At 37.7% G+C, this 72089-nt stretch overlaps 2 protein-coding genes, 1 non-coding gene and 1 pseudogene across 5 annotated transcripts; all 4 read right to left on the bottom strand.

The window, feature by feature from the left end:
- Positions 1–14722: 14722 nt before the first annotated feature.
- On the bottom strand, positions 14723–22596 carry LOC136210960 (uncharacterized). Its single transcript, XM_066002437.1, has 3 exons — positions 22212–22596; positions 17175–17323; positions 14723–15107 (listed from the first exon to the last, which is right to left on the bottom strand). Exons 1-3 carry the CDS (start codon positions 22386–22388, stop codon positions 14969–14971), a joined length of 465 nt encoding a protein of 154 aa, XP_065858509.1. The 5' UTR covers positions 22389–22596; the 3' UTR covers positions 14723–14968.
- Positions 22597–28031: 5435 nt separating this feature from the next.
- On the bottom strand, positions 28032–33293 carry LOC136210958 (BTB/POZ domain-containing protein At3g05675-like). 3 transcript variants are annotated; one of them, XM_066002435.1, is made up of 3 exons: positions 32883–33293; positions 29546–29725; positions 28032–29466 (listed from the first exon to the last, which is right to left on the bottom strand). In XM_066002435.1, the coding sequence occupies exon 3, from the start codon at positions 29399–29401 to the stop codon at positions 28094–28096; it is 1308 nt and encodes a 435-aa protein (XP_065858507.1). In that variant the 5' UTR covers positions 29402–29466; positions 29546–29725; positions 32883–33293; the 3' UTR covers positions 28032–28093. The 3 variants fall into 3 exon arrangements, with proteins under 3 accessions (XP_065858507.1, XP_065858506.1, XP_065858508.1); XM_066002434.1 differs by having other exon boundaries at positions 29546–29701; XM_066002436.1 differs by lacking the exon at positions 29546–29725.
- Positions 33294–36880: 3587 nt separating this feature from the next.
- Positions 36881–54875, bottom strand: LOC136210959 (BTB/POZ domain-containing protein At3g05675-like; annotated as a pseudogene).
- A 978-nt stretch (positions 54876–55853) lies between these two features.
- Positions 55854–55926, bottom strand: TRNAF-AAA (transfer RNA phenylalanine (anticodon AAA)). Its single transcript has one exon. It is a non-coding gene; the product is annotated as a tRNA-Phe (tRNA).
- Positions 55927–72089: the final 16163 nt, after the last annotated feature.

The following is a 72089-nucleotide window of genomic DNA, read 5'->3' as shown; positions in this document are numbered from 1 at the left end:
GACGAATCCTCAACCTTGCTTCCTTGCGAAGGAAACCAGCCAATAAACCTGACAGTCCTTAACTATACCTCGTACACTATTTGTCTGGACATATTACCTATTTTACCCTTTCTTTTTCTTCTTTATTGTAACCCTAGTAGGGGTATTCCTTGTCATTTCGTTGTCCTTAGGGGAAGTATTTAAACCCTCATTTTTGTAAGGATAAATAACTTTTATGAATCAATAAAACTTTCTCTTTGAGAACTCAAGGTTTATACCTTTTATTCTGGGATTCACTCCTTCTAGTTTAGAAGGAGAAGAACACATTTGTTAGTTTACGATTAAAATCTTCACTATCGCCTTTCAATCTGTATCAGGCCATGGAAGCCCAACTCATATAGATTTGGACCTAATCCCAAATGCCTCATGAGAATATATAAAAAAATATTTTTATCTTTACAAGTTAAAGAGTAATTTTACATCTATGAATGTTATAATTGAGTATCTTAATATTGTAGAACTAGATCAATTTTAGACATTATTAACGAAACTCTATCATCATGACATGAATTATATTATCTCTACTTCATATATGTATGTCATGTTATCCTCATAAGTAGGTGAACAAAGATACGTGTACAAATGTGATAGCGATGTTAAGGAGTTGAACTGAGATCGAGTCTAGATAGATTCAGCTCGACCCGAAAATGGGTGAGGTCAAGCTCTAAAATTTGGGTTCGACTCTGTTGAAATTGAGGAAGTGCAAGATGAACTAATTAGAGGAATGACAAGTCAACATAATTAGTTAGATGGTACACATTCTATTAGTAATTTTAGAGGAATGACAAATGATTAGTTAGGATTGATGATTTGTTATATTACTTGTGTATATATAGTTCTTTCTCATTATATGTGGAATTATCTAGATATTTTACAATCAATGAATCATTTTCTCTCTCTTTTTCGATCCATACTTACTTTCATGGTATCAAAGTATGGTTATGAGAAGAAGAAGAATGTTATATCTAATTCAAGAAACAAGTCCAAATTCATTCACAAGTATAGGTTGAATCAGATTTTGACAATTTTTCAGAATAACAAAAATGTGAAGGAGAAACATCACGATTGCATGAAGATTTCATTTCACCATAACTAGAGATGCATTGTAGAGGAGGAAATTTGCATCTGAATCCACAATCAGAAGGAAAACAAGAAGGAAACGATTCACATCAGAACCAGACTCCACATTCCACTAGTTCAGCTAATGATAATCCAGGCACAATGCTAGTTAGCACATCGTTCACTAACAATAATTATTCAACCTGGAGTTATGTGATGGTTTGAGCCTTACTAGTGAAGCAGATGCTGAAGTTTATCAAAATAGACCCCCTCCTCTAAAAAATACTCATGCATGTGATACATGGAAAGAGACTGGTTGTTTGGTTATTTCTTGGATCTTGAACTCAATTCACAAGGATTTCTCTAAATCCTTTTTATTTGATGCTTCTGCGAGGTTATTATGGAAGAAGTTAGAACAAATATGTAGCGGTGATGATGAGGACGTACTTCTGCGTCTGGACAGGTTCTTCTTCATGTATTTTTACTGTCAAGGATTTCTACTTTTCATTGGGTAATAATGCAGCAATGGTTCAAGGGCGCAAGTTATTTGGTCTGAAGTCATTCCTCCTTCTCGTTCAATCGTTTACTGGAGGGCTTTATGGGGTTACATGTCCACGCATGACTAATTGTAGAAGCATGGCATGCCTACTGTTTCCCATTGTATTTTATGCAAAGCGATCTCGGAATTAATTGAACATATTATGGTTCACAATTCTTTTTCTCAGGTTGCTTGGAGAGCGTTGGGCTCTCTTTTTAGTAAACATATTTATTGATAGATTCCCTAGTTACTCTTATCTTGAATTGTTTAAATCATAGCTTCAGTTCTCAAGTGGGTTTGTTATGGTCAGTTGGAGTTGTTAGTTTGATTTGGATTCTGTGGCACACTAGAAATATTGCGATTTTTTTATAATGAAACACCATCAATTTATCTTGTACTTCGTAGGCTTTGGATTATGATTCGTAAAGGCGGTATTGGTAATAAAGGTCATATGAAAAAGAGTATTGATGAACTTCGTGTTCTTAGGCAGTTACGTATTCCCCTTAGACCCCCTCGAGCTCCTAATATAGTTAGTGTTACTTGGGTTCGTCCTCCACATAGATCGCTCAAAGTTAACACATATGGTTCAACAAATGTTAATACATGAATAAGGGGTGCATGGGGAGTGTTTCGCACTACTCGAGGATTTGCTCGCGGTTGTTTTGCGTTTTGAGTGGATACTCCCCTCTACGCATATTTTCGAATTGAAAGCCATTATTTTTTATATTCAGATTGCTTGGGAAAAAGGGTTACACAAACTATGGGTGGAATGTGATTCTGTTTATGTGGTAAATTTGCTTAGGAAGCACACTCTAGTTGTTCTATGGGCACTGCGACAAGATTGGATTGCTTGTCTTCGACATTGTTCTTCTATGGATCTAAATGTTACTCATATTTTTCGCGAAGGAAATAGAACGACTGATGCATTGGCTAAATTTGGAGTCACAACGGATCATATTGTTTGGTGGAATTCTGCACTAGCTTTTTTTGCAATAAATTTATTTCTGATGATATATATTGTTTAAAACAATTTCGTTTTTCTTAATTTTTCTCATATATTTTTTACTTCTCGGGTTTGAGTTTTTGATTGGGTTTATGGAAGTGCAAACCTAGTTAGACTCTTTACATTCTGATCTTAGCCTGTAATCCAGTCTTTACTTAAAAAAAAATCAAATATTTTATTAAGATTAAATGCATTCCATTATCAAATTTTATTTAATAATATCATATGTTATCTTGAATTATATTATCTATAATTTATATTATAATTTATCCCTAATTAATAATTGTTAGTGTTCCACCTCACCCCTATCTATTATGGGAATTGGAGACCCTCCTTTTTTCCCTTTCCTATTCAAGAGCTCTATTTACATATAAAAGCACCTATTGTATAGCTAATTTTATCACCCCAATAAATTTTAATTGTATTAAAAATATTTATTCTTTTAATAAAAACATATTATTTATTAAAGGAGAAAATATAGCAGAGAAATAAAACTCATACAAATTGATACTAAAAATGAAAAAAAAATTTAACAAAATAAAATAACTTGTCTTGAATGGAATAATTACAATACTTTCTATAAACCTATAGTCAGGAAAAATATGTGATTTTCACCTACTCAGTGACTAATCAATAATTTAATCAGTCACCGTGATTTTAATCTCCGTCATAAGATTTTAATAAGCCTAGATCTGACGGTAACTAACTAAATTCACTTGGTTAATCACTGGCCAGGTGAAAATTACTGTAGAAAAAATATATACATCGTTGCATTAATCATGAGTCGTCTACTAAAAAAGATGTGTGTACGGGTGAAAAAAAATGTCCTGTGTAGACATAACAATGTCTTTGATATAACGTAGAATACGACAAGTTTTACAGTTGAGCAATTAAAAACTTTCCTTTTTAATCTAATCTGTGAATTATGTAATAACATTATAAAGCGCATGCAATATATATTCCACGTGCAACTTACTTTTTTTTGCAACCGAATGATTAATTGATTATATTTTACATAAATTCAGGGGCTAACTGAATATTTTATGTAAATTGAAAAGACTATCAAGACACTTTAAAAGTACAGAAGACCAATAAAACTTTTTGAACAAGTTTAGTGACAAATGATATATTAAGCCTATTTTTTAATAAAAGTTATGCCAGGTGACCCTAGAGTTGTAAAATTCCAACTTTTCCTATATTTGTGCTATGGACATTGCCCATTGGGCTACCTATTTATGGCCAACTATACTATATATTGGTATGACTATATATTTGCATATAACTATGTATAGAATATATATAGTGGGAAGATGAAAAAGGTTATGAGAATTTAGTATTTATATGAAGAAACTATTATTTATAATTTATTTTTAAATTCTTATCAAATCAATTATGAAAGGGAAAAATAATGGAAAAAAGAAAAGCATTCAATTTATAATAGGACTAGAGTATCAAAATATTATATATGTGAATTAAATGGACTTAAATACAGGTTTGAGATTTAGATTTTGGAGCTTTAATTAATCTTGAGTAGGTAGTGAAAGAATTTTTTAGAACCACGAACTTATACTATCAGTCACGATTTTCCCAAGCTAGAGTTATTTGGGAGGGAAAACGAGTAATCCACGATCTAAGAACGAAGTCTAACTGAATGGGGAGAGAGAGGGAGGTGGTGCCAAAAACAGGGAGAGGAGAGAGAGTTTTCTCTTTTTTAATTGATGATCTGTTATGTCTGACCTAGCCCCCTGTATAGGTTAGACGAGCTCGTCCTTCAAGGATTAGACAATAAGTAATTTATGTATTATATTAGTATTCCTAATTAATTAACTAGTTATAATTAATCCAACTGGGATTCCTAATTGTCTAATTTCTTAATTAGACTACTATCTGAATTCAATAAGAATTCCACCCGAACCCAACTTTAATCCGGACGGATATTTCTACAATGTTTAATATTGGTAAATTGAATTAAATTTTAGATATCATTAATGGATTCCTAATCTTAGTCATAATCTCGTTATTTTCATCTAACTTATTAAAAGTTCAAGTCCTAAACAACTTCATTTATTAATGGAATTTCAACACATGATAAGATGGACATTGTATTGTACACGCTTAGTGTGCAAGGTGTGTCAAAGATAATTATCAAAGTTATTCTTGAGCCGTATCTATTAACTTAAACTTTTAGTTCAAAAATAATTATAAAAGTTATTCTTGAGCCGTATCTATTAACTTAAACTTTTAGTTCAAATGGTTCTTTGACATGAGAGAGTCTTAAACCAAAAGGTCAAGTGTTCGAATCCGCCCTCTTAGATCCTCCAAAATTGAGATCATATTTAATATATCTAAATCAATAATTACAAAATCAACATTTACGGTTTAATTATTCATTAAATAAAAAATTAATTTCTATAATTTAGCAATTAAATCAAAACCATTAATTAAATTTTTTTTGGTGGACAAGGAAGGCTCAATGCCCAAGGGAAAAAAACAGAAAAGAAAAACCAGGAAGAACACAGGAAACTAAGAACGAACAAAGCGGCTAAGCATCGATCCTCTGCTATCAGAAGACATGATTTCTTGGAGGCCTGCAGGAGGTGTATCAAACTCATGATGACCTAAGGAACAAGAACTTGCGAAGTTCGCCAACCAATCAGCAGCTTTATTGCCTTCTCTAAGGGTGTGAGTAAACTTAATAGCCCAATCCCTAGCTTTTAACTCATGGCAGCGACGAATCAACCAACCATAAGGGTGATGAGGATCCCAACTGACATCCATCATATGTAGAACCGTTTGCGAATCAAGCTCCACCATAACTTTTCGGTGACCCTTCTCCCACGCAAGCCGGAGGCCAAAGAAAAGGCCCCAAAGCTCAGACAAAGTAACTGTACAGTGTCCTATATTGACCCCAAATCCACTCATCCACACTCCGTGCTCATCGCGAATTAGTCCCCCGGCAGAAGCCTTGCCCGGGTTGCCTTTACAAGCGCCATCTGTGTTCACTTTAACCCATCTCGGTTCCGGAGGGATCCAGCGAATCCAGATGAAGTTCCGTAAACCACGATTTCTGTCCATTGTTAAGTCATGAGCCCGCTGGAATTCAGAATAAAGCTGGGTGATCATCGCCTTACAATTAGTCGGGTGCGGCGTTCCATCAAAAACAAATTTGTTACGCCATTTCCAGATCCACCAGATTATGAAACTGAAAAGAAGTGGCCATTCTGCATACTGACTCGAGGTAGGGGGCGCGAGGTTCCCCTGTATCCAGATTGTTAGAGACGCAGAAAAGAAGCACGGACGGTGCTGTTAAGGATTAAAATCATACCAAATTCTGCGAGCGATATAGCAATCACGAAGGAGGTGCAACTCAGTTTCTTCCATTCTACAAAACGGACAACAGCTAGAGGTTGCCAGGTACCGTCGAACCCGATTCTTATTACAAAGGATTCCTCCCTGCAAAATCAACCAGAGGAAGATTTTTATCTTCTCCGGAGCTTTGAGATTCCAGACTAGCCGACAAGCCCCGACATCTCCTCGACAGGCCGCTGGTTGATGAATGGCGCCGTAGCCCAAAGCCACTTGATAACTTCCCTTCGGCGATCCTTTCCAAGCCCACTGATCATCTGTTTCGCACTTTACAGAGACGGCAAATACACTAATATCTGTTGTAGAATATCTTCAGGTAAGAGCGGACGAAGTAGGTCCCAATTCCAACTGCTCGCCTCCTCATCCCAGAACTGATGAGCCGATAAAGATTCCATCGTTGCATCAAGCGGTATTAAAGCCTCTCGAGTCAAAACAGTATCGGCGCACCATCTATCTTTCCAGAAACTAGTCCCCTTCCCATTGTAAATTATTCTGATTACTCCCTGGGCCAAAACTGAACTTCCAGCCACAATCCCACGCCAGTTGCCAGAAGCCGTAGCCTTATGTTGAAAGATGTCTAAACCAGCATGACCCCCTCCATACTTCGACAACACCACTCGAACCCATAAAGCCTCTTGGTTTGTGAGGATGTTCCAACTTAGCCTGGTGAGCATGGCTAAATTGAAAGGCTCCATTTCACGAATCCCAAGGCCCCCTTCGGTTTTTCTATTACACACCGTTGCCCAATTAACTAAGTGTATTTTCTGTGTGCCTCTGACCGAACCCCAAAGAAAGCCTATGTTAATCTTGTCCAAACGCTTATAGATACCACGAGGAAGCAGAGCAGTTTGCATAGCATAATTAGGCACCGCAGCCATAATAGATTTTACCAGTGTCAGCCTCCCAGCCATATTAAGGCATTTCGCCTTCCACCCTGCAAGCTTTGAATGGACCCTATCTAAGACATAACCATAAGTAGCCTGGGTCACACGGTGGTGGTTCATTGGCATGCCCAAATAACGACCAAGATTGGTGGTTTTTGCAATACCCAAAATGTTGCAAATTTGTTGACAACCAGGCTCAGTAACGTTGTCAGAAAAGAAAACAGCGAACTTAGAGATACTGACTTTCTGACTTGAGCAATCTGCAAAGTCGCAAAAAATATCCCGAATAAGATAAGTTTGGTCCTCCGATGCTTCAGACATGAGGATGATATCATCTGCAAAGAAGAGATGCGAGAGAGACGGACCACCTCGAGAGAGCTTCACTAACTTCCACTTGCCTTGATTCACAACATCAGTAATCATATGTCCTAGTCTTTCTAAGCAAAGAACAAATAGATAAGGTGAGAGAGGGTCACCTTGTCTGAGCCCCTGGGATGGGAAAAAAGGACCAAGGGGTTCCCCATTCCAAAGGACTCGCATTCTAGGCCCTGAAACACAAGCCATAATAAGATTGATCAGATTTGGGTCCAGCTTAAGCAGACAGAGAGTATCATGTAGGAACGCCCAGGAAATCCTGTCATAAGCCTTTTCCAAATCAAGTTTGAGGACCATGTAACCCTTGCTACCTTTCTTCTTTTTAAACGAGTGAATCGTTTCTTGTAGGATGATAATGTTGTCTGAGATTTGCCTGCCAGGCACAAAGCTACTCTATGTAGGGCTGACAATGGAGCGGAGAAACGGTTTCAAAAAATTCACAATACATTTGGTAACCACTTTGTACCTGACGTTGCAAAGGCTTATAGGCCGGAATTGAGAGATCGTCTCAGGGGCAGCGTTCTTGGGGATGACGGAGAGGAAAGTATCATTCCAGTCCTGAGGGATTATTCCAGAATTCAAGACCTGCAGGGCTGAATCAGTAAACTGCTCGCCAACTAAATGCCAACATCGCTGGAAGAACACAGCTTGGAAACCGTCAGGGCCCGAGGCCTTGAAAGGACCCATATCAGACAGTGCAGCGTAAACATCCTTGGCCGAGAAGCACACAGTCTGATCAGTAACGGTGGAGGGGGGCAGCGCAGGGAAACAGTAGCCCGTGAGGAGCTGGGGTCGAGTGACGTTCTCCTCTGTATACAGCTGCGAATAAAAACCGATAACCATTGACTTGATTTCCGCCTCATCCCAAATCCAAGTTCCATTTATATCCCGCAAGCACTCAACTTTATTGCGTCTTCTTCGAATGATTGTGGATAGGTGGAAGAACCGTGAGTTCATATCTCCAAACTGGAGCCACTAGACCCTAGATTTCTAATACTGGAGGGTTTCCTCTTGAAGGAGGGTCGTATTCAGCTCGTGAAGCAAAATCCGCTCAAGCCGTAACAGCCCTCTCGTGACCTGATTTGCAATACGGCGTTGGACACCCTCCAAGCGACGAAGAGTTCTCATTTTACGCATCTGAATGTCTCTAAACACACGTTTGTTCCAATTGGTCAATTTCGGAGTCAGAGCCGCTAGCCCAGCCGACAAAGAAACAGTTCTATCCCATACGGAGCTTACAAACTGATTAAAGGCGGTATGCTGGAGCCAGGCTGCTTCAAACCGAAAAGGGCGTTGGCGCCGCGAATTAACCTGCAGTTTCAGATCCAGCATGATCAGAACATGGTCAGATCGATTTCTATGGAGATGATGGAGAACTGCATCAGGGAACTGAAGACGAAAATCTGTGTTGCAAAGCGCCCGATCTAGTCTGCAAGCAATTCTTGTTCTGACAGTACTGCCCTAGAACCAAGTGAACTTCGGCCCCAAGAATTCTAAATCCACCAATTCCATGTCATTAATCCACTGATCAAATAGGGACCATCGATCAATAACACCCGGGACACCTCCTTGTTTTTCCTCTAAACACTTGATGCAATTGAAATCCCCAATTAGAACCCAGGGGCCAGGGATGCTTCTCTGGATAAGAAGCATATTTTCCATGAATTCTCGTTTAAAGGCAAGTTGTGTCCTAACATAAACCATAGACGCATAGAACGAAGTTCCTCTTATTCCTCCTGTCATGAGGGTCACTTCCATGTGAAGAAATTGCTTATCCCGGGCAATAACCTGAATAGACACTGCAGAAGAGTTCCAGAACACCCAGATACCACCACTAAACCCTTCAGTATCCACAACTTTTACATTAGTGAAATTCAGCTTACTACGCAGACCCTCGGCTCGGCTAGATGGAAGATGAGTTTCACTAAGAACCAGGATATCAGGATGATACATAGATAACAAATGTCGAAGAGCCCGGTGAAACTCATTACCACCGGCTCCAAAGCAATTCCAAGACAAAATCATAGATGAAAAGAGTAAAAAGGAACCAACAAAAAGGCTACTGAGTATTGGTAGGAGGCTGACCTAGCACCAATTGCAACACATTCACATCACAAGCACTCAACGGCTCTCTGAGGCTTATTCCTGGGCGACTCCTCTTAACTCTGCTTGGAGGAGAGTCCGACCGCTGGGCGTTTTCCTTTCCCTTTCTAGCAGCCTCCACATCCATAGCCGGGTCACTAACTTCATTCAACAAGGCCCCAAAGCTATTCTGAGGCATGAGGCGTCTCCGTCCTGGGGCACCCTTCGAATTGGCTTGTTTATTTTCAGAGTCATTTGAAGGTCCTGCCTCAAAAGTAAAGTTAGCCACCTTTGCTGGCTTAGTCATGGAAGTAGGAAAGATGGATGTTGCAGCAGACGCCATAGGCGTTGTCATTTCCGGACTTAGCTGGTTGTACTTGCTTGCTGCGCGGGGTGTATTTGCATTTAGGCACACACATCCAATCTCCATGTAACTCACTGACACTGCTTTCTGTAGTGCGGTTAGTGGTCCCCTGAATGGACTCTGTGTTACCTTAAGGATGTGGATCAGGAGCAGGGTTAGGATGAGTAGTATCACCATGTGCTTGGTTGCGAGGGGGTTCTGGCAGAACTCTTTCAGGGGTCAATACTTCCTAGTTACATGAATCTTTCCCATGCCTGTACCTTCCACACCTGGTACAAGCAACATAAAGCTCCTCATATTCCACATATAGGTGGTACCATTGAGTCGGAACTGGGCTACTAAGGGTTTATTAAGTTCAATTTCAACACAGACCCGTGCAAATTTACCTCTAGCCTTTCCTGTAGTATTTTTATCTGCACGCACCGCCTTTCCAACTGAGTTCCCAATTAGCATAAGCGCTTCAGGTTGATAAAACTGTAATGGTAGCTCAGGAATTCGTACCCACGCTAAGGTAGAATCCACAGTAGCATGAGATGGGACAAAAATAGGGGACCATGTCCTTACCGTCAGATAGTGCCCCTGTACCAGCCACGGTCCGTCCTGCATGACGTGCTCTCTATCAGAGGATTTATCAAAGGTGACAAGGTGGAATCCATATCCCAGGTCAATCACACTTAAGCTTCCTTCGGTTTTCCATTATTCAGTAGCTCGGTTCTGTAAAGCAACGTATCCTACGTTTCGTCCCAGTATTTTCACAATTAAGGAATCTGCCCATGACGCAAACCATTCCTCAACAAGTTCAGTGGCTATGGTGATGTCCGGAAACAGGGGGTTTCCATCAATACATTCAATTTTTCCCATACCTGATTCACGAAGGTCTGTTGTAGTCGTGGAAGTTTCGATCATCGGCTCATCTTGCAGGATATCACGATACGAGCGTGTCTTGTGGGCTTGGGAGGAGGATGGGGGGTTGCCTGCATCTTCTCCATCAGGCGGCGGAGGAGTTAGCGGCGGCGTAGGTTTTGGATGGTGGGAGGGCATCGTGGAACTTTAATAATTAATTTGAAATTATAATTTAACCTCTAAAATTAAATCCCAACTTAAAAGGATTTCAATCCATATAGACAATATGTTTCATAGCTTGGTTTTCTTTTGGTTTATGAAATAATAGGAACAAATTTATGACATAAAATCAAATTTCTTTAAATAGCTAAACATATAATTGGTGTGGCAAATGTTTTATCTATGCATTTTTTTTATTTGTTTGTTGTCTTAATTATATGAATAATTTCATTTTCTTCTATAAATAGTTTGACTCTTAAATTCTAGCTGCATAATTTACAATTCCCTCAAGTAAATATATATTTTAAATAAAAGAAAAGGCAAAGGAGAAAGAATATATTTTTATCTCGTAAATCACTGGATCCATGTAGTTGCAAAAAAAAAAAGATCATTCAAATCTGAAGGTTCAGATGATGAACAGGGTCTACCTTGAGCATACGCCAGGAATGTGGCCCTTCAGGCCCAGGACCAAAAGGGGTCCACAAGTTTTTTTTAACTATATATAATATATATAGTAATTTTTTTTATTATAAATGTAGTTATAATACTAATTCGGGTTTAAAAATGATCAAATAATATGATATTTTATGCCTAAAATGGGTCCAAATTTCTATTTTAAACTTTTAAGTACAATTGTTTTTTTTTTTTTACTAAGAGCCCATATTCTCCTATTTCGTCTATGACCCATAAAGTGTCAGGACCGGCCTTGATGACGGATATTGGATTACAAGTGCTCATCTGCAAATTTAGAGTTACGAAAAATATATGTTTCATATGTTAGTTGTACCTTTAATAGGGGGTGTTTGGTAGCTGCTTTTCGACCTCCTGTTTGCCTTTTTACTTTGAAAATGAGAGTTTAAGGTGTTTGGTTAGACACCTCCTGTTTGCCTTTTGTAACCGAAAAGTAGCTTTTTATAAAAGCAGGGAATCCCTGCTTTTTGGAACAGCAGCCTTTTCAAACAGCAAACAGCAAACCGTAACAGGAAACAGCAAACAGCAACAACAAACAGCAGATAAAACAAACGGACCTATAGATTTTTCTGCTTTTTGTAGTCTTCTTCTTGCCTCAATGGATCCTATAATAGTCATAGTCTATACGTATATGGGGTTTTATTTCTTACTACTTTCATCTTGTACTTACAATTTTCTTATTTAATGAAATATTAGCATTTATATTAAAAATATATCCTATAAATGTCAAATAAGGGTGAAATTGGTAAAAATTTCATCATATTTTTTTTTAAGTACACACTTAGTTCTAACGTGTATAAAAGGAAGTACAAACTTACTTTTATTTTATCCTCGAGGCTTTCAAATAAAATCAATTTTAACCATATTTAATAGAAAATCTGAACATATCAGTTTACCTATATTTACCGAAAAACCACGTTTTTCGATTTTTCAAAATTATCATTTTTGGAGATTTCTCTCTATAAACTTTAATTTTCTATCTCATAACCAAACAACACTTAAATGTTTTCAAACCTAAAAAGTTGAAGAATTAAAATTGCTTAGAACATCATCAATTCTGAAAATTTTCTATTTTAAGATCATTAACGGTTAAATTGGAAGTGTCAGCCTAAAAATTCTTGGTTTTGCAAATGAGCATGAACCTAAGTAGAAAATTAATGGCTTAAAGTGTTATTTATCCCTTGACCTATCCAGAAAAATTTCATTTGGCCCCTAACCTATTATTTAGTCATATTTAGTCCCTGAACTATTCCAATTGGTGAAATTTCACCCAATTTGGAAGGCGACTCGACAAAACCGTTATCCCTTTGATATGTTGTGATATTTTGACACTTGGACTTGACACGTGACACGCCTTAAAGTTTATTTGACGTATAGATTTTCTTATATGAAAATAATTAATTAGATTAAAAAAAATAAGAACAAATCCCAAAAATAAAATTTATCAGGTCCAAGTGTCAAAATATCGTTATGTGTCAATAGATAACAATTCTATTAATTCTCCATTCAAATTGGGTGAAATTTCACCAATTAGGATATATCAGAGACCAAACATTACCAAATAATATGTCAGAAGCCAAATGACAAAATTTTAGATAAATCGAGAGTCAAATAGAAGTTTAAGCCAAAATTAATAAGTCCAGATCTAACGGTAAACGATCAAATTCATTTAACCATTCTGGACAGTACTGTATCTATGTAATATTATGAATAAGATTTATAGACAAGAAAATATCACAAGAATGGAATATTTCAAAGAAGAAATATAAGATTAGATGTAGAATCTTAATAGAAACCCAATGAGTGAAAGAAAATAAAGAAGAAGCAAACAAGAAAAGTGATAGAGAAATTGCCAATTAAAAAAAAGGTAGTAAAGCTAAGATGGTATGTTTCAGGTGACATTTCCTAACCCATTAAATTCATTACTACTTCAAGAGAATGCATGTGCTTCATAATACACTAGTTACTGTCAACCATTTCCAACAGGAATTTCACCTAATTTCAACCAAAACTTGCCCTAAATAACCCTATTTCTAATTAGGGTTCTAGAAATTAGGGGTCACAATTCGGGTTATCGCATAGCAATCTGATCTAATATCATATTGATAGTGCCAAGTTCTATGGGTGTGTATTGGTTCGGTTTAAAACCGCATCTTGAATCGAACGGATTAAATTTGGTTTTTCAGTTCGGTGTCAGTTTTAGTTTTAGGTGCATTTCGGTATTTGGTTCGGTTCAGTGTGACAAAAAAAAATGTAAAAATACCGAACCGCACCGAATTACACATATTCTACATTATATAATATATATACATATATTAGATGTTACAAGTTCAGTTTTTTTTAATATTGTTGAGATAATAAACTAATATAAATATATTTTGAAAGTATTTCTATTTTTTTTATTGTTGAGATAAATGTAATAAGGAAATATAGTAATTTTTATTTGTTGCTTTTTTATTTTTTAACTAAAGCTGAACATAACCGAATATTTCGATTCGGTTATATTTCTGTTTTACATACTATTCGGTTCAGTGTCAATTATTTTAGTAATTTTGATATTCGGTTATTTCTGTTCTATTCAGATTGGTTTTGAACTGATGCACACTCCTACCAGATTCAGATGTTTCTGTGAGAAGGACAATACCGGTAAAAAAAACCACGAATGATGAGAAGAGAGGAGATGAGAGATTTGTTTTAGAATAGCATGTTTACAATTTTGAAGACGATGTTTAAGATTTTTTTTGAAAATTTAAGGATAATGAGGGCGATTTTAGGATGGAATAATTAAGGGAGCTAACAAGAAGGCAGTGGTCACTTGCCCCTTCACCCCCTCATATGTTTAAAATGTGTTTGCATGTATTAGAAACGTACTTTACTAATATAGTTTATCATCCTCACTCCATTTGTAATCTAGAATTCATTTCATTATTGCCTTCATTGTTATCACTTAGATCCACTTGCATTTTCTCCAAGCACCACCTCCTCAAGACCAAATCGTTATAGGTCTACCAGCTTTCGTATAATTTTTTTTCCAACCAACATATCATTTATCAACTCTGAATCTAACTATAACTATTTCTTAGACCTCACAGCTTTCGAATGTATCTATATGTATTGGAAATAATATTATTAATATAGTTCAATCACTCACTCTCCACACCAAATCGTTACATATAGTATCAAAATCAAATTTGTATGTATGCATATGGTCTCACTTTGGGTTTTTTTACATTTTTTTCCATAACCAACAGTACAGAACAGAACAGAAACATACACCTAAAACTATAACCAATTCTGAACCGAAAAGTTACAAACCGAAAAACCGAATTGAGTTAGTTCAATTCAGTTTTCACCGAAATAATGCACACCCCTAGCAAGATCAACAAAAATTCAGTTTCACAAACGAAAGAAAAGAAAAGAAATTCCACATCCTCTACGGAGGTTACACAACAACAGCAACAGCAACACCATCGCGCCAATAAATATGAAAAAATATAGAATATATATTTTCCCCAGCAAGTAGTAATATAAGGGATGTATACATATTTGGTTGAAGATAAAAGGAAAAAGAAAAAGGAAAGTTGTTAAACCCATGACAGTTAGAGTATCTGTAGAGGGATGGATAATAATATTAGCATATTGAAATAAAATGACAACAACAAGAGTATTAAATCAAACATGATAAAAAAAAATTGTTTTGTTTTGTTTTTGTGTTTTTGGAAGGTTCAGTGATCGGCATTGATACCGAATATGCGAACCTTGTGCATATGAGGGAACTTAGCTACAACAAGCACGAATACTGCTAATGTGTTGAAGAACAGCATTGGATATTGATAATCTGTTGTGTGCGAGGCTATTAGATACCTGTCAAATGAACAAAAACTGTTAAGTAGGGCCGTCGATTCTTGACACGACAACATAATTTACAGAGACAATCCGTTTGAAACGTGGTCTGCTTGTTTGAAAATTTATGGATTTTGTAGGGAGTGAATGTAACGAAGTTCTAATCTTTAAGGATATCGTAGTGTGTAAATTACACCGGAGACTGAACTTTGACTTACACAACTTTATGGCTACTAAACTTCCATTAACATCTCAAATCAGTGGTTCACGACCTCAAAATGGAAAAGTCTAGGAATTAAAATTGTTCAGGAACACTTTTATCATGGAACCACGTTTTTTATATTCTAAAATCATCATTTTCGGAATCTCTAAACATTCACTTTATACTCTTAACCAAACAAGCCTAAGTAACCTCAAAACAAAAAAATTGAAGAATTAAAGTTGCTTAGAATATAATTTTCATCGGTTTAACAGTGAAGGAGTATCTACTATTAAAGTGGTCTAGATTGAGTAACTTTTATGTTAGAAATTGTAAAGTTGAATGATTTTTATGTTACGTTTTGAGATTCAGTACCCATAATGTTAGTGGGATAAAGTCCAGTGGTCATGAGTGTAATTTATCCATTTCGTAGGGAGTAAATGCACCGATGGTCATTGAAGTTTGGGATATGTTTCACAGTCACTGGACTTCATTTAAAATCATTCTGCTCAATTTGAATACAGAAATTCGCTAGAATGTGACGTGGCACAAAGGAAATCGACTATATGCCAGTTAAGTGTCATATCATATCAGACATGTTTAACTTTTATGTCTGACGTGGCAGACAACAAAAGAATTCTTTAAAAATCACATCCTTGTCTAATATGGCGCTTAGTTGGCATATAGTCATATGTCTTATGTGCCATATGTGCCACCTCAAAATTCCGATGAGTTTTTATACACAAATTAGGTGGAATAGCTTTAATGAAATCAAATGTCAAAATTCTGTTTTGATTGAAAGAAAATGAAATTCCGTGACCTTTGTGAAATGGAGACCCTAAACCTCAGTGAAGGGTAGTTTTGATAGTTGTCACACCATGAACAAGTATTTCTGACCCGGAAAATTAATGTGGTGTAAGTTGACCATGGACTCGAGCCACATCAAAGCCTAAAAGACGTCATATTAGCTTCAATGATACCACATCAGCAACAGAAACACATCAAAACAAACTCCAATTTGTTGTTGTTTACAGACCGCTATTGGAGTATTTCTATTTGCTGACATGACACCACTGAAGCTGACGTGGCGTGATTCAGAATCTAACATGGCTTGATCAATGATCAAAGTGATGAGACGTCATAGTTTTTCAACATAGATTTGGCCGGAAATTCATAACAGTGACTTTAATGGAACAAAATCAATGTTTAATTATTTTTACAGCACAAATTGAAGTTCAGGCAAAATTGGGTAAGAAACACGACATGACATCACTATGATAGCCATAAAAGTGCGCTCAGGCATACGCCTCTTGAACAGAACCCGCCTTTTAGCTTCTAAAGAACCATGCCTGAAGCCTAATGTCTTTTGCGTCCAAGGCACATCTAATAACTATACAATCCTAACGCCTTTTGTGCCTAAGGCGTGCCTGATAACTATGAAAGAGACACATTAACCAGGAAGGGATGATGACAAAAAAATCCTTGTTCAAGTCCATTAAAATAAAAGGTGGGCTGGCAGCAGGACACTAGATTTATGTTGCACGAAACTTTAAGTATAAAGCGTTTCACCTGTCCCATCCGTTTTGGATGGAAACTCGTTTTCTAGGATGTACTGTGTTTTCAGAAGTGGATCAATGCTAATTAAATGTTCTTTAAATCCCTAATAGTTTTTAGATCATCTTCTATAAGCTATTTTCCTCACGTTACCGTTTCCTATATTTATACAAATATCGTTTCCCTGTTTCTGTTTCAGTTCTGTTTCCGTTTCCATGTAATATAACAATGGACAAATGAATCTTACCATTTAATGAGACACTTAATATGTTCTACATTTTCATTTTTTAGCAGGTCATAGAAATGTCTATATAGTAAAAAAGGAAAATACTTACAGAACTACAGGTACAACTGTCAAAAACTTTCTATTGCGAGTGAGTTGCTTGCCATTTTCGATTTGCTCCCACCAAGTCAAGCCATTGTAGATACCCTGGTCATCGCCAAAAGGAGTTCCCTTCTTCCAGTGAAAGAAGTGATAGGTAATCTACACCAAGATGCATCAGAAATATAATAAGCAGCATGGAGAAAGACAAAATCTAAATTGAATACTGTGAATTAAGGGGTAAATTACATCCATGGCCGCTCAACTTTGGGTTTACTTTCTTTATAGCCCCTAAATTTCAATACCGGACAAAAAAATCTCTGAACTTGGCTTTTACTAACATAAAAGTCCTTTAACCAGGCAACCCTCCATTATAGAACTTATGAAAATAATATTCTAAACAACTTTAATTCTTGAACTTTCTGGTTTTGAGGTCGTTTAGGTATTGTTTGGTTAGCAGAAAGAAAACTCAAAAAATTGTGATTTTGAAAAATCAAAGACGTGGTTCCATGGAACATATGGTTCTAAACAACTTTGATTCTTTGACTTTCCATTTTGAGGTCGTTTACTTTCACAAGGGACTTTTATGCTAGTAAAGGGCAAAAGTTCAGAGACTTTTATGTTCATTATGGGCCATAGAGAAAGTAATGTCAAAGTTGAGGGGTCACGGATGTATTTACCGGTAAAAAAAGGCCCAACATCGTCCCAAAAGATACCTCAAAGATGGATGATTGCCCCACATATGTAAAGAGCATAGCCCTCTAATTAAGCAATGTGGAATATCTAAGAGATGCCCCTCACGCCCAGAACCATCCGGAGCGTGAAACAAATGGGTGATCCCATAGTTGTTAAAGGCGCGCCTCACTCAAGGCTCAAGGTAGTGAGCCTTGATTGCAGAAAGCGAGGCCCTGTTTAAAAGGCTCTCGCCTTGTGCGCCTCGCTTGGGCCTCGGAGCCTCAACCAAGGCGCGCCTCTGTGTTTCCACTAGGGTTTTCTTCTTTTTCGCTTTTATTGTTTTGTGTAAAACAAATGTTTGACTAATCTCAACCACTAATCTAATCAAAATAGGATTAATCTTAACCCTTCATTTAAATAAGAATATCAAGACACAACTAAATATAAAAAGATTAGAGAGAGATTAAGAGCAGAGCAGTCACGTAAAGAAGAGTCTCCTCCACTCCACTCCACTCAAACAGAAACTGAGTCACGTAAAGAAGAGTCTCCTCCACTCCACTCAAACAGAAACTGCGACAGACACATAGAAGAATATCAAGTGACAATGAATGGTTATTAGTTTAGTAGCATTAGTTAGGTACTTAGGTTAAGACGTTAAGTTCGTGTTAATGTCTCTATGAAGTATGAACTTAACTTGGTGTTTTTTACATTTATAATTTATTATTATGTTTTTATGTTGTTTTGTTTTGTTTATGTGGTCATAAGTGTGTTTGTGGTTATAAGTGTGTTTTTTTGGTTTATGCTTTAACTGATAAAAGAGTTTTTTTTTTTTTCTAAATTTTCTGCGCCTCGTGTTCCTCAGGCGCACGCCTTTCGTTGCGCCTTGAGCCTAGGCTCCAGGACCCCTTAGCGCCTTAGTGCGCTTTGCGCCGACATTAAATACAAAGATTGAATACCATGTAAACAACGGCCTAACTCACCCTAAAAGATATCTCAAAAGAGGAGGATTACCTATATAAAGAGTAGTATAGCTCCCTAATTAAGCAATTGAATTGACCAAGCAAGCAAATATAATAAAAATAAGGCTTAATACATCTTTAGCCGTTGTACTTGTCCAAAAAAGTCAACAGACTCTTTGAAAGGTACCTATTAGCCCTTGAACTTCCTTAAAGTGATATATTGCCCCACTGAACTTGCTTAAAGTGTACCAATTTCAACTTTTCCAAAATCTCTCCTTACTCCGCCACCTAGAATTTAAGGGGTTAATAAGTCACTTTAAACAAGTTCAAGGGGTAAATTTAACATTTTAAAAATATAAGGGGGCAATTGACTTTTTTGGACAAGTATAAGATGTATTAAGCCTAAAAATAATATTGGGGCTTCCCACATAAACGGTTCTCTGAAAGACTTTCAAGTATTGCATCTACAATGAAAAATGTCAGCAGAATGGTAGACATAAGGAATATCTGCCCACATTCTGTTATAACAAACTTGATATACGAAACAAGAAACTAAACATGCAATCATAAAAATAAATAAATAAATTATGTGGTTCGGCTAGTTTTGCTTACATCTACGAGTAATGAGGAAAACATAATTCATTAGAAATCAATAAATTAGTACAACAGTAAGGAAATTACATCATTTACTCAAGTCCCTACCTCTCAAATTCCATAAGACCGGGTTATACAAAAAACTCATACATATTCATATCTCAAGAGCACAAGCTCTAAAAACACTCGGTGCAAATAAATAAGCAATTGCTTACATAGACCTAAACCCAAGTCCCTAACTATCAAATTCCATGAGACCCAATAACACCCAAAGCTCACACATGCATATCTCAAAAGCATAAGCTCCAAAACTCTCGGGCAAATAAATAAGCAATTGCTTGTATAGACCTAAATCTAAATTCCTAACCATCAAATTCCATGAGACCCGATTACATCCAAAGGTCACACATGCATATCTTAAAGGCACAAGCCTCAAAACTCCAAGTGCAAATAAATAAGAAATTGCTTACATAGACCCTAGGAAGCATCGACACGGGTGCGGCAAATGGTATTTTTGAAAAATATGAGACACGGGTACGGCAGGGACAAAAATAACATTCATTAGTCATTATAAATCATAAATAACATCCATAATAAGTCATTAATTCATCAAAAAGAAACATTTAATACTTCAACTATTTAAACCACTAAAAAAGGGGCGGCTGCTATATTTTTTTCATTAGTTTATTTTTGTACATATCAACCCCTCTTTTTTGTAAGATTATTAAAAATAACCCCTATATACTACTTAATTAACTTAGAATCCGTGTCCCAAAGTGTCCCCATTAAAAAAGAAAAGAAAAAGAGTGGACACTTATTTTGGAGTGTCGGGTACGTGTCCCCGAAGCATAGTTGTGAAAGGCGTTCGCCTGAGGCGAGAGGCAACCCAAGCGATCCTTCCAGCACCTCTGGTGCTGGAAGGCGGGCGAGTAACAAGAGGCCACCCCCTCTCCAACTCAGGTGAGGGGCGGTCGGAGGCGAGGGGCGATCGCCTCTTGTAGTTAAGGCGGTAGGTCCTCTTTTTGTCTTTGTTTAGTGAAAAAAGAAAAAAAAATAGAAAAGAAATGTATAATGTTGTTTTAGGTCAAACATGTAAGTTAACGATAGAAAGAAAAGAAAAAGAAAGAAATTGCTCCTCGACAGAAACTCTAACCACAACCACCGCCGATCTTCTTCAACCAGCCAACCATCACCACCGATCTACTTCATTGCATTCTAAGGTACTGTTCTTTTTTACTTTTCTCTACTCTTCTCCTTTGTTTTTTTTTTTCCTTATCTTACTAATGCTACGGTTATGCTGCCCAAATTTCTATCTTCTACTTTCTTCTTTATTTTTCTGTTATTATGACTGACGCTACTGTTATGCTGCCCACTTTTTGGGATTTTTATGAAAGTTATGCTGATTATGCTACTGTTATTGATGAAACTGTATATGAAAGTTATGCTGATGATGCTACTGCTATTACTTTTCTGTCATTATTACTTATGTTATGTTTATGAAAGTTTATGGAGGTTCTAAGTTTATGCAAGTTTATGAAAGTGTGTGAAGCAGTATGAAACTGGATGAAAGTTTGTGAAACAGTATGAAAGTGTATGAAACAGTAGCTTACTAATGTCTAATTTTTCAAATCTTGCAGGCTTTTGGACTTTGAGTATTAGTAATTCTAATATATTGAAAGCGACAACAAGAACAGATCCTTATTGGAAGTATGTGCAAGAGGTCAAAGCAGGAAAGTATTAGTAATTCTGATGATGTTTGATATTTTATTAGGAATTAGGATCTTATTATTAGACTAGAAGTTTTATTTTGTTTTACAACTTTAGAAGTCAATTTGTTTTTGTGTATTTCTATTTTGTTTGTCGCCTCTCCCTCGCCTCGGGGCGATATTTTTCCCTTATTGCCTCGGCTTGCCTTTCGCCTTTAAAATCTATTCCCTGAAGTGTTCGTATATTAGCCTCCTAGAAGTGCCGGTGCTTCCTAGCACAGAGCTAAACCAAATCCCCAACTTTCAAATTGCATGAGACCCAATAACACCAAAGCTCACACATGCATATCTCAAAAGCACAAACTTCAAAACTCTCGATTCAAATAAATAAACAATTGCTTACATAGACCTAAACCCAAGTTCCTAATTATCAAATTCCATCAGACAGAGTTACACTCAAAGCTCACATATATGCATATCTCAAAAGCACAAGCTCAAACTCTAAGTGCAAACTAATAAGCCATTGGTTACATAAAACCTAACCCCAAGTCCTAACTATCAAATTCCATGAGACCCGATTACATCCAAACCTCACACATATACATATCTCAGAAGCACAAACTCCAAACCTCCTAGTGAAAATAAATAAGCAATTGCTTGTATAAGCCTAAACATATAATCCTTTTCTTAGTAGGATTCATTTCTAAAGAAAAAGTTTCCAATTCTTATTCTAATTAAGATAACAAAACTAAACAGAATTCTACAAGTAGCTTAACATATTCCAAGCCATTAACTAGTTGCCATATGTTATAGTCAAGAACAAAGTCACAACCCAGAGTTACAGGGAAACCCTTAAATGCTATGTTGAACAAGTCAATTTCTAGTTATTTCAGGTTCTTGCAATACCCAATCCATTGTTATACTTAATTTCACAACAAAAACTAGCAAAATGACCTAACATACATCTCTAAGTAATCAACAATTAATAATCCAACAGAGAAGCAGATCCATAATCATGAGATCAAACATTAATAACCCAATTGAAAACCGCCAAAATTCAACGAAAATTAGAAGGCAACAATATCTCCAAAATTATTGAAAATAGAGAAAACTCACAGCAAAATGAGCGAGATGAACAATGGTCCAAGCCATGCCAGGAGAACACCCAAAAACGGAAAGAACGATAAGCCAAGAGATGAAGACCATAAGCATATAGGTAGTCCAAACCCCTGGATACGTGAACCACTCGGTGTTCCGGTTCAAATCCGTCGGCGGCACCGCTTTTACGTACATTATCTCTTTTCCCTCCGCTTATATCTTGATGAGATTAGTAAAATTGAAGGTTTTCAAAGAAGAATTATGAGATTTACCCAGATGGAAAGAAAATTGGGGGAAGAACGAAGACGATCGGAAATGGTGACTGAGTCAAAGATCGGAATGATATTTGTCTCTGTTTCGCTTGGCAGTCTGTAAACGTTGCAGAATGAGAAAGAGGGTAAGAAAGATGGGATATTTCGAAGAAGAGACGGGGGTTCGAATCCGCGTAACATCAATTTGACTAAGTTGGGGTGAGCATGGTCCAGTTCGGTCCGAAAACTGAACCGAATAGGACCGAAACTGAATTATCTGTATCTTTTAGCATCAAATCAAACCAAATTATAATTCGGTTCGATATGGACCAAATCGAACTATTTCAGTCCGGTCGAGTTTGGTTCATGTTTGGACCAAACAAAGCATTAAAGACCTACTAATAATTGTGTTTTTACTAACAAACAATTATATAAAGACAATAATCATATAATTAGTTTTTCTTTTGTATATATAATTAGTTAAGAGAAAAAAAAAACTTGTTTAATTGTTTTTTATTTTCTATATATAATTAGTTAATTAATTTAAAACCCTAAACTTAAAAGTAGTATATATTGTATTTCGGTTTGGTTTTGTTCCGTTTTGAATTGAACCGAACCGAAAACGAAATTATCTTAAAAATTAGGACCGAACCAAATCAAAATATATTTTGATCCGGTTTGATTTTGTTTTTCAGTCTGGTTTTTTCAGTCTTTAAATTTTCAGTTCGGTTCTGTAAGTTGAATGATCAAAATTTATATAAAGAGACAAAAGTTTAATTACACCCATGGTCCTTTGTGTATAAAAATTGTAAGTATTACAAAACTTAATTTTTTAATATTAAAATACTTCAATTTTATTTGCCATCAAACTCAATTCATTTAATTTTATTAGTCTACTTTGTTTCGATTTCTCTAATCAACAAAACCCAGGAAGATAAAAAAAAATCCAGCTTACATAGGTCCATAGAAGATAGTGCCTCCTTTATCAGAGATAAAGTAGGATTGTTGTCAGCTGTATGCACAGGTTTTTATGATCCTACGCTAAAAGCAAACAACGAGCTTCTAATGTCAAGTGGGCAAATGATAAGTGTGTCCTCCAAACAAATCAAATCTATCCAAAACCACTAAAAAAAATAAAAAAAAACAGTCCTAACAGTCGTATGGCTATCCCATAACATCCATACGACTATCACAAAACATTCGTATATCATTTTCAAGTGACAATCAAAAGTCAACAAAAATAAGTGACGTATGACACTTCCCAGACATGTGTCAGGAACCCATTTCATGCTCGATCAAACCCACCAACTGCTCGAATTGTGTCGTTCACGGGTTGGCCAAAAATAATTAACCTTACAACCGTATGGCTATCACATAACAGTCGTATGCAACTTACTTACAGACGTACGATACTTATCTACAATTGTACGACTATTTTTTAACTTTAAAATTTGAATCAAAAAGTTGCTTGCGTCCTTGAAAATTCTCTATAAAAAAGAGACAAATTTAGGGGTTTGACATTCTGGCACTCCCTAGCCCCTTTAATCTATTCATCTTATCACATTCAAATCAGTATACAAACATTCATCAAACTCACTACTCACATCACAAGAGGTCTCTAAAATCCTTTATGATCTCTAAATATACACCAAAAGATCCCCAAAAACCTTTTACCTCAATTAGAAGAACTAAAAGTTTTCTTCAGCACCAAGTCACTATATTCAGACGACTATGCACCTCAAAGGATCATTGACATGCAACGAGGGTAAGCTTCTGAGGGTCTACTAGACTATCACGTAGTTTTAGGTGTCTCGCTTGATTTTAAATGTTTTATTAATATTTGCTCCTATTTAAAGTCATTAAAAGGTTTTCTGGTGATCCTTTCACCCGTAAAAAGTATTTTGAACCATTTTCCATCATGTAAAAGTACTCCTCATAAGATTTAGATCTTCTGCCCTTGCCTACGAGTGACGTATAGTAGTTTCCTTTTTGAAAGAAGTGATGTACAACAATTCCCTCTTTCAATGGAGTGACGTAGGGCTGAGCATCACTGCCATATGGCAGACAATTTCAGAGGGATGGCTAAAACTTGGGAATTCAGGGCTTTTTTGAGGATTTTTGTTCATACACATACATTTTCAAGCATGTTTAAGGCCAATGAAGTCTGAGTATTGTAAAGTCCATGGTTTTATGATTTTTTTATTGTCAAAATGATTTCAACTGGAAAATCTGGATACCGTAGTCGAACGTTGTTCTTTGTAGAGCCGTATGGCAATGATAGGTCATATATGTCAATTTTTATCTTCACTCATTCCAAGTCACTCTTTTAGCCATCGACGATGAAAATAGTATTTCCCTATCATTAATGGTGGGCTTTCAGAATCCAAAAAGTGAAAAAGTAGTATTGTTAACCGAGTTTCATTCCAAGAATACCAAATCATTTCACATATTCACGAATTCATACATTCATGCATATGTTTCGAGCTAACCTGTTTTCTCTTATATCCCCTTGTGGAAATATGTACTCATTTCCCATTCGGATTACTGTAATAACCTAAATAATTATTTTGTATGAGCATCCACACTAATAAAATAATTAAAATGAACAACAAGATTAATATTATGTTTTAAAAGATAGAGATGTTGAGACTAATAAGTTGTATCCACGGAACAAGAATCTATATTTTCAACGGTCGACCCGAATTGACTAATTTCTCAGTTAGTTGAGTGGGGACTCTGTTATTTATATGTGTTTCACTGAAACTGCTCTTTTCGCTCACATTGGTCGCTCCGTTTTAGGGACTAAACTCATAAGTCTTGACTAACTAACTAACCAATTCTTAAAATGATCATTTAACTAGTTAAAGAAATGTGTTTTTGGTTTTCTTATTTTATAAAAATCGCTTTTTCAAACATCGCGGTATTTTATGAAATAATAAAACTTGGATACAACCGAAACATTTTGGCATCGAAGTATTTTAAAACAACATATACAATCGCATCACATCACAACACTAGCACACACACTCATATGGTCCTTTATTCAGTCGCGTGTTCTAAATCGTTACATATTGTCATCTCATAAGTGTGTTTATAACAGTTCGACTCACTACTCATAACCTCGTATCATTTATATGTCGAGTTAAATGCATTATTGGTCACTAGACTTACATAGCTGTCTCAAAATAGTCACCCAATTTCAATTTATCTCAATAAAATCATTCAATTTTGAGTTTTGTCTCATGTAGGTCACTTTGACGATTTTCAGTGATTGAAAAGCATCGAAATGATGACGTAGGTGACATGTCAACATGAGTCAACTCAGATCTCTGACCGAAACAACACATGACATCCACGTGTCGGTTATTTTTATGAAAAAAACTAAATTTTGTTTTTTTTCACAAAAATAACCGATATATGATAGTCATGTAGTGCATACGTGGATGTCATGTGTCTTTTTGGTCATATATATGAGTTGACTCATGCAGACGTGTCACGTACTTTATCATTCTGATGCTTTTTAATAACTGAAATCGCCAGAGTGACCTAATTGAGACAAAACTCAAAGTTCAGTGATTTTATTGAGACAAATTGAAATTGAGTGACCATTTTAAGACAACCATGTAAGTTCAGTGATCAATAGTGCATTTAGCCCTTTATATGTCACTTAACCCTTAGTGGAAAGATATAGGTATTATTGTTATGGAACCTATGTTTCTTCTTATCTGACTAAGCCTATGTAATAAGCTTAGAAATCTCCTCTAAAATTTGCTAAAATATATGACATGGTTGCCCAAATCTTACAAAAAGGTTGATTGGTCCCCTGAACTTTCAAAGTGTTCCGACAGCCCCCTGAACTTGCATAAAATGTTCAGTTAGCCCCCTGAACTTGCGTAAAATGTAATCAATTGATCACTCGGTCGTAAAAAGGTAAGTTAAATGCGGAAGATGTATTCCACGCATCTTAAAATGTTATTACATCATTAAAAGATAGATTAAAAAGGAAGTTATTGCTTGCTCAATTATACAACTTTTCTTCTCTAATATTAGAATTGTATACTCCGATTTTGGTCGTTTTACTTTTTTTAAGACTCGTGGAATACATCTTTCGCATTTAACTTACTTTTTTACGACCGAGTGATCAATTGGTTACATTTTACGCAAGTTCAAGGGGCTAACTGAACATTTTATGCAAGTTCAAGGGGCTATCGGAACACTTTGAAAGTTTAGAGGGCCAATCAAGCTTTTTGGACAAGTTCAGCGGGCAAATGATGTATTAAGCCTTTTTTATTTTTTGTACATACACACATTATCCATCATGAGTCAGTCATCACTATAGGAGAATCATACCTGTTAGGGGTTTATGTGTCATCATTTCACTATCATTTCACCTAGTGAAATACGTTATCACGCTGTATGTTTTGCCTAAGGAGATTTGTCATTATGCCGTACATTTTAACCCATAAAATACGTTGTTACTCCATCCATTTTCCTCCATAAAATACATCCTCACTCCGTCCGTTTTGTATTATAAAGGTGCGTTGTTTCACCATCCATCTCACTTTGTAAAATACGTCACTATGCAATTGGTTTTACTATGTGAAATACGTTGTTATACCACCCATTTTACACTATAAGATACGTCATTGCGTTATTATTACTTCGAATATGGCGCCAGGCCATCCATTTCATTTCGTAAAAATGCATTATTTCATCGTGGGTATAAGAGATGTTTAAAATTACACCCAATAATTATAGAATTAAATTTATATTTTATCCCTATAAAATATTAACACAAAATGGCTTCAATCATGTCAAAACCATTGTTTTAAAAACTAAACCAAGAAATCGGATTAGATTGACAATTGAATTGGATGTCAATTGGTTCGGTCGATTAATTTGAATCAATTGAACCAGATAACGTCATAAATAATACTCCCTCCGTTTCATATTACATGACTTTTTAGAGAGTTATACAGAAATTAAGGATATTAGAAAAAAAGACACTGTTACCCCTTATTTATTGATTCCAATATTTATTTATTCTATAATAAGTCCATTATGCTAATTAATTTTCGTAAACCCGCATTTTATAACAGAAAAAATAATGATTTAACGTGTACTGATCATATAAAATGACATGTAATATGAAACAAAAAAGAATCTCTAGAAAGACATGTAATATGAAACAGATGTAGTACATATATACATATAATGAAATTCTCCTTAATTAAAGATAAAATATTTATATCCAAAATTAAGAAATTAATTGGATATAATATTCAAATTCAAAATTAAAATTAAATTAATACGCAATTTAACATTATAATATACACATATCACAAATTTTTTCCATAGAATTTTGGAACAGAGGGTTGGGTTTTTCATTTTTGCGTGAAATGGTGAGGAATTTAAATTTTACTTTCTAAAAAAATCTCAAATAACTGGTTCATCCCGGTTAACCCGGATTCTTAACGGGTCAAGAATATTGACTCAAAATATATACAATTGGACCAGTTCCGTGACCAATTCACGATCGAACCAGCCGGTCCAGTCCAATTTTTAAACAATTGGTCAAAACACAATATAAGCATTCAGCAAGAGTCATTTTCATCCAAAAATCAATGTTGAAAAGTTAGAACAAGAACATCAAATTGATAAATTAAAGGTTGACCTTTCTTTAACCCTGTCTAAGCCCTCAACTAATCTTCTCTTTGCTGATTTTGTTCTGTAACACCAAACTTCAAAAGCTTCACTTAAATCAGGATATCTAACCTGCTCGGCTGCTTCCATCCAATCTGCCAAAATTTCAGCTTGGTCATTCGACGGCAATGCGAGTATTAGCGACACGATCGCCCCCTCGATACTCTGGCACAAGTCTTCATCCATCTTGTGCGTGAAGCTGGAGTCCTCGTTACATTTCGAGTCGAAAAGAGGCTTCATCTTTCTCACATAAGGCAGCCAATTATTCAACAGTTTCACCCGGGATTGTGATGGAAGAATCACATTTCCATATCCAACTGCCTCCAACACCTTTCCGGTCAGTTCAACCAACTTTATCTTCAAACCCCACATTGCAGAAACGAGTTTCGCATCTTCAACTATCGCTAAAACTCTGCTGGACGTTTCGACCCAGTTTGAGACGAAGTCGTTCATTAGATCCATCTTAGGAAGTATGCTGCACATCCATTGAAGATCAGATACAGTCTGCAGTATTTTAGCCTCTGCTACCTCGAATGCGAGCTCAGCTTCCGAAAGCAAGGAGGCCAATTGTGTTTCGAATGAAGAAAAAATATTCGAAAGGCCCATCTTCACAACTGATTTTACTTCATCATCAGCTATGACCAACGGCGAATCATCATCTTCCCCTAACATGTATTCTACTTGTTCCTGGGCAGAAATCTTAAGTTCGTCACTGAATGGAGGACATGGCCCCCCAATGGATGTAGCGAAACGAACTGCTGATAAAAACACGTCTTTCGTAGCACTTAGATCTACTGGTTGGAGTCTGGCTATTACAGGCATAGCTATCGGACCCAATTTCGAGACGACTTTCAAGATTTCTTCCTCTTCCTTGTCCTCCCAATGAACAGCCTCGAGGTACTCGATGCAGCTTTTCGTGATCTCTTGGCAGCTGAATGTGGCGGACACCTCTAGTATACCTACAGCAGACTTGACAGAGTCGAACGAGTCCAGAAGCAAATCCGTAGGGACGTACAGTAATTTCAAGAAGTTAACATGATGCTCGTAATTAAACTCAGAGCAGTGAACATCAACAGCTGAACCAGAGCAGGGATTAGCAAACCAATCTAAAAAGAATTTGCTCCTGTTAACAAGAATAAGAGAGTGGGAGTAGAAAAGTTCAGGTCTTCCTTCACAATTTATCAAGCGAACAATAATGTCACTCGTGCTTCGGTCTCCTAGTCTGCAAGGCTCAGCCGCTCCAGTTCCATCCATATGTGACTAGGAGCACAAACTACATGCTTTACCATTGAAATGAATGAACATCCAAATTGAGGTGCCTGAAAAGAAATTAATATCAATGTGCATAAATTGTTGACAGATTAAATTAACTTGTAAATTTTTCTAAATTTTATGCACCTCGTGTTCCTCAGGCGCGCGCCTTGCGTTGCACCTTGAGCATAGGCTCCAGGACCCCTTAGCGCCTTAGTGCGCCGATATTAAATACAAAGATTTAATACCTTGTAAATAAGGGCCTAACTCACCCTAAAAGATACCTCAAAAGAGCAGGATTACCTATATAAAGAGAAGTATAGCTCCCTAATTAAGCAATTGAATTGATCAAGCGAGCAAATATAATAAAAATAAGGCTTAATACATCTTTAGCTGTTGTACTTGTCCAAAAAAGTCAACCAACTCTTTAAAAGGTACCTATTAGCCCTTGAACTTCCTTAAAGTGATCTATTGCCTCCCTGAACTTGCTTAAAGTGTACTAATTTCAACTTTTCCAAAATCTCTCCTTACTCCGCCACTCAGATTTTAGGGGGTTAATAGGTCACTTTAAACAAGTTCAAGGGGTAAATTTAACATTTTAAAAATATAAAGGGGCAATTGACTTTTTTGGACAAGTACAAAGGGCTAGGGATGTATTAAGCCTAAAAAAATATTGGGGCTCCCCACATAAACGGTTCTCTGAAAGATGTCAGCAGCATGGTAGACATAAGGAATATCTGCCCACATTCTGTTATAACAAACTTGATATGCGAAACAAGAAACTAAACATGCAATCATAAAAATAAATAAATAAATTATGTGGTTCGGCTAGTTTTGCTTACATCTACGAGTGATGAGGAAAACATAATTCATTAGAAATCAATAAATTAGTACAACAATAAGGAAATTACATCATTTACTCAAGTCCCTACCTCTCAAATTCCATAAGACCGGGTTATACAAAAAACTCATACATATTCATATCTCAAGAGCACAAGCTCTAAAACACTCGGTGCAAATAACACCCAAAGCTCACACATGCATATCTCGAAAGCATAAGCTCCAAAACTCTCGGTGCAAGTAAATAAGCAATTGCTTATATAGACCTAAACCTTAATCCCGAACCAACAAATTTCATGAGACTCGATTACATCCAAAGGTCACACATATGCATATCTTAAAAGCACAAGCCTCACCACTCCGAGTGCAAATAAATAAGAAATTGCTTACATAGACCCGGAATCATCGACACGGGTGCGGCAAATGGTATTTTTGAAATATATGAGACACGGTTACGGTGGGGACACGCTATATATATATATATATATATATATATATATATATATATATATATAACATTCATTATAAATAACATCCATAATAAGTCATTAATTCATCAAAAAGAAACATTTAATACTTAACTATTTAAACCACTAAAAAAGGGCCAGCTGCTATATTCTTTTCATTAGTTTATTTTTGTACATAGCAACCCCTCTTTTTTGTAAAATTATTAAAAATAACCCCTATATACTACTTAATTAACTTAGAATCCATGTCCCAAAGTGTCCCCATTAAAAAAGAAAAGAAAAAGAGTGGACACTTATTTTGGAGTGTCGGGTGCGTGTCCCCGAAGCATAGCTGTGAAAGGCGTTGGCCTGGGCCGCCTGAGGCGACCCAGGTGATCCTTCCAGCACCTCTGGTGCTGGAAGGCGGGCGAGTAACAAGAGGCAACCCCCTCTCCAACTCAGGCGAGGGGCGGTCCCTCGCCTCTTGTAGTTAAGGCGGTAGGTCCTCTTTTTGTCTCTGTTTAGTGAAAAAAGAAAAAAAAAATAGAAAAGAAATATATAATGTTGTTTTAGGTCAGACATGTAAGTTAACGATAGAAAGAACAGAAAAAGAAAGAAATTGCTCCTCGACAGAAACTCTCACCACAACCACCGCCGATCTTCTTCAACCAGCCAACCATCACCACCGATCTACTTCATTGCACTCTAAGGTAATGACCTTTTTTACTTTTCTCTATTCTTCTCCTTTGTTTTTTTTATTCATCTTACTAATTCTACGGTTATGCTGCCCAAATTTCTATCTTCTACTTTCTTCTTTATTTTTCTGTTATTATGACTGACTCCACTGTTATGCTGCCCAATTTTTGGGATTTTTATGAAAGTTATGCGGATTATGCTACTGTTATTGAGAAACTGTATATGAAAGTTATGCTGATGATGCTACTGCTATCATTTTTCTGTTATTATTATTTAGGTTATGTTTATGAAAGTTTGTGAAACTGTATGAAAGTGTATGAAACAGTAGCTTACTAATGTCTAATTTTTCAAATTTTGCAGGCTTTGGACATGAGTATAGTAATTCTAATACATCGAAAGCGACAACAAGAACGGGTCATTGTTGGAAGTATGTGCAAGAGGTCAAGGCAGGGAAGTATTAGCAATTCTGATGGTGTTTGATATGTTATTAGGAATTAGGATCTTATTATTAGACTAGAAGTTTTATTTTGTTTTACAACTTTAGAAGTTAAACTAGTCAATTTGAGTTATGGTTTTATTTTCTGTGTTTTTCTAATTTGTTTGTCGCCTCAGGGCGATATTTTGCCCTTATCGCCTCAGCTTGCCTTTCGCCTTTAAAAACTATTCCCTGAACCACACTCGTATGCTTCCTAGCACAGACCTAAACCAAGTCCCTAACTTTCAAATTGAATGAGACCCAACAACACCCAAAGCTCAAACATGCATATCTCAAAAGCACAAACTTCAAAAATCTCGATTCAAATAAATAAACAATTGCTTACATAGACCTAAACTCAAGTTCCTAACTATCAAATTCCATCCGACATAGTTACACTCAAAGCTCACATATATGCATATCTCAAAATCACAAGCTCAAACTCTAAGTGCAAACTAATAAGCCATTGGTTATATAAACCCAACCCCAAGTCCTAACTATCAAATTCCATGAGACCCGATTACATCCAAACCTCACACATATACATATCTCAAAAGCACAAACTCCAAAACTCCTAGTGCAAATAAATAAGCAATTCCTTGTATAAGCCTAAACATATAATCCTTTTCTTAGTGGGATTCATTTAAAGAAAAAGTTTCCAATTCTTATTCTAATTAAGATAACGAATCTAAACAGAATTCTACAAGTAGCTTAACATATTCCAAGCCATTAACTAGTTGCCATATGTTATAGTAAAGAACAAAGTCACAACCCAGACTTACAGGGAAACCCCTAAATGCTATGTTGAACAAGTGAATTTCTAGTTAATTCAGGTTCTTGCAATACCCAATCCATTAAAACTAGCAAAATGAGCTAGCATACATCTCTAAGTAATCACCAAATAATAATCCAATAGATAAGCAGATCCATAACCATGAGACCAAACATTAATAACCCAATTGAAAACCCCCAAAATTCAACGAAAATTAGAAGGCAATATCTCCAATTGAAAATAGAGAATACTCACAGAAAAATGAGCGAGATGAACAATGGTCCAAGCCATGCCAGGAGAACACCCAAAAACGGAAAGAACGATAAGCCAAGAGATGAAGACCATAAGCATATAGGTAGTCCAAACACCTGGATACGTGAACCACTCGGTGTTCCGGTTCAAATCCGTCGGCGGCACCGCTTTATCTCTTTTCCCTCCGCTTATATCTTGATGAGATTAGTAAAATTGAAAGTTTTCAAAGAAGAATTATGAGATTTACCCAGATGGAAAGAAAATTGGGGGAAGAACGAAGACGATCGGAAATGGTGACTGAGCCAAAGATCGGAATGATATTTGTCTCTGTTTCGCTTGGCAGTCTGTAAACGTTGCAGAATGAGAAAGAGGGTAAGAAAGATGGGATATTTCCAAGTAGAGACGGGGTTCGATCCGCGTAACATCAATTTGATTTTAAAGGTACCGAACCATCATCACCTTCATCCTCAATTGAATTTTGCATGACGTTCGATACAATTTCTTCTAAACTTTAGACTTATGAGCATTCATTGTTTTCACCTGGATAATCCAATATTTGATTGACATCCATTGAATTGCGGTAACCAAACTGATCAATCATTCCCTCAAGTTCATAAATGTCTTTAGTGGTTGATTCCTCTAAATTCGTTGTGACTAGGGATGGCAACGGGTAGTGTACCCGCGGGTACCCGGCACTACCCGACCCTAATGGAACTACCCGTACCCTATATAAAAGGATATGGGACGGATATGGGATCAAAATCATTACCCGTTAGGGTAATGGGACGGGTATGGGAATACCCCTAAGGTACCCGGTACCCGTTACCCATCATAAACAAAAATTATATTAATAAATATCATTGTTTTTTAGATGTAAGACATGAAATTTAAACTCCAACCATTTATTTTTCAACAATTGAGTGATATAACTAAGCTACTTTATTCTTATTAATTAAGGTTCAATTTATTCAATTTTTAGATTGACGATTTATTAAATTTATAGTTTGTTAATTTTGTAATATATTTTTTTTATTTATTGATTCTTAACGGGTAATGGTATCCGCGGGTACCCGCAAATTAAATGGGAAGGGTATGAGATGCAAAAAGTATACCCGTTAGGGTAATGGGACGGGTACAGATAATTAAAAAATAAAATGGTAAGGGTTTGAGAATGGCATTACCCGCGGTACCCTACCCGTTGTCATCCCTAGTTGTGACAGATTTATGAGAAGCTTATTTTTTTGTATGGTTTGAAACAATATTTATATAGTAATTCATTAACCATGATACATTCAATATTTTTAACATAAATACAATGAATTTTCAAGTTGAATTAACTTATATAATGTACATTTTTGTTCATTGATTTTAGACAAAAACTTTATTTAAATTAGCAATTTAAAATTTATTTTTAAAATCATTCTATAAATTAATAATTATTAATTTATCAATTAATTAATAACTCTCTAAATTAATAAAATTCTATAGTCCCAACATTATTAATTTATAGAGGTTTTACTGTATTACAAAACTTAATTTTTTTAATATTAAATCCTTCAACTTTACATGACGATCAAATTCAATTCAATTAGTCTACTTTGTTTCGATTTATCTAATAATCAGCAAAACCTAGGAATATAAAAACCTAAGCTTACACAGGTCCACAGAAGATAGAGGCCTTCTTTATCAACAATAAAGTAGGTTTATTATCAACTGTAAGAACGAGTTTTTATGATCCTATAATAAAAACAAACAACGAGCTTCTAATATCAAGTGGGCAAATGACAAGTGTGTCATCCAAACGAATCAAATCTATCCAAAACCACTAAAAAAACAGTCCTAACAATCGTATAGCTATCCCATAACATCCATACAACTATCTCATAATATTGGTACATCATTTCCAAGTGACAACCAAAAGTCAACAAAAATAAGTAGCGTATGACACTTCTCAGACATGTGTCAGGAACCCATTTCCTGCTCGATCAAATCCACCAACCGCTGCAATTGTGTCGTTCACGGGTTGGCCAAAAATAATTGACCTTATAGATGTATGGCTATCACATAACAGTCGTATGGAACTTGTTTACAGACGTACCACACTTACCTACAGTTGTAAGAGTGTCTTTTTAACTTCAAATTTTGAATCAAAAAGTTGATTGCGTCCTTGGAAATTCTGTATAAAAGGGCAACCGAGAGACAAATTTAGGGGTTCGACATTCTAGCACTCCCTAGCCCCTTTAATCTATTTATCTTATCACATCCAAATCATTATGCAAACATTCATAAAAAATTCACTACTCACATCACGAGAGGTCTCCAAAATCCTCTCTAATAATCTCTAAATATACACCAAAAGATCCTCCCAAGAACCTTTTACCTCAATCAGAAGAACTAAACCTTTTATTCAACACCAACTGACTCTATTCGAATGACTACGCAGCTCAAAGGATCATTGACACGCAACGAGAATAAGCTTCTTAGTGTTTTTACTAGACTGTCATGTAGCTTTAGGTGTCTCGCTTGATTTTAAATGTTTTATTAATATTTGCTCGTATTTATAGCCATTAAAAGGTTTTCTGGTGATCCTTTCACCTATAAAAAGTATTTTGAATCATTTTCCATCATGTAAAATACGCCTCATAAGATATAGATCTTCTGCCCTTGCCTATGAGTGATGTACGGCAGTTACCTCTTTGAAAGGAGTAATGTACGGAAGATCCGCACTAATAAAATAATTAAAACGAACAATAGGATTAGTATTATGTTTTAAAAGATTAAGATGTTGTTACTAATCAAAGGTCAACTCGAGTTGACTAATTTCTTAATTAGTTGAGTGGGACTATGTTAATGTAAACATCTATCAATTTAAAAGGAGTCCACTTTTGAGCATTTAGTAAAAGCGAGGTTTTTCAAAACAACACGCCAAAACGAGTCAAACACTCGTTTTTATATATATGTGTTTTACTGAAACTGCTCTTTTTGCTTATATTGGACACTCCATTGGGGACTAAACACACAATTCTTGACTAACTAAATGATTTTAAGAAATGTGAATTTTTATCGTTAGATTGTTTTTAACAATCTTAAACTATGAACTAACCATTTCTTAAAATGATAATTTAACTAGTTAAAGTAATGTGTTTTTGGTTTTCTTGTTTTATAAAAATTGCTTTTTCAAACATCGTGGTATTTTATGAAATAATACAACTTGAATACAATCGAAACATTGGCATCGAAGTATTTTAAAACAACATATACAATCACATCACATCACAACACTAGCATACACACTCATATGGTCCCTATTCGGTCATGTGTTCTAAATCGTTACATATTGTTATCTCATTAGTGTGTTTATAACAGTTTCACTCACTACTCATAACCACGTGTAATTTATACGTCACTTAACCATTGAGTTACTACTCATAGCCTCGTTACATTTTAAACATAGGTTCCATCTCATTTTGTAAAATACTTCGTTATGTCATTTGTTTTACTATGTGAAATACGTTGTTATACCACCCGTTTCACACTATAAGATACGTCATTACGCTATTATTAATTTGAATATGTCGTCATGTCATCCATTTCATTTCGTAAAAATACATCATTACATCGTCACGGAGTATGAGAGAGGTTTAAAATTACACAGTTTTCTATATGAAATCTCCCCCAATAATTGTACAATTAAATTTATATTTTATACCTATAAAATATTAACACAAAATCGCTTCCATCATGTCAAACCCAATGTTTTAGACTAAGAAATCCAACTAGATTGACAATTGAATTGAGCGTCAATTGATTCGGTCGATTAATTCGAATCAATTGAACCGGATATCATATATATATAATGAAATTCTCTTTAATTAAAGATTAAAAAAAATTATATCCAAAATTAAAACATTAATTTAAATAGTATTAAGATTAAAATTAAAATAATACATAATTTAACAATATAATAAACACAAAACACAAATTATTTCCATAGAATTTTGGGACCGAGAGTTTTTCATTTTTGCATGAAAAGGTGTGAATTTTAATTTTGTTTTCTTAAAAATTCTTAAGTAACTGGGGTCATCCCGGTTCACCAGGTTGGGTCAAGAATATTGACTCAAAATATATACAATTCGACTAGATCCGTGACCAATTCACAGTCGAACCAACCGGTCCAGTCCAATTTTTAAACAATTGGTCAAAACACATTATAAGCATTTAGCAAGAGTCATTTTCATCCAAAAATCAATGTTGAAAAGTTAGAACAAGAACATCAAATTGATAAATTAAAGGTTGACCTTTCTTTAACCCTTTCTAAGCCCTCAACTAATCTTCTCTTTGCTAATTTTGTTCTGTAACACCAAACTTCAAAAGCTTCACTTAAATCAGGATATCTAACCTGCTCAGCTGCTTCCATCCAATCTGCCAAAATTTCAACTTAGTCGTTTGATGGTAATGCGAGTATTAGTGACACAATCTCCCCCTCGATACTCTGGCACAAGTCTTCATCCATCTTGTGCGTGAAGCCTGAGTCCTCGTTACATTTTGAGTCGAAAAGAGGCTTCATCTTCCTCACATAAGGCAGCCAATTATTCAACAGTTTCACCCGAGATTGTGATGGAAGAATCACATTTCCATATCCAACCGTTTCCAACACCTTTCCGGTCAGTTCAACCAACTTTATCTTCAAATCCCACATCGCAGAAACGAGTTTCGCATCTTCAACTATCGCTAAAACTCTGATGGATGTTTCAACCCAGTTTGAGACGAAGTCGTTCATTAGATCCATCTTAGGAAGTATGCTGCACATCCATTGAAGATCAGATACAGTCTGCAACATTTTAGCCTCTGCTACCTCGAATGCAAGCTCAGCTTCCGAAAGCAAGGAGGCCAATTGCGTTTCGAATGAAGAAAAAATATTCGAAAGGCCCATCTTCACAACTGATTTTACTTCATCATCAGGTATGACCAAGGGCGTATCCTCGTCTTCCCCTAACATGTATTCTACTTGTTCCTGGGCAGAAATCTTAACTTCGTCACTGAATGGAGGACATGGCCCCCCGATGGATGTAGCGAAACGAATTGCTGATAAAAACACGTCTTTCGTAGCACTCAGATCTACTGGTTGGAGTCTGGCTATCACAGGCATAGTTATCGCACCCAATTTCGAGACAACTTTCAAGATATCTTCCTCTTCCTTGTCCTCCCAATGAACAGCCTCGAGGTACTCGATGCAGCTTTTCGTGATCTCTTCGTAGCTGAATGTGGCAGACACCTCTAGTATACCTACAGCAGACTTGACAGAGTCGAACGATTCCAGAAGCAAATCCGTAGGGACGTATAATAATTTCAAGAAGTTAACATGATGTTCGTAATTAAACTCAGAGCAGTGAACATCAACAGCTGAACCAGAGCATGGATTAGCAAACCAATCTAAAAAGAATTTGCTCCTGTTAACAAGAATGAGAGAGTGGGAGTAGAAAAGTTCAGGTCTTCCTTCACAATTTATCAAGCGAACAATAATGTCACTCATGCTTCGGTCTCCTAGTCTGCAAGGCTAGGCCGCTCCAGTGTTGAAACACATTTCCACATAATTTTGATTTGACAAAATTGTTTAAGTATAACTTAAAATACATATTCTAAACACACTAAGTTTAAATGCTTTGATTTATTCTACTAATGTGTTTGTTCAATGTTGAGTTAAAACTGTTATAAGATATAAGGATAAAAAGGCCCAAGCCCAATACGGAAGCCAAGGCCCAAGTCAAACAACTCAGTACACTCGGCCCGCGTATGTCAAACGTTGCCGTTTTGAACAAAACGCAACTCAGCAAACGGAAGGATCTAGAAGACCTTCGGGAACAACTTCAAGATGAAGCTGCTGAGTAGTCTCGACAAACGTACAAGACAGCAGCTGGCGAAGGAAAACTTCCAGACAAAGTATTTCCTCTTTTGGCAAAGTTCAGACGACACAGTATGCTGTCCAGTTGACCTTACCATAAAAGGAGAGACCATTTGCTGAGCTGGCCGAGGACAGAAGATACACGATTGTGATTGGCCGAGAGCTCTGAGCAAGTGAGGATGACAACGACATATAGCCGTTTCCCTCCAACGGTTATTTCGAAATTCGAAATGACCAATGCCCAGACGTCTCTATAAATAGTGTCATCACAAGCTTCATTCTAAATAGAACTTGATCAAGCCATTACGCTGACCAAATCTCTACAAGTTCTGCAAGCAAGAAGCAAAAGCAAAAATTCTTACACTACATTTCTCATATCTGTGTAAAAGTCTAGAGTGATTGTAAATCGTCTAAAGTGTCTTAGCACATCTTTGTATTAGGACAAAACACTTATCATTTCTAGAGATAGAAAGGAGAGGCTGAGTACTAGGTTTTAAGTACTCAGCGGAGAGATTAGGATTGAGTAGAAGTATAGAGGAAGGTACTCTTGTCATACTCAATTGCTGATATTGTAAAAGGTTTGAGGCTCTACCTTTAAAGAACTCAGTAGAGTATTTGAAATCTCGGAACGTGTTCCGGGGACAGGACGTAGGCTTAGAAGAAGCCGAACCTGGATAAATCTGCTGAGTGAAGTATTTCTTACCTTAACTCCTTATTTATATTGCTTGCTTTAAATAATCAAAACTGACCAAGTAAAGAAGTCAAGTTGAGTTGTGCGCGTTGAACGTCTGAGCTCAGGAATAGACTCTAAGTGCTATTTCCTGACTCAAGCTAAGAAACTGACCTAGTCACCTGTTGACTAAGCCAGTATCTTATTGTTTACTCAGCGCCGCTGTTCAAATCTTTTTCTTTAGAAAAAGAAGTCTGCCTAAATATAAAAAAGTTTAAATAGTTCCTAACCCCCCCCCCCCCTTAGAACTATACTTGCAACTAAACAAGGGACCAACAAGTGGTATCAGAGCTCTAAAAGCTCACTTTAAAAGGTCTAACAACCTTGAGCTGATCCCTACCATGGGCGAAAACAGCACTCGGTTTCTCCCTGGAAACCAAACAACTCAAATACTGCCTGAGGGGCTGTCCATTACTAGGCCTCCCCTATTCTTCGGGTCAAACTATACCTTCTGGAAGAATAGGATGAAGAACTTCATTCAGGCTACAAACATGAGTGTCTGGCTATCTATAGTCCAAGGCCCGTTTGTACCTGTCGAGGTTGTGGCTGGCCAAACAGTTATAAAAGCTGAGGCCAAATGGACAGAGGATGATCTTAAGAAGCTTCAAAACCATGCTTCGGCTATCAATATGCTTCACTGTGCGCTCGATGCTGCAGAATATAACAAAATCTCAGGTTGTGAGTCGGCGCAAGAGATCTGGAAAAAGCTGGAAGTCACCTACGAGGGAACAAACAAAGTAAAAGAATCCAAGGTGAATCAGCAGATGAGACTGTACGAGCTGTTCGAGATGAACAATGATGAGGGCATTTCAGACATGAACGCAAGGTTCACCAACATCATTAATGAGCTCAAGAGACTTGGGAAAATCTTCACTGAGGAAGAACAAGTCAAAAAGATACTCAGGAGTCTTCCTAAAGACTGGCAAGCAAAGAAGACAGCAGTTGAGGAAGCTCAGGATTTAACCACCTACAAATATGACGAACTCATCGGTTCATTGCTGACCCATGAGATATCCATGAAAAACTTTGAGGTGAAGGAAAAATGTGAAGACAAGAAGCAGAAGTCACTTGTCATGAAAGCTGACTCCACTGACGGGAGTTCAACTGATGATGAGGAGATGGCTATGTTCACAAGGAAGATGAAAAGGCTATTCAAGAAGAGTGACAAATACTCTAAAAAGCCTTATAGAAAGTTTGATAAGTATAAGGCTGACTCAAGTGACAGCAAATACAGAAAGGACAGCTCAAAGCCCATTACATGCTTTGAGTGCCATCAAACTGGCCACATTAAGTCAAACTGCCCCACGCTGAGGAAAGACAAGAAAAGTGGGAAGAAAGCAATGGTGGCTACTTGGAGCGACAGCGATGAGTCTTCATCCACAGAAACTGAGGCCACCGAGTCAGCGAAGATATGCTTCATGGCTGACGAACTTGCTGAGCCATGCGTCTCTGAGCATGCTAACCCATCCATCGCATCAGATGATGAGGAACAATCAAATGAGGTAATTTCTCTTCCCCAGCTCAGAAACGATATGGTTAATGCCCTGAGTGATCTCTATACACTTGTCAAGAAGTGTAATAAGAAAGTTAGAGCACTCAGCAGGCGTTGTGACGAAGTGGAAGAGGTCAAACTAAGTGACCTCAGATACCTTCTTCAGGACAACTCGACTCTGCATGATAACATGAAGATCATGCATGAGTATGTCTCTGAAGTCCAGTCAGTTTCAAAGAAACTGAGGAAGGACGTCACAACCATCCAGAACCAACTAAAGGTTCCAAATAAAAATAACATTCCTCTGAGAACTCAGTACCAAGGTACTCGGCAGAGATGGAATCCCCAGCGAAAAGTCCAGTGTGACTTTTGTGGGAAGTTAGGACACACCACTAAGGTGTGCTGGCACGCTCAGCACTGGGGTGCTGACAAGTCAGTAAAAAATCCTAAACAGAAGGTCAGTTGTGACTTCTGTGGAAAGAATGGCCATACTGTCCATGTATGCCGCCATAAAATAAAGTATGATGCTATACCTGTTGCACCTAACAAGTCAGGACCCAAAAAGAATTGGGTACCTAAAAGTAACTAGTTACAATGCAGGTAAGCCTGAGATGTGCCGAGAAGTCAAAGATGTGGTATATTGACAGCGCATGCTCAAGGCATATGACGGGTGATGAAACTCAGTTCATCACGTTTGAACGTAAACGAGGAGGGAGCGTAAGTTTTGGAGACAACAAGAAGGGTAAGATAGTAGGCTCAGGAACCATCGGAGGTAATCCTACTATTGAATCTGTCTCCCTAGTCAGCGGACTCAAATATAACTTACTCAGCGTAGCTCAGCTATGTGACAATGGGAGAAAAGTTATATTTGATGCTACTGGATGTAAAATATACGAGGGTAAAACAAATGAGTTAATTTTAACTGCCCCTCGGATAGATAATGTCTTTATGCTAGACTTAGAGAAAAAGTTTTCAAAAACTGTGTGCTTAGTAACAAAGGAAGAAAATTTCTGGCTATGGTACAGGAGACTTGGTCATGTAAGCATGGACCTCTTGGCCAAACTAGCAAGAAAGCAATTGGTTGAGGGACTGCCCGAACTTAAATTTCAAAAAGATCAATTATGCCACGCTTGCCAAGCTGGAAAACAAACCAAACAATCTTTTCACAGTAAAAACATTGTCTCAACTAAACGTCCGTTAGAGTTGCTACACTTGGATCTCTTTGGTCTAGTCCAGCCGCTGAGTCTGGGTGGAAGAAGATTTTCCTTGGTCATTGTAGATGACTTCTCTCGGTATACGTGGGTTATCTTGCTGACCAGCAAGGATGAGACCTTTGAGACATTTTCAAATTTGGTTAGAAAAATTGAAAATGAAAAAGACCTAAAATTAGCTCATATCCGTAGTGATAACGGTGGAGAATTCAAAAACCAAAAGTTTGTTGAATTCTGTGAAGCCAGCGGCATTGACCACAATTTTTCTGCTCCTAGAACACCTCAGCAAAATGGGGTTGTGGAAAGGAAGAACAAAACTCTGGTTGAAATAGCCAGGACAATGCTGGATGAGCATAGGCTTCCAAAGTATTTTTGGGGAGAGGCTGTTAACACAGCATGCTATATTCTTAATAGGGCTCTAGTTAGACCTATATTAAAGAAAACCCCCTATGAACTTTGGAAAGGACGAAAGCCCAATATTGGATACTTTCGTGCCTTTGGCTGTAGATGTTTTATTTTAAATACCAAAGATAGCTTAGCAAAGTTTGATTCAAAAGCTGATGAGGCTATCTTTTTGGGCTACTCAACAAACAGCAAAGCATATAGAGTTTTTAATAAGCGAACTCAAGTGTTAGAAGAGTCAATACATGTAGAGTTCGATGAAACTGACCCTGCAGGTAGATACCAGCCGCTGACCAAAGATGATCCAAACTCAGTAACCATCGCTGACCCAGAACCAGCTACTGAGTCATTCACGAAAAGGCTGACCAAGAGTAAGAGTGAACCTAAGATTACTTTTACTGACCCATCTACTTCTGCAGAGATTGTTGAAACAGGAACAACACAAGACATAAATCTACCCAAAGAAATAAGGATTCCAAGAGGGCACTCCGAAAGTGCAATCCTTGATTCTGCTGGGAATACCCTGATGACGAGGAATCAACTTAGGAAGTACCTCAGCAATGTTGCTTTCGTCTCAGTACAAGAACCGAAGAATTTCACTGAAGCTGAGTACGATGAATTCTGGATGAACGCAATGCAAGAGGAGCTCGATCAATTTCGAAGAAATGATGTATGGGAGTTAGTGCCTCATCCAAAGAGTCAAAAGACCATCGGAACAAGATGGGTCTTTAGGAACAAGATGGACGAACAAGGAAACGTAGTCAGGAACAAAGCAAGGCTTGTAGCTCAGGGCTACAGTCAGCAAGAAGGTATAGACTACGGTGAGACCTTTGCCCCAGTGGCAAGGCTAGAGGCAATTAGAATATTATGTGCATATGCATCTTACATGAATTTTAAACTATTCCAAATGGATTTCAAAAGTGCATTTCTTAATGGAGTTATAAACGAGGAGGTGTATGTAAATCAACCTCCAGGTTTTGAGGACCCTAAGTTCCCAAACCATGTTTACAAACTCAAAAAGGCTCTGTACGGCCTCAAGCAAGCACCACATGCTTGGTATGAGAGGCTGACCAGTTTCCTGCTGACTAGAAATTACGTCAGGGGTAAAGCTGATACAACCTTATTCATTAAGAAAAAGGGTAAAGATACCCTGCTGGCCCAAATTTATGTTGATGATATAATATTTGGTGCAACTAACGAATCAATGTGCAAGGAGTTTAGCAAACAAATGCAGACTGAGTTTGAAATGTCCATGATGGAAGAACTCAACTTCTTCCTCGGTCTTCAAATTAAACAAGGAAAGAATGGCATCTTCATCAGTCAAGCCAAATATGCCAAGAAGATCTTAAAGAAATATGACTTGGAAAATTGCAAGCCAATATCCACTCCTATGGGCACTGACACTGTCCTCTGCGCTGATGAGAATGGTAAGTCAGTAGACAGAAAGTTATATCGAGGTATGATAGGCTCTCTACTTTACTTAACAGCCAGTAGACCGGACATTCAGTTTTCAGTATGCTATTGTGCTAGATATCAATCTAACCCTAAGGAATCTCATTACATTGCTGTAAAAAGGATCCTTAGATATTTGCAAAGCTCAGTGAACGCAGGTTTGTGGTATCCAAACACTCATGATTTTACACTCATCGGATACACTGACGCTGACTATGGACGAGATAAGCTGGAACGAAAAAGCACCTCTGGAGGATGCCACTTCTTAGGAAGCTGTCTTGTATCCTGGTTCAGCAAAAAGCAGGCGTCAGTAGCCTTGTCCACCACTGAAGCTGAGTACATTGCTGCTGGTCATTGTGTTGCTCAAGTCCTATGGATCAAGCAACAGCTTGAAGACTATGGTGTTCAAACGAAAACAATTGAAGTCCAATGTGACAACAAAAACACAATTGATCTTTCCAAGAACCCAATTCAACACAGCAGAATGAAGCATGTCAGCATCAGACATCACTTCATTAGAGACCATGTACTCAAGGGTGAGATCAAGCTGACCTTTGTCCCAACGGATGAACAGCTTGCTGATATCTTCACGAAGCCACTGGCCCGTGAGCAGTTCAGCATACTGAGAGAAGCAATTGGTATGTTTAATCCTCTTCAGTAAATTCCTGTGCTAAATGAATACGAATGCTGAGTGAATTACATGCTGAATGATTTTTTGTTTGCTGAGTATCTCATTGAAACTGACTGAATATACAATATTGAGTAAACTTGTACACTGAGTAAATTAGTTTAGAACTTGAACTTAAAATCATCCTTAAATAATGCACTGACCACTCAGAATATCAAACGCTTGACATTCTAAATACTGAGTGATTAATCCGTTTGCATAAATGCAAAGCACGCGTATAGCCTAGGATGACGTATTTGCCGTAATGTGTCATAAATGCCAGGATCATTGTCGGTACATGATCCCAAGGCAAAACTGACACATGGATTCGATTAAGATCCACACCGTTCATTTCGTCTATAAATTATGGGTATTTTCCCATCTTTTACTCTTTACGCTTAATCAATTCTTAAGGCAAAGAAATCACTTAGAACTTCTTTTCTTTCAAATTCCTCTAATTCCTCCATCTCCGAAGAATGACTAAGTTATCTTTCAAAGTCTTCGGTGCCGGCCACCAAAAGTCCAGCTCCGATGAACCATCACAAAACCCTTCTACACCGAGCAAGGGTAAAACTGGCCAAACTTCTGGCAAAGAGAAAGCTGTTAAGATCAGGACCTACTCCAAGGTCTTCGACAATATATCTGAATGGAAGGTAGAACCCTCCAGATGGGTTTCGGAGCACTTTGTACAGAACGAACAGCCATTTGCCGAATGGATTTCTAAAAACGAATGGACTGGGCTGTTCTCGGTCAGGGATGAGACATATCCTGACCTAGTGAGGGAGTTTTACCACAACCTCAAGGTTGCCAGTGACTCCGCCAACTACCTAAGCACTGAAGTAAAAGGGAAAACCATCTTCATCAACCCTCTGTACATAGGAAATCTCCTCCAGCTCAAAACTGATGGAGTAAGGCTGAGGAAGTCAGGAGATCAGGACAAAACCAACTACGTCCATACCTTCTGCAAACCTGAGGGTCACTCAGGAGAGATCTCAGCATCTTCAATGGGACAGCACCAGAAGATGGCTCACTACCTGCTGAGCTATTTCATTTACCCAAAGATCAACTGTACTACATCAGCAACCAACTTTGAACAGTGCTTCATATGGCACATGCTGACGTACACCCCCATCAACCTGCCAGTCTTCTTAGTTGCTGAGTTCCTACGCAGCACGGGTACAATGAGACTTGGGTCACTCATAACTCGAATTCTTCTTGACCACAAGATTGATCTCAAAGGCGAGGAATCCTTCAGAGGAACTGAGATCACAGCTGCCTCGCTGAGGGCACTTAAATTTGGACAACCCTTGAAGAAGGGAAAAGTTGCTGCTGCTGGTCAAACTGACCAAGCTGAGGAATCCACTGCTGTGCCTCAGAAAGGGCGACGATCTAAGGCCCCAGCTTCTCGCAAGAGAAAGTCTGCTGAGACTCCTTCACCAAATGTTGAGTCTCCTGCAAAGAGGCAGAGGTCAGTTGGAAAGTCAGCTGAAAAGAGAACCAGGCAAGATGTGCCTGGAACTGAGGAAGCTGTTGAGCTCTCTCAGAAGAAGCAGAAGACTTCATCTATGACTCCTCTACATGCCATACCCACTGATTTCATCGTACCGAGTGATTCTCATTTCACTCAATGCCAGGGTACTGATGCTGAGGAAACTGAGGTCCAGTTAGATGACCACTTCATCTCCCAAGTTGAGGAAGAACTTGATGGAGACAGCACTGCTGAAGAAGAAGCTGAAGCCAGCGGTCAGGATGACGCTGAGGAGTCTGAAGAGTATGACAGCGAAATTGAGGTTGAAAATGCTAACACTGGGTTAGAGTGTGGAGCTTTGCAAACTGACACCGAGTTAGCTGCTGGAGTTTAGCAAGTTGAGCAAGCTGGCCAGACTCATACTGAGCACAAGGAACCTTCTCCTACTCACTCAGAAGAACCTGCTCATCATACCACTCCACCGCGTAGAAGGCGAACGCTGGTTAAGGCTAGTGAGAAAATGGTCAGTGAGCCTCCTATGCAATCACCATCTATTCCTGAACTTGTCCTCTCCAAGACAACAAAGGATCCTTCTACTGTTAAACTGACATTCTTCAAGCGGCAATCCACTTCAACTTCCTCCGCGCCGTTGGAAAAACAAGCCTCTGTTTCTTCTCAACAGGAACATGCCGACCATAACACTTCAACCACATCAACTAATCAGGTTGAACCGACCACTGCTCATGCTGTCTCCCCAAGCATGGTGCTGACTCCCCATCTTTCTGCTGTCAGCACAGACAGTGTTCGGGTTATGTCTTCCATCAACAACCTCTCTGCTGATCAATCAATAATTCCTCCAACTCAAGTGCAGATTGAGCCAACTCATCCAGTCACTGACCAGGGTACTCCCTTCACTCCACCTTCTTCTGGTCATACTAATGTACATCGGGATGCCACTGAGTCCGGCAAAAAGCTCATTGACTCAGTGCAAGCACTCATCCACGATCTTCAACACTCCGCTTCGTCTGCTGCTGGATCTTCAATTCCTGAGACAACTCAGCTCTCCCAGGTCACTCTACTTCTCAACGAAGTCAAGGGACTCAAGGATCTGCTGAATGTAGTCTTGTCACTCTAAGCCCAGCAAGCTAAGCAGGATTCACTTGCCAAGTTGGCAGAGATACAGCTGTCAACAATTCAACACCTGAACTCACTCCATCAACAAGTTCAGAAGTTGTCTGCTGTGAACACTGACTACGCCACTTCCTCAGAACTCAAGATGTTTTTTGCTCAGCTTCATACTGAGCAACTTAAGACAAATGAGCAAATGGTGTCCTATAGTCAGTGCTCAGTCGAGCAACTCGGTGAGGCCATCAGGCTACTTAACCTCAACAAGCAAGAGATGGATACTGACGCTTTGAAGCAGAATGAGTTGCTGTCTCTCGCACAGCAATCTTTCAACCACATCCGTCATAATAATATCCAGTGTCATCATTATGACTCAGCTCTCTTGAAAACCTTCCACCAAGTCTTTGCTGGCCTCTCTGAAGCTCTCATCTGGCAAGCCAAAGCTCAAGCCTTCAGTGTAAATATGCTCAGTGTTACTGATCTTCATATACCAGTCGAAGTATCAGCTGATGGAGTTGCCATTTTTTATGGCGTCAATGAAAGTGCTGACAAACTAAAAGAGCTTTCACAAGAACTGACTCGCGCTGTCTTAACCGATGCGTTTAAGCTCCCTGAAGTTGACAAAACGGGGGAGAAAGCGCAAGCTGCTAGAGCTCAGCATGAGCAACGTCAGTACGAGCGAAGTCAGTCACAGGGCAAGAAAAAGAAATAGATAGGCTAGGTCTTAACATTTGTAATCTATGTGCTATGTTTATTTCTTTTGCTGTGTAACTGCTGACTTCTTTCAACTTATATATCATACTTACTTTTCTTATTCAAATACTGAGTTATGATATATGCTAATAAGTACTGAGTTATTATGTATCTTCATTTATATCAGCTTTGTTTAACACTTATAATATTTATTGACTAAATGATATGCTGACAACATGTTTGACATGAACCTATACACTTATGAAATATTCTGATAAGAACTCATTGAACAACAAATTACTCAGCACACTCTATATGACTAAACCTTCTGCTTTATACTGAGTAAATAGAATATGTTAAAATAGCTGACCTATGTCTGAAAACTGACCTTAGACTTACTCATTTAAATCCTTAAATGTCTCAAGTAAAACTAAGTCAATAGCTCAACCCTTACGGGGGAGTTTGCTAAATTATACGAGGTCAACTATCATGGGGGAGCTCATACTGAGTTCCTTGCTGAATAGTTTTGCCAACATCAAAATGGGGGAGTTTGTTGAAACACATTTCCACATAATTTTGATTTGACAAAATTGTTTAAGTATAACTTAAAATACATATTCTAAACACACTAAGTTTAAATGCTTTGATTTATTCTACTAATGTGTTTGTTCAATGTTGAGTTAAAACTGTTATAAGATATAAGGATAAAAAGGCCCAAGCCCAATACGGAAGCCAAGGCCCAAGTCAAACAACTTAGTACACTCGGCCCGCGTATGTCAAGACGTTGCCGTTTTGAACAAAACGCAACTCAGCAAACGGAAGGATCTAGAAGACCTTCGGGAACAACTTCAAGATGAAGCTGCTGAGTAGTCTCGACAAACGTACAAGACAGCAGCTGGCAAAGGAAAACTTCCAGACAAAGTATTTCCTCTTTTGGCAAAGGTGAGATGACACAGTATGCTGTCCAGTTGACCTTACCATAAAAGGAGAGACCATTTGCTGAGCTGACCGAGGACAGAAGATACACGATTGTGATTGGCCGAGAGCTCTGAGCAAGTCAGGATGACAACGACAAATAGCCGTTTCCCTCCAACGGTTATTTCGAAATTCGAAATGACCAATGCCCAGACGTCTCTATAAATAGTGTCATCACAAGCTTCATTCTAAATAGAACTTGATCAAGTCATTACGCTGACCAAATCTCTACAAGTTCTGCAAGCAAGAAGCAAAAGCAAAAATTCTTACACTACATTTCTCATATCTGTGTAAAAGTCTAGAGTGATTGTAAATCGTCTAAAGTGTCTTAGCACATCTTTGTATTAGGACAAAACACTTATCATTTCTAGAGATAGAAAGGAGAGGCTGAGTACTAGGTTTTAAGTACTCAGCGGAGAGATTAGGATTGAGTAGAAGTATAGAGGAAGGTACTCTTGTCATACTCAATTGCTGATATTGTAAAAGGTTTGAGGCTCTACCTTTAAAGAACTCAGTAGAGTATTTGAAATCTCGGAACGTGTTCCGGGGACAGGACGTAGGCTTAGAAGAAGCCGAACCTGGATAAATCTGCTGAGTGAAGTATTTCTTACCTTAACTCCTTATTTATATTGCTTGCTTTAAATAATCAAAACTGACCAAGTAAAGAGGTCAAGTTGAGTTGTGCGCGTTGAACGTCTGAGCTCAGGAATAGACTCTAAGTGCTATTTCCTGGCTCAAGCTAAGAAACTGACTTAGTCACCTGTTGACTAAGCCAGTATCTTATTGTTTACTCAGCGCCGTTGTTCAAATCTTTTTCTTTAGAAAAAGAAGTCTGCCTAAATATAAAAAAAGTTTAAATAGTTCCTAACCCCCCCCCCTTGGAACTATACTTGCAACTAAACAAGAGACCAACATCCAGTTCCATCCATATGTGACTAGGAGCACAAAATACATGCTTTACCATTGAAATGAATGATCATCCAAATTGAGGTGCCTGAAGAGAAATGAATATCAATGTGCATAAATTGTTGACAGATTAAATTAAGGGAAAAGTACAAAAATAAACCTTGTGGTTACACCTGTTTTCGATCAACACCCATGTGGTTTAAAAGTTTGCAAAATGGTACATTGAGGTTCATTCCGTTAGCAAACACAAGCCAAATTGACTAACGGTGTTAAAAGTCAAAGGAAAAATAGTTAATTTGGTCCTTATAATTATTTATATTATAAATTAACTCTCTTAATTATCTAATTCTCATAAAAAGCCACAAAATAAAAATAAAAATTCAAATTTACCATCTCTCATCTCTTTCTTTTCAATCTCTCTCCTTCAATCTCACTTTAAATTTAAGCTTAAGTAAAAAGATAAAAACTGAAGTGGCCGGATTCCTATTCTCACGAAATTCACATCACCACTTCCGCCAGCTTCTGCTTCCTCCTAATCAACGCAAATTGGTGTTCCTTTTGCTCAGAAATATCAACTTCTGAGTGCTGACTCTAGGACTCTGCTCTATCGAAAGCAAAATCCATATGTGTTCACCTTATCAAAGAAAACCAATTTAAAATTAGAAAACACAAACAACTTTTTGGATCATTCAGATTACACTACAACTAGTGTTCCTCCCATGTTTTACCAGTTCCAGATTTATACTACCATCCTTCTTCTACTGCTCATAATAATGATTCTCAGCTTTCAGGATATCTTCAATGGCTAGAAGAAGAAAAGCTCAAACTAAATCGAAATGTTGGAGAAGAAGAAGCCAATGCCAATGCCATGAATGAAATAAAAAGCTCAAACTAGCCGATATGTTCATAGCTACCTGCCATGAAAAGTTTAGGTTGGAAAACAATAATCTTATAGGAGATTTCAGGACATGATGGCCAGAAGTATGTGATTTCAATATTATTATCTTCTTTCTGTTTCAATCAAGGTTTGCTCGAGTGGTTTGGAGTTAGATAACTCTGCAAGTAAGATTTAATATTGATATGGGTGATTTCCGGAGGAGTTGCGGTGTTGATTGAAGGATGTCGATTTGGATCGGAAGCGACACGGACACATGCGGTTGGTGTTGTCATCATCATCGTCGTGCCTGGATGAATCGGAATCGGAGGAGTTGCAGTGAAGAACAACAAATGTTTGTAGAAGCAACTTTCTATGCGCTAGAGACAAGATGAGTTTGCAGTTGTTGCTGAAGAGGCGAACGAAAAGCTTCAAGAAGCTCTGGTGGCTCAAAAGAGAGTTGAGGAGAATTCCGAAATTTAAAAGTTTGATTTGGAACAGGCTGGGATTGAGACAGTTCAGAAGAAGGAAGATGAATCGCGAATCATGGTCTGATTTTGTAGATGATTTAAACAGTAAAAAATTACTAATTTTTTGCTAGAGAGAGAAAATAGACAAGGAAAGTGATATGTTTTGATTTTTATTAAATTGAGATAAAAAAAGATGGTAAATTTGAATTTTTATTTTTATTTTATGGCTTGTTTATGAGAATTAGATAATTAAGGGGGTTAATTTATAATATAAATAATTATAAGGACCAAATTAACTATTTTTCCTTTGACTTTTAACACCGTTAGTCAATTTGGCTTGTGTTTGCTAACGGAATGAACCTCAAGGTACCATTTTGCAAACTTTTAAACCACATGGGTGTTGATCGAAAACAGGTGTAACCACAATGTTTATTTTTGTACTTTTTCCTTAAATTAATTTGTAACTATTAGAGTTACATGAGCTACTTAATAATTACGAGAGTTTAGTTATGAGAGTTAAGTTATTTAGAGTTACTTTCTTAATTAGCTATTAAGAGTTGTGTAAGGTTTTATTTATTAGGTTTCGAACCGTTACAATTTCCATGTAGTATAAATAGTTATAAGAAGAAATATAATTTAGAAAAGTTTCCTCCTCTCTTTCTTTCATTTTATATATTCTTCTTTTCTCTCCGACATAAATGCTGAGTTTGAGAATGATGAGTAAGCATACGATAAGTAGAAAAATAATACTGGAAGATGCATTTTCTACGATAAAAGATGACATTCGTATATGAAGACCTTGAAATTATGTTGATATAACATCCTTATACACACATGCATGGCCAAGTGATTGCCATTGAAGTTTAAGGTCTATTTCATAAAGATCGTTGAACTTCATTTTCTTTCGATAAAATTATTGAACTTCACATTTGAATTCAACAAAATCATTTTGGCTAATTTGCGTAGAAAAACTCACTAGAATATTGACGTAGCGCAAAAGACACTTGTCTATGTATCAACTACGCCCCATACTGGACACGTGTGACTTTTATGATTGATGTGGCAGAAACATGGCACATCTTAAGCCACAAAAGAACACACATCCTTGTCCAATGTGGCGCTTAGTTGCTATATAGTTAACTGCCTATTGTATCACGTCAACATTCCGGCTATTTTTTATACAAAAATTGGCCAGAACAACTTTATAGAAATCAAATTGAAGTTCAATGATTTACTCAAAGAAATGAAGTTTAGTGACTTTTCTGAAACATACACCAAATTGACAGTCTATGCAATTTATCTCGTGCTTCACGCAAAGAGACTTAAGATAAGAACATTAAGATACCAAAGAACAATCAGTTCAACATTAGTTTTATAATTTTTAGTGAAAAGCACCAAAATAAACCTTATGGTTTGACCGATTTGCAAAGACAATCTCCGTGGTTTAAAAGTTTGCAAACACGGATTTTGTGCTTTGTGCAGTTTACAAACTCAGTCATTCTGTCAAAAAATATTGTCGTGACTATTTTTCCTTGGAGCAATTAAAAAGAATCACTTTGCAAATTAAGTAAACCATAAGTATTGTTTGACAAAAAAATTAACTCACTACAAATTTCACAAAGCACAAAATCCATGTTTGCAAACTTTTAAACCACGGGAACTAGTTTTGCAAATCGGCCAAACTACAAACTACAAGATTTATTTTTGTACTTTTCTCTAATTTTTATATCCATGCCAGTCCCATATTTACTCCAATTTAAAATGATATTATATATCCAAAGAACACAAGCTACAATCTTAAGAAGATTGCAGCAGCCAAAACAGGCCACATCTCTTATTCTATTGCCTTGAGCTTTAGAAATGATCTTACACTCTTTCTTTGTTTAATTTCAAACAACTGATATGAAATGTTTGATTTTGATTGACAAAGAGCTGCTAATAGCTATTTATCAAAGGAAAATTAACTAATATCTACCCACCGCCAGCAAGAGTAAACAACATACAACAACAACAATAACAGCAAACAGTAAACAGTTCGTCAATTATAAAGTTAAGAGTCTATTTGGATATATGATTATTTCAACTTACTAGGGATTTGAAACTTGATTGTCAATTGAATCTTTCATCAATAAAAGTGGAACCTAAGGTTTTCAATTAAGAGCAGAATCAAAATTGATTTCCTAAACTAGAAGATTACTTCTCTAATGAGATAAGGTAAAACAAATACCCCTATAGTTGGCGGTGTCAGAGATTAAGATAAGATCTATGATTGGGTCTTAACTATCAGCTTAAGCTTTTAGTTAAAACGGTTCCATGACATGGTATCAAAGCCTCTAGGACAAAATGGTGGAGGGTTCGAGTCCCCACAACCTCATTAATTTGTGGAATTAAAAACACATGGCGGGATGTGCCTATGTTGTGCATGCTGCAAGCCCAAGGGGCACGATCCATGATTTGGCTTTAACTATCAACTTGATCTTTTAGTTAGATTGGTTCCATGACAGGCGACCAAGAGCAATTTTACTCCTAACGGCAAAAATTGTACAATTGAGGACTCAATGCTAGCAAGTTGGCAAATTTCAAACATCACTGAAAAAATCCAAATATTTTGTTCATGTGTTATTTACAAGTTACATATCAGTTGGTTCAAAAAACAATGATTTTGCGATTCCAAGATAGGGTTTCAAGACAGAATGGCTTAAAACTCGATAAAATATTCGAGTTTTTTTTTCCAACACATGATCAGAATCCGGACAAGATAAGACTCACACAATTCTACATGTATATATATGCCTTCGATCCGTTAGTGATAACTGATAACATGACGAACAAATGTGATAGAATAACAAGATTCAAGATTGAGGAGAGAGCTCCAATGTCTGAAATTGCCCTAACTTCCTAAAGTTAGACTCTCAATTGTACCATTTATAGCGTTAAAGGTAACATTGCTGGAAATGATAGAGGTATTTCTGTACCTAATCACCTCCACATACAAAATTGCAGGCAAATTGAATAGTTTGATCCAAAATCAGCCCTTGAAACAATTCATGAACTCAAACTTCTCCTATTTTTACTATTTGTTTTATGAATCAGAGCAAATACATACAAAACCCAATTTTTTACTCCACTTTTCAGTTTCTCAAAAAGCAAACAACAAGGTGAATATTACATAATTTCACAATCAGCAACAAGATCAAGCACAGTTTCTCAGACTATGAACTGACAAATCACAGTATCAATCAAAATTAAATTGAAAAAAACAAAATTAGTATTCAAGCACCAAAACATCCCCAATTTTAAGAACAAAAATGGCAAAATTTCCAATCTCACCTTGAAAAAGAAGAAGGCCTCACTTCCATTAAAGGAAGAAAGGATTGAGCAGTAATCGCAGAGAACACCATTCTACCATTTTTATTAGCTGATTTGAGTGGGATTTTGGAAGGGAGAGGGGGTATCAATTTAGGTTTTGTTCAGAGATTCTGAGTTCAGCTTTGAGAACTTCAAAAAACAAACGCAAGTGACCATTTTGACCCTGTGATGGAGATGATAGATCGCCTGCTCTGAGATAGTGGGCTGTGTAATTTTCACGTCTTTGAAGGGGTATAAATGAGATTATGGACCCTGTAATGGCTAATAAATGATTGGTAGAGACAAAAAAAAAAAAAAAAACTCAGGTTAGTGAGACATCACAGTAATACCGCCTAACCTTGGCAAACTAAATACACACGTGTTCGTATCGTGTCATTCTCGGATTTGTGTTAAACCCAATCCAAAAACTTTCGCGTCATAATCTTAACCTATTGAATTAGTGTCGATTTCATATCGTGTTTTCGGATTACATGTAATTTTGTTATGCATATATTAATGATAACTTTTAAAAATATAAAAAGATATAACACTATTTTTAAATATTTTATGTCATTTTTATATTAATATATTAACACTAGTCATCGAAGAAATCCATTAATATCATATTAAGGGTCATCTAATATGTTTATAACAATTTAGGAGATTCGAATCACATTTACAAATAATAATTATAATTTTATTATTTTTATTAATAAAGAATAATTTTAAATTTTCGTATTGTTTTCGGATTAGCATATCAACCCTAACTCAACTCAAATATTTGCGTGTTAGTTTCGTGTCAATCCAAAAATGACACATTACCTACTAAGCTAAACCCAAACACTAAATTTGTGTATCGATTTCGTATCGTATAATCGGATTGTGTTTACTTTTGCTCCCGTAAAACTAAACCATTTTAGATATCATTAGGAAACCTAAATATTAGTTTAAATTAGGGATTTCAAATTTCATTCTTAACTAGTAAAATCATTACGTTTAATATATTTTAAGGATTAGAATTTATAAATTAGAAGTTTTGAATATATTTTCTAGGATTTATGAATTGGAGTTCAGAATTTTTAAATTATGGTGTAAAATCATAATATATAGAGAATAATGACATATTAAGAATTAAGTTTGCTGATATGACTTAGTGGTAATTTTATAGTTAATCATGTAGAAAGCCCATAATTATTTTGTTAATCCTGACTATTGGAAAATAATATAAAAATGCTGACTATTGGAAAATAATATAAAAATGCGGTGAAGGTGGATCGAACACCTGACCTTCAAATCTTTAGTTTGACGCTCTCCCAACTGAGCTATCCCCACTACATGTGATTGTGCTTTGCTTTGTACACATGTCCTCTTATTTCTGAGTTTTTACTATTTTGCTCCAGAAATAAAATGCGGATGTTATACAAAAATATACGTGTCTTATAATAACACCAGAAGTTGATCCAACTTGTCAATGTTAAGAATAAAATTGAATTTAGCTGCCAACATTAGTGGAAATTGTTCCTGGTCATCAAGGTTTGGAATATTTTTATACCTTATCCCAATATTTTATAATACTCTTTGATAAATATGTATAACCTATACATTATAAGTATAAAATGTGCAACATCCTGACCTAATATAATGTAGATATTGTCCGTTCTGTTCCAAATCCAACATACTGGGCCTCACGACGGGTCTGTATGTATCGGTGTAGACACCGAGTAGGAGGACCTGTGACGAAAACCCACGATGAACGGCTAAATCGGTTGATTTCAAGGATTAGAAAATTTAAAAATAATAACATAATAAAATGGGGAAACTCGGAGAACCGACGCTTGAAAGCCCCGCTAACAAGTTCGGCATCTCCTGAGTAAGGACAGGCACGTTCGCTACTACGGCAGTAAGCAAATGGGCCCCGGAGGCCGAGCATCGGCCGGTGGGTAACGAACGGCGCTCCCAGCGACGACGGTCACTCTATAAAGGACGGTGCGCGACACGTCGAGTGCTCGTCCGACACGTCGAACGTCACCCGTCGAGGGGCGGGCGTCCCCCCTCGAGCGTGGTCCGACGCCCGGACGGCGTCACCCGACGAAAGTCCGACGAGTGCTGGACCGCTTCGGGCGAGGCTCGACATCGTCGGGCGAGCCCCGACGCTCGTTGGGCGGATGCCCGACTTTCGTTGGGCGATCGCCCAAAAACGTTGGGCGATCGCCCAACAAATTTTGGGCGATCGCCCAAAAACGTTGGGCGATCGCCCAAAATTTTGGGCGGCCGCCCAACCTCTTTGGGCGACGCCCGATTTTACTCGGACGTCGCCCAAAGTTCTCCGGGGATCCATGCCTATATAAGGTAAGGATCCCCATGCATTTGGGGGGAGCTTTTTGGGAAAGATTTTCTCACTCTAAACATTTTTAGAGAGAGAAAATTGATTTTTTGGGAAAAAACATTTTTTTTCCTAAAAATTCCAAATCTCCTAAAAGTTAAAATTTTACCAAAAACACCGGAAAAGCACGATTCGTGGAATCAACCGACGTCAACCGTCAATACCGAACTTAAGGTATTATCCGAGGACTAGACTCGTTTTATTTCCTTTAATTTATTTCTTTTATTTCTTTTATTTTTTTATTTTTATGTCATAGTTTTTATTTATTTAGTTATTTATTTATTTTATCACGTTTTATTTAATTTTGCGTATTCATTTAATTTTCGTCTCGTGTTAAATAAAATTTGGTTTGGTTTTAAAATAAAAAACCTCGTTTTGATATCCCAATACGAACCGTGATCCGATTAAAAGGTAGTTCGGGTATTAAAAGATGTTGTAATTATAAGTTTTTTAAAAAAGGATATTTCCGAATAACGTTTTAAAATAAAAACGTCGTTTTAGGAACTTCCGTTATAGACTATGATCCATTTTTGGTAGTTCGGAAATCCAAAACGATTGAATTAGACTTAATTTAAAGCTTTTGAATAAATCTGGAAATAATTAGAGTGCTGCTGTAATTTACCATTTCTGTCACTGATTGTTGTTTACCGACGGATTTTCCGTCGGTAAATCTGCCAAAATGTAAAAAATTCTGTTTTGATCCCTCTTTCTTAACTTTTAAGCTTTTGATCCTTTATATATATATGTATATTTATGTAATATATATTTTCAAACTATTTTTAGATATTTGGTACATATAGTTATTTAGGATGTTTATGTATTATTTTTCATTAATTTGATCTAATTTAAAGTATATGTATATATATTTTCTTTAAAGTCATTTAAACTACATTATGTATATATATATATAGTTTTTGGGCTATTTGGGTTATATTAGTTATTATTAGATAAAACTATTTTGGGGATAAATGTTATTTTCTTATTTAGGAGGTTTACCCATTATTTTTACATATTTAGAGTAAAAATGTATTATATTTAGTATTTTCGTTATTATTTCTTATATATTTATTACATAGTATCTTTTCACTTATTCTTATTTTATCTATAAATATTTCATGGTTTTTTTTAGCTAAAATGTATATATATGTATATATTCTTTTCTTTATTCTTTGGACATTTATGGGTTCATATTTTAAATGGGTTTTATTTTGGGTGAATTTTGATTTAATATGTTTATTGTTGTAATTATGACAAGTAAAGAGTCTATTGAGTAAAAAGGGGAAAATAAACCACAAAAAGAGTTTTCAATTTGATTATTTAAACTAAAGGATTTTTAGAGGTTCCTAATGTAAATAAAAGGTTTTTCATTATTTTACACCGTTTCCTAAAATATCACGTTTTAAAACCTTAATCCGTTCCAACGACGGATTAAGCGAACCTTGTAATTAAAATCGCTTTCATTGTAAATAATTGAGTTTTTGAATCGTTGTCGTAATGGTTTTGTATAAAAATAAATGGACTTGTATGATTAATCACGTTCTTCGGTTCAAAGCTTCTTACTTCACGTTTTCAAACGCTCGAACCGTTCCAACGACGATTCGAGTGGACGCCATGTAAATTCACGGGATTTTGAAACGTGCCTAAATCGTTCCAATTGCGATTAAGGTACGAACCATGTAAATAAATTCGTTTTTGGGATATGAACTTAGTTTAGACTTAAATATGTAAATCAAAGCATCAATCACACTAAATAAATTGATTCTTTCTTCTATCCCGCTCTCTCTCCTATACGCTTTAAATTCATGCAAAATGGGTGATTCTTTACTAAAATGGCTTTCTATGACATGCTCAAAACGGTTTTCAAAACGAGAAAGAAAAGGGTTTCAAATGAATTTTAAACTTAAAGAAATATACGATTAGTCCGTTATCGCCTAACACGCTAAGTAGGAGGCCGGTGGTTTATAACCGGGCGATGTCGGGGTGCCTAGTAGCCTTTCTCCGGAAAGAAGCTAGCCTTCTCGGCTCGTACCTAAGTTTTCCGAACCCACACCAGTCTCCCGCAAGGGATCGGTGTTCATTTTCCCATTCGTGGGGTGACTCTTCCATACTCCGAGCTCCGGTCCTGCCGAGCAGCTTGATTCCACGATTGGTTGCTTTCGGCGCCAATCACCGCTTACGTCGCCATGAGGTGTCCACCCCCCGGTCCGCCCGGGCGAGGCCGTTCGGCACCTCGTCTAACAATCGGACTCTCATCTTACTAATAAGCATCAGCCACCCCTTCTCAATTTTCGATGTGGGATTCAATTCATTCATGTCCTCGCTCTAACCCAAATCCAATACCTTAGGCCTCACGGCTTTATATTAACGAAACGACGAATGAAAAAACTAAGGAAAATAGTATAAAATGCGTTGAATGTAGATCGAACACTTGACTTTCAGAGCTTCAGTCTGACTCTCTCCCTACATGTGAAATTTATAATTGGGTTTTATATATTATAAAATGAACTTAGTAACACCATTTTAAAAAGAAAAATTGAACGCAAGCAAAAGCAAAGGAATTTTCGACAGGAATACAAAATACAAAAGCAGCAGTTGGGTGTTGCATCTTTTCTCCTTATCCTTTCACTCTCCCAAAGCACGGAAAATATATAAAATATAAAAGCAGAAACAGAAGTACCTACAGTAAGCGATCGGGCAGCATAATATCGTTGAAGGCGAACATGGAGAATTAAGCCTCTGTTCGCCATAGAACTCTGATCGACAACATTTCACAGCGAGCTTATAAAAAAGAAGAAAGAACAAAAAAACAAAAAAAAATCTCACTGTATACAAAGGTCACAATTCTAACAACGAATCCAATATGGAAATCATGGAGGAAAAGGAAGAAGAGGGAAGTAAGGAAGATCGACAAATGAGAGAAAAGAAGTATCAAATAGGTTGAATCAGGACATGTACCAGAGTAAGAGCAAAACGATGCCGTGCTGCAAGTTAGTTGGGTGTCTAAAGAGTGAAAATAAGTGGTTTATAGTGTGAATTAAAAGGGTAAAATTGGGACTAATTTATAAGGGTAACATTAGAAATAATTGGATCAAAATCTGATTGAAACACCATTCATGCTATTCAATTTTATAAGTATATATAATATCCTTGGAAAATTTTAATTAAGAAATTTTTTATTTAAATTGTCTCCCTGAATTATTGAAACAAAACCGATTTAGATACCATTAGAAAACCTATATGAACAGAAATCACATGCGGCGCTCTGAATATCGCCTTCCCTATTCCGATTAGGGTTTGTCACCTCTCGGCATTATACGAGCTTTGCTATTGAGATTTTCTGGTTCTTGATTTTCTGGTTCTTGTTACGTTATAAGGGACCAACAAGTGGTATCAGAGCTTAAAAGCTCACTGTGAAAGGTTTAACTACCTTGAGCTGATCCCCACTATGGCTGAAAACAGCACTCGGTTTCTCCCAGGAAACCAGACAACTCAGATATTACCTGAGGGGCTGTCCATTAATCGGCCTCCCCTATTCTTCGGGTCTAACTACACCTTCTGGAAGAATAGGATGAAAAACTTTATTCAGGCAACAAACATGAGTGCATGGCTTTCAATAGTCCAAGGCCCGTTTGTTCCTGTTGAAGTTGTGGCTGGCCAAACAGTTGTCAAAGCTGAGGCCAAATGGACAGAGGATGATCTCAAGAAGCTACAAAATCACGCCTCGGCTATAAATATGCTTCACTGTGCGCTTGATGTTGCAGAATATAATAAGATATCAGGTTGCAAGTCAGCGCAAGAGATCTGGAAGAAGCTGGAGGTCACCTACGAAGGAACCAACAAAGTGAAGGAGTCCAAGGTGAACCAGCAGATGAGACTATACTAGCTGTTCGAAATGAACGATGATGAAGGAATATCTGACATGAATGCAAGGTTTACAAACATCATCAATGAGCTCAAGAGACTTGGGAAGATCTTCACTGAGGAAGAACAAGTCAAGAAGATTCTTAGGAGTCTTCCTAAAAACTGGCAAGCAAAGAAGACCGTTGTTGAGGAAGCTCAAGACTTAACCACCTATAAGTACGATGAACTCATCTGCTCACTGCTGACCCATGAGATATCGATGAAGAATTTCGAGGTGAAGGAAAAGTCTGAAGACAAGAAGCAAAAGTCTCTTGTCATGAAAGCTGACTCCACTGATGGGAGCTCAACAGATGATGAGGAGATGGCTATGTTCACCAGGAAGATGAAAAGGCTGTTCAAAAAGAATGACAAATATTCTAAGAAGCCTTACAGAAAGTTTGATAAGTATAAAGCTGAGTCCAGCGACAGCAAATACAAGAAGGACAACTCAAAGCCCATTACATGCTTTGAATGTCATCAAACTGGCCATATTAAGTCAAGCTGCCCCACGCCGAGGAAAGAAAGGAAGAACGGCAAAAAGGCAATAGTGGCAACATGGAGCGACAATGATGAGTCTTCATCATCAGAAGCTGATGCCACTGAGTCAGCAAAGATCTGTTTTATGGCTGACGAACTTGCTGAGTCGTGCATCTCTGAGCATGATGACCCCTCCATTGCATCTGACGATAAGGAGCAATCAAATGAGGTAATATCACTTCTCCAGCTCATAAATGAAATGGTTAATGCCCTGAGTGACCTCTACACACTTGTCAAAAAGTGTAATAAGAAAATTAGAGCACTCAGCAGGCGATGTGACGAGGTTGAGGAGGTCAAACTAAGTGACCTTCGATATCTTCTTCAGGACAACTCAGATTTGCATAGTAACATTGGAATTATGCAAAAGTTTGTCTCTGAGGTCCAATCAGATTCCAAGAAACTGAGAAAGGACGTCACATCCATTCAGAACCAACTAAAGGTTCCAAACAAAAGAAATATTCCTCTGAATGCTCAGTACCAACGTACTGGTCAGCAGAGATGGAATCCCCAGCGGAATTTCTAGTGTGACTTCTGTGGGAAGAAAGGACACACCACAAAGGTGTGCTGGCACGCTCAGCACTGGGATGCTGACCAGTCAGTGAGAAATCCTAAACGGAAGGTCAGTTGTGACTTCTGTGGAAAGAATGGCCATACTGTTCAAGTATGCCGCCATAAAATAAAATATGATGCTTTACCTGTTGAACCTAACAAGCAATGACCTAAAAAGAATTGGGTACCTAAAAGTAACTAGTTACATTGCAGGTAAGCCTGAGATGTGCCGAGAAGTCAAAGATGTGGTATATTGACAGCGCATGCTCAAGGCATATGACTGGTGATGAAACTCAGTTCATCACATTCGAGCGTAAACGAGGAGGAAGTGTAAGTTTTGGAGACAACAAAAAGGGTAAGATAGTAGGGTCAGGAACCATTGGAGGTAATCCTACTATTGAGTCAGTCTCCCTAGTCAGCGGACTCAAATATAACTTACTCAGCGTAGCTCAGCTATGTAACAATGGGAGAAAAGTTATATTTGATGACACTGGATGTAAAATATTCGAGGGTAAAACTAATGAGTTAATTTTAACTGCCTCTCGCATTGATAATGTCTTCATGCTGAGCTTGGAGAAAAAGTTTTCAAAAACTGTATGCTTAGTTTCAAAGGAAGAAAATTCCTGGCTATGGCACGGGAGACTTGGTCATGTAAGCATGGACCTCCTGGCCAAATTAGCAAGAAAGCAATTGGTTGAGGGACTGCCAGAACTTAAATTTGAAAAAGATCAACTATGCCACGCTTGCCAAGCTGGAAAACAAACCAAACAATCTTTTCATAGTAAAAATGTTGTCTCAACTAAGCGTCCGTTAGAGTTACTACACTTGGATCTCTTCGGTCCAGTCCAGCCGCTGAGTCTGGGTGGAAGAAGATTTTCCTTGGTCATTGTAGATGACTTTTCTCGGTACACTTGGGTCATCTTGCTGAGTAGCAAGGATGAGACCTTTGAGACATTTTCAAATTTGATTAGAAAACTTGAAAATGATAAAGACCTAAAATTGGCTCACATCCGAAGTGATAATGGTGGAGAATTCAAAAACCAACAGTTTGTTGAATTCTGTGAAGCCAGTGACATTGACCATAATTTTTCTGCTCCTAGGACGCCTCAACAAAATGGGGTTGTTGAAAGGAAGAACAGAACCTTGGTTGAAATAGCCAGGACAATGCTGAGTGAGCATAGGCTTCTAAAGTACTTTTGGGGAGAAGCTGTTAACACATCGTGCTATATTCTTAATAGGGCTCTTGTTAGACCTATACTAAAGAAAACCCCCTACGAACTTTGGAAACGACGAAAGCCCAACATTGGATACTTTCGTGCCTTTGGCTGTAAATGTTTTATTTTAAACACCAAAGATAGCCTAGCTAAGTTTGACTCAAAAGCTGATGAAGCTATCTTTTTAGGCTACTCAACAAACAGCAAAGCATACAGAGTTTTCAATAAACGAACTCAAGTTTTAGAAGAGTCAGTACATGTTGAGTTCGACGAAACTAACCCTGCAGGAAGATATATGTCGCTGACCGAGGATGATCCACACTCAGTACCCGCTGATCAAGATACAGCCGCTGAGTCATTCCCTCAAGGGCTGGCCAAAGGTAAAACTGAACCTTAAATTGTTTTCACTGACCAGTCTTCTCCTGCAGAGATTGTTGAAACACAGACAGCACAAGACATAAATCTACCAAAGGAGATAAGGATACCAAGAGGACACTCAGAGAGTGCTATTCTTGATGCCGCTGAGAATACCCTGATGATAAGAAACCAACTCAGGAGATACCTCAGCAACGTAGCCTTCGTCTCAGTTCAGGAACCTAAGAACTTCGCTGATGCTGAGGAAGATGAATTCTGGATGAGCGCAATGCAAGAGGAACTTGACCAATTCAGAAGAAACAATGTATGGGAGTTAGTGCCACATCCAAGGAGTCAGAAGACCATTGGAACAAGATGGGTCTTCCGCAACAAGCTGGATGAGCAAGGAAATGTAGTCAGGAACAAAGCAACGCTTGTAGCTCAGGGCTACAGTCAGCAAGAAGGTATTGACTACGGTGAGACCTTTGCCCCAGTGGCAAGGCTAGAGGCTATTAGAATTTTATGCGCTTATGCAAGCTATATGAACTTTAAACTGTTTCAAATGGATGTTAAGAGTGCATTTCTTAATGGAGTTATAAACGAGGAAGTTTATGTGAATCAACCTCCAGGGTTTGAGGATCCTAAATTCCCAAACCACGTTTATAAACTCAAAAAGGCTCTATACGGCCTCAAGCAAGCACCACGTGCTTGGTATGAGAGGCTGACCAGTTTCCTGCTGACTAGAAACTAAGTCAGGGGCAAAGCTGATACAACCTTATTCATTAAGAGAAAGGGTAAAGATACCCTGCTGGCTCAAATATATGTTGATGATATTATTTTCGGTGCTACTAATGAGTCAATGTGCAAGGAATTTAGCAAGCAAATGCAGACTGAGTTTGAAATGTCAATGATGGAAGAACTCAACTTCTTCCTTGGACTTCAAATCAAACAAGGGAAAAATGGAATCTTCATCAGTCAAGCTAAATATGCCAAGGAGATATTGAAGAAATATGATCTTGAAAATTGCAAGCCAATATCCACTCCTATGGGCACTGACACTGTCCTCTGCGCTGACGAGAATGGTAAGTCGGTAGACAGCAAATTGTATCGAGGTATGATAGGCTCTCTACTTTACTTAACAGCAAGTAGACCGGACATTCAGTTCTCAGTATGCTACTGTGCTAGATATCAATCTAACCCTAAGGAATCTCATTACATAGCTGTAAAAAGAATCCTTAGATATTTGCAAAGCTCAGTGAACGCAGGTTTATGGTATCCCAACACTCATGGTTTTACACTCGTTGGATACACTGATGCTGACTATGGACGAGACAAGCTAGAACGGAAAAGCACCTCTGGAGGATGTCATTTCTTTGGAAGCTGTCTTGTATCCTGGTTCAGCAAGAAGCAAGCGTCAGTAGCCTTGTCTACCACTGAAGCTGAGTACATTGCTGCTGGACACTGTGTTGCTCAAGTCCTATGGATTAAACAACAGCTTGAAGACTATGGTGTTCAAACAAAGACAATTGAGGTCAAATGTGACAACAAAAGTGCAGTTGATCTATCCAAGAACCCAATTCAACATAGCAGGATGAAGCATGTCAGCATAAGACATCACTTCATTAGAGACCATGTACTCAAGGGCGAGATAAAACTGACCTACGTCCCAACGGATGAGCAGCTTGTGGATATCTTCACAAAGCCACTGGCTCGTGAACAGTTCAGCATACTGAGAGAAGCCATTGGTATGTTTAATCCTCTTCAGTAAATTCCAGCTCTTAATAGAGATTCATGCTAAGTGAATTAACATGCTGAATGATCTATTATTTTCTGAGTGAATAAATGTATGCTGAGTGTTTAATGCTAAATGAATGAATATCACATACTGAGCAAACATTGGCACCGAGTAGTTATCTCAAACTGAAAAATCACCCGTATGCATAAAACTGACCACTCAGAATATAAAACGCTTAGTATTCTAAACGCTGAGTATAAGATCCGTTGCATTTAATGCTAGAGCACGCGAAAAGCCACCTAGGATGACGTATGCACCGAATGTGTCATAAAATCCAGGATCATTGTCGGTTGACAATCCCAAGGCAAAACTGACACATGGATTCGATAAGATCCACTTTTCACCGCTATAAATAATGGGCAAATCCCCATTGTTATCTCTTTACACTTACCGAATTCTCTGGCATAAGCATTCTCTCTCTAAAATTCTCAAAACTTCCAAGTCTTTCTCTGAAACTATGACTAAGGTTTCCGTTAACATCTCTGGTGCCGGTCACCCTAAGACCAGTTCCGATGAACCTTCCAGGCAAACTACTCCGTCTAAAACGACCAAGGTCACCACACCGAGCAAAGGAAAAGCTGGCCAAAAACCCCTCCTCTAAAGAGAAGCCGACCAAAGTCAGAACCTACACTAAGGTTTTCCAAGACGTTCGAGAGTGCAAAATAGACTTCTCACGATGGTTCTCTGAGGCCTTCGTAACAACCGAGCAACCATTCTGTGAATGGATATCGAAGAATGGCTGGACCGAGCTGTTCTCCATTAGAGATCCCACTTACCCTGACCTAGTAAGGGAATTCTACCACAACTTACGGGTTGCTAACGATAACCAGGACTACCTAGTAACCATGGTAAAGGAGAAAACAATCTTCATCAACCATACCTACCTTGCCAATTTGCTGAAATTGAAGAATGAGGGAACAAAGATGAGGAGAAATGGTGATCATGAAGGAACTAGGTATGTAGCCACCTTCTGCAAACCCCCTGGCCATTCTGGAGAAATCTCAAGTTCATCAATGGGCCAGCACCAAAAGATGGCACACTATCTGCTGACCAATTACATCTACCCCAAGATTAATTGCACTAGCTCAGCGATAAATTTCGAGCAATGCTTCATATGGCATATGCTGACCTTCAAACCCATCAACATGCCAGTTTTCTTAATTGCTGGCTTCCAGAGGAGCATTGGAACTCTTAGGCTGGGCTCACTCATAACCAGAATCCTCAAAGACCATCAGGTTGACCTGTTCGAGGAAACTGAGGCCCAAGGCTCTGAGATCACAGCTGCTGCGCTGCGTGCCTTAAAGTATGACCAACCAATTAAGAAAGGAAAAAATGCTGATGAGGCTGATGAGGAGACAACTGTCCCAAAGAAGAGAAAAAGGACAAAGGCTCCAGCTGCCCGAAAAAGGAAAGCTGTTGGGACTCCTTCAAAGAAGGTTGAGCCTCAGACCAAGAAGTTAAAGTCAGCTTCTCAAAAAGGTCAGGAGAGACCTAAGTCAGCCGAGAAGAGAAGCAGGCAAGATGAGCCTGAAATAGAGGAAAGAACAGATGCTGATGAGCAACCTCTCAAGAAGAAGAAGTCTTCAGAGCTGACCCCTATTGATGCTATCCCTACTGACATCATTGTTCCCAGTGATTCTCACTTCACACAGTGTCAGGGAACTGAAGCTGAGCATCAAGAAGATGATGTGGAACTGGATGATCACTTCATCACTCAGGTGGAAGAAGAATTAGATAACGAAAATCAGGATGATGAGGAAGCAGAAGAAGAAGAAGAAAGCGGTCAGGATGACGCTGAGGAGACAGCTAGTGAAGAGGAAGCTGCTGACCCATCTAATACTGAGTTGGGTGCAGATAAAGAACACAAACAAGCTGACCAGCTCAATGCCGATCAAGAAGAAACTTCTCCTTCTCACTCAGGAGAGTCTATCCAAGCTGACACTCCTCCTCCTCGCATAAGAAGATTAGTAAAGGAAAGTCAGAAAACTGTCATTGACCTTCCTGTTCAAAAGCCGACTAAAGATCCTTCTTCTCTTAAGTTAAAGTTTTTCAGTAAGCAAACCCCTTCTTCTCAACAAGCTTCTCTTGAAAAGCAAGCCTCTGGTTCTTCACAAAAGGAACAAGCCAACTTGAATGCTTCCGCCAACTCTACTAGCCAAACCGAGCAAGTTCTCATCAATGCTGTTGCTCCAAGCACTGTGCTGACTCAGAACATTCCTGCCCCTATCAGCACTGACAGCATTAGGATCACTACTTCACCGACCATCACTACTACCGATCAATCATATCTTCCAGAAAACCAAGTACAGATTGATAACCCTCTTCCAGTCACTGACCATGTCATCACTCCGACTCCTCCACCAATTGGTCAAACTGTGGAAACTAGGCAACATGATGAAGGATCACTCAGCTATCTGCATGCCACCGAGTCTGGTAGACAACTAATCAACTCGGTGCAGTCATTGATCAAGGATTTTCATCAACATGCTGAACCTTCTGCTGGGTCTACTAATACTACATCAGCTCAGCTGTCCCAAGTCACTCTGCTTCTAAATGAAGTTAAGGGACTGAAGGATTTGCTAAGTGATATGATCATAATTCAATCACATCAGCCCAGACAGGACTCAATATCAAAGCTGGCTTAGCTCCAACTGACAATGGTTCAACATCTTAACACCCTTCAAGGCCAATTCCAGACCTTGTCAGCTGCGAACACTCAGTATGCAACTTTTGATGAAGTTAAGATGCTCTTTGCCCAGCTTCACACTGAGCAAACCAAGACCAACCATCAACTGTCTTCATACTCTCAATGCTCGGTGGAGCAAATTAGCGAAGCAGTTCGTCTGCTGAACTTGAATAAGCAAGAGATGGACACTGACCAAATGAAGCAAAATGAGATCTTGGTCAACTCCCAAAGGATCTTCAACCATGTTCGTCATAACAATCTCCAGCGTCAATATTATGACTCAGCCTTGCTGAAAACCTTTCATCAAGTTTTTGCTGCACTGACAGATTCAATTACTTGGGTAGGTAAGTCTCAAGCTTACATACTGAGCCTGCTCAGCGCCGCTGAAATCGGTATACCAAAAGAGGTCTTGAATGAAGGCGTTATTGTCTTTGACGACATTAATGAAAGTACCGACAAACTTAAGGAGCTGTCCGCCGTGCTAACCGCCGTTGTCTTAACCGACTCTTTTAGAATTCCTCCTCCTTCCGATGCTAACAAAACGGGGGAGAAAGAACAAGCTAGAACTCAGCAGGAGGCTCCTAGAAGTAGTCAGTCTAAGCAAAAGAAGAAGAAGTAGAAATAGGCTAGGCTTAGCTTTTTACTTAGTCTGTAGTCTCTATGTTCTTTTATGCTCATCTTTTGCTATATATGCTGACTACTTTACTTTAATATAATACTTGCATCTTTTATCCTAACTTGAGTTATTTCATACGATGCTGAGTATTATGATATTATGTATCTTCAAATACATCAACTATGTTTAATGCTTATAATACTTGTTGATTGTATCCAATGCTGATAATATGTTTGACACTGTCTTGTATGTTTATAAAACACTGTCTTATAAGACCCATTGAACAAAATGATTACTCAGTGCTCTCTGAATCTTACACCTTCTGCTTAATACTGAGTAAAATAGAATATGTTCCATGAGCTGACCTATATCTGAAAACTGACCTTAGACTTAATCGATTAAACCTTAAAATGTTTAGAGTTAAAACTAAGTCAGTAGCTCAACCCTGACGGGGGAGTTTGCTAAGTAATAATAGGTCAACTATCATGGGGGAGCTCAACACTGAGTTCCTCGCTGAATAGTTTTGCCAACATCAAAATGGGGGAGTTTGTTGAAACACCTTTCCACATGATTTTGATTTGACAAAATTATTCTAAACACACTAAGTTTAAATGCTTTGATTTATTATACTAATGTGTTTGTTCAATGTTGAGTTAAAATTGTTTATAAGACATAAAGAGTAAAAGGCCAAAGCCCAATACGAAAGTCAAAGCCCAAGTCAAACAGATCAAGACAACTCGGCCCGTGTATGCAAAACGATGTCGTTATGTACAAAACGCAGCTCAGCGGAAGAAGGATCTAGAAGACCTTCTTTGAACAACTTCGGAATGAAGCTGCTGAGTTGAATCGACAAAGAGTACAAGACAGCAGCTGAGCAAGAACAACTTCCAGACAAAGTGTTTCCACTTTGGGTAAAATTCAGAAGACACAGAACGCTGTCTAGTTGACCTTACCATAAATGGAGAGACATTCTGCCGAGCTGACTAAAAGCTGCTCAACACTGACCGAGGACAGAAGATACTCAAATCTGATTAGCCGAGAGCTCTGAGCAAGACTGAGTGACAAGCAGGAAGCCGTTTCCCTCCAACGGTTATTTCGAAATTTGAAATGACCGATGTCTCAGACGTCTCTATAAATAGAGCCCTTGAGTTGCTTCATTCGACACAGATCTTTATTAAGCCATTACGCTGACCAAAATTCTACTCAAAGTTCTGCAAGAAAAAGCAAAGCAAATTCTTACACCAAATTTTATATCTTTCGTGTAAAAGTCTAGAGTGATTATTCAATCATCTAAAGTGTCTTAGCAATTGTTGTTTAGGATAAATCTTTATCATTTCTAGAGATTAGAAAGGAGAGGCTGAGTACTCGGTTATAGTACTCAGCGAGAGATTAGGAGTGAGTAGAGGTATAGAAGAAGGTACTCTTGTTATACTCAGTTTCTAAGTTGTAAAAGGTTTGATGCTCTACCGTTAAAGAGCTCAGTAGAGAATTCGAAAGCTCGAAACGTGTTCCGGGGACAGGACATAGGCTCAGAGGCCGAACCTAGATAAATCTGCTGAGTAACATCTTTCTAACCTTAAACTCCTTAATATATATATTGCTTGCTAAAACAAAACTGACCAAGTAAAGAAGTCAAGCTGAGTTGTGTGTATTGAGTGTCTGAGTTCAGGAATAGACTCAAAGTGCTATCCCCTAACTCAACGAAAGAAGCTGACTTAGTCACCAGTTGATTAAGCTAGTGTCTTACTTACTCAGCGCGCTGTGTAATCCTTTTTCAAAGAAAAAGAAGTCAGCCTTAATGTACTTAATTTTTAAATAGTTCCTATCCCCCCCTTGGAACTAACTTGTTACGTTATAAGGGACCAACAGTAATAACAGCAGTCCGATCCTAAAACGTGTCACACAAGTACTCAAATCTGCGACATTGGCCCATGTGAATATCCCTCATGTAACAAGCATCCCGAAGCAGTTACACATGGAAGGTGACCTCAAGATGGGACTTGCAGAAACAGACGAGTTAGTGTTGATGGAATTAAAAAAGAGAAGACGGGAGGGACAGAATTTGGAAACTATACCAGTAAACCAGATCCCTGAGATCCCAGCTATGACAGAGTTCATTTCTTCTGAAGCAACGACAGATAAAACCAACTGTCTTACGACCCCAATAGCGAGGCCTGAAGTTCAGGCCCGCCAAAACCAATGAAGTTCTTATCATGGAACTGTCGGGGAATGGGGAACCCGCGTGCAGTTCGGTCTTTAGGAGAAATTATTCGCACATATAACCCCAATATCATCTTCCTGTGCGAAACTCTTGTTGGTAGAGATCGAATTGATTGGTTATGTAGAAAGTTTAATTTCAAAGGAAGCTTTTCAGTAGATTGTGTAGGTAGGAGTGGTGGGTTGGCGCTACTATGGAAAGAGAGTGATACGGTTTCCATAGAAGGCTTCTCGACTTAGCACATTGAAGCAGTAGTTCATACGACAGGGGTGGAGGATTGGAGGCTGGTGGGCTTCTACGATTTCGCTGAGAGAGCCAGACAGAGGGATTCTTGGTGTTTACCGCGTGAGATAGCTAGCAGATCAAATCTGCCATGGCTAGTAACGGGTGATTTTAATAGCATTCTTTGTCAAGAAGAAAAGAAAAGGGGCCCATGCTATCCGAACCACCTTATGAATGCGTTTAAACAAGTAATTTCTGACTTGTCCCTTAGCGAATTATTCTTGACCAGGAGCCTATTTACATGGGAGCGAAGTAGAGGTACTATTCACTAGGTACAGGAGAAATTGGATAGGATGTTTGCATCGACAAATTGGATAAACCGTTTTCTGGATTATAGCTGCAAAACGGTTCCATCGGCATACTCAGACCACATGCCTTTGCTTATCGGCTTGCATCTTGTTCGTCTGCACAGGGGCGCCCGGAGATTTAAATTCGAGTCCGCCTGGCTGAGGGAAGAGGGGTTTGACGAGATGGTAAGACAGAATTGGGGCATGGGTGGCACTGATCATGTTCTAGTGAAGTTGGCGGCCTGCTCTTCTTCAATGGAGCAATGGGGAGGAAATTTTCAGAAGAAGTTTCAGCGAAAGATTGAAGGGCGCAAGAAGTGCCTTATTTGAACACAAAACAGAACTGATCAGGGATCAATTGCTCGGTTTTTCCAAGCCAAACGAGACCTGAATCACTGGTTGGAAGTGGAGGAAGTTTTCTAGAAACAGCGATCTAAAAAATTCTGGTTGAAGGGAGGAGACAGAAATACCATATACTTCCATGTGTGTACGAAGGATAGGAGGAAGCAAAATAAGATCCATGAGTTACAGGGAGATGACGGCTCACTACAAACGGACGTCGACGCTATGGGTAATATTATCCTGTCATATTTTAACAATTTGTTTGCTGCCCCTGCTGATGGACAAAATGTATATCGTGCAAAACTAAGGGCAAGTGCACCCCATCGTGATCA

The sequence above is a fragment of the Euphorbia lathyris genome, chromosome 1, assembly GCF_963576675.1.
Source record: "Euphorbia lathyris chromosome 1, ddEupLath1.1, whole genome shotgun sequence".
Classification (NCBI taxonomy): Eukaryota; Viridiplantae; Streptophyta; class Magnoliopsida; order Malpighiales; family Euphorbiaceae; genus Euphorbia; species Euphorbia lathyris.
Note: the sequence above shows the minus strand (reverse complement) of the source record. Positions and strands in the feature narration are given on the sequence as shown.

What these genes read in the sequence shown, in the direction of transcription:
- LOC136210960 (XM_066002437.1), bottom strand. Translation starts at nt 22,388, where the DNA reads ATGTACGTAAAAGCGGTGCCGCCGACGGATTTGAACCGGAACACCGAG. An exon ending in TTCATCTCGCTCATTTTGCT is followed by an intron (nt 17,324 to 22,211) that starts GTGAGTTTTCTC and finishes ATCTTGGTGTAG; the next exon opens with ATTACCTATCACTTCTTTCA. An exon ending in ACAGTTGTACCTGTAGTTCT is followed by an intron (nt 15,108 to 17,174) that starts GTAAGTATTTTC and finishes TTCATTTGACAG; the next exon opens with GTATCTAATAGCCTCGCACA.
- LOC136210958 (XM_066002435.1), bottom strand. Translation starts at nt 29,401, where the DNA reads ATGGATGGAACTGGAGCGGCTGAGCCTTGCAGACTAGGAGACCGAAGC.